This window comes from Quercus robur, chromosome 4 (genome assembly GCF_932294415.1).
Source record: "Quercus robur chromosome 4, dhQueRobu3.1, whole genome shotgun sequence".
NCBI classification, from domain to species: domain Eukaryota; kingdom Viridiplantae; phylum Streptophyta; class Magnoliopsida; order Fagales; family Fagaceae; genus Quercus; species Quercus robur.
The window spans coordinates 828187-889134 of NC_065537.1; the positions used below are offsets into that span (position 1 = coordinate 828187).

The 60948-nt window shown below is 35.4% G+C and overlaps 4 protein-coding genes and 3 pseudogenes across 10 annotated transcripts; 5 read left to right on the top strand and 2 right to left on the bottom strand.

Annotated features, from left to right (window-relative positions):
- Positions 1-15109: 15109 nt before the first annotated feature.
- On the top strand, positions 15110-19953 carry LOC126720278 (YTH domain-containing protein ECT2). Of its 4 annotated transcripts, none has more exons than XM_050422597.1 (9): positions 15110-15253; positions 15885-15987; positions 16540-16705; positions 16805-16881; positions 17378-17821; positions 17965-18453; positions 18563-18775; positions 18950-19102; positions 19504-19953. In XM_050422597.1, exons 2-9 carry the CDS (start codon positions 15928-15930, stop codon positions 19600-19602), a joined length of 1701 nt encoding a protein of 566 aa, XP_050278554.1. In that variant the 5' UTR covers positions 15110-15253; positions 15885-15927; the 3' UTR covers positions 19603-19953. The 4 variants fall into 4 exon arrangements, with proteins under 4 accessions (XP_050278554.1, XP_050278553.1, XP_050278555.1 ...); XM_050422596.1 differs by lacking the exon at positions 15110-15253 and adding an exon at positions 15268-15588; XM_050422598.1 differs by lacking the exon at positions 15110-15253 and adding an exon at positions 15268-15588 and having other exon boundaries at positions 19507-19953.
- A 4413-nt stretch (positions 19954-24366) lies between these two features.
- Positions 24367-25750, top strand: LOC126724527 (spermidine coumaroyl-CoA acyltransferase-like; annotated as a pseudogene).
- Positions 25751-29243: 3493 nt separating this feature from the next.
- LOC126724530 (pentatricopeptide repeat-containing protein At1g25360-like) lies at positions 29244-30869 on the top strand (annotated as a pseudogene).
- Positions 30870-31706: 837 nt separating this feature from the next.
- Positions 31707-33542, top strand: LOC126720280 (protein LURP-one-related 7-like). Its single transcript, XM_050422600.1, has 3 exons — positions 31707-31977; positions 32325-32534; positions 33278-33542. The coding sequence occupies exons 1-3, from the start codon at positions 31786-31788 to the stop codon at positions 33398-33400; spliced, it is 525 nt and encodes a 174-aa protein (XP_050278557.1). The 5' UTR covers positions 31707-31785; the 3' UTR covers positions 33401-33542.
- Positions 33543-33735: 193 nt separating this feature from the next.
- LOC126724532 (E3 ubiquitin-protein ligase listerin-like) lies at positions 33736-44075 on the top strand (annotated as a pseudogene).
- A 2337-nt stretch (positions 44076-46412) lies between these two features.
- LOC126720281 (uncharacterized) lies at positions 46413-56016 on the bottom strand. 4 transcript variants are annotated; one of them, XM_050422601.1, is made up of 8 exons: positions 51513-51811; positions 49595-51177; positions 49338-49504; positions 48947-49158; positions 48225-48479; positions 48002-48088; positions 47381-47553; positions 46413-46860 (listed from the first exon to the last, which is right to left on the bottom strand). In XM_050422601.1, the coding sequence occupies exons 2-8, from the start codon at positions 49972-49974 to the stop codon at positions 46740-46742; spliced, it is 1395 nt and encodes a 464-aa protein (XP_050278558.1). In that variant the 5' UTR covers positions 49975-51177; positions 51513-51811; the 3' UTR covers positions 46413-46739. The 4 variants fall into 4 exon arrangements, 1 of the variants encoding a protein (XP_050278558.1); XR_007653330.1 differs by lacking the exons at positions 46413-46860; positions 47381-47553; positions 48002-48088; ... (1 more) ...; positions 48947-49158; positions 49338-49504 and adding an exon at positions 52362-56016 and having other exon boundaries at positions 49972-50230; positions 50558-51177; positions 51513-51834; XR_007653331.1 differs by lacking the exons at positions 46413-46860; positions 47381-47553; positions 48002-48088; ... (1 more) ...; positions 48947-49158; positions 49338-49504 and adding an exon at positions 52362-56016 and having other exon boundaries at positions 49972-50230; positions 50543-51177; positions 51513-51834.
- On the bottom strand, positions 50805-51684 carry LOC126724534 (uncharacterized). Its single transcript, XM_050429034.1, has 2 exons — positions 51513-51684; positions 50805-51049 (listed from the first exon to the last, which is right to left on the bottom strand). Exons 1-2 carry the CDS (start codon positions 51682-51684, stop codon positions 50805-50807), a joined length of 417 nt encoding a protein of 138 aa, XP_050284991.1.
- Positions 56017-60948: the final 4932 nt, after the last annotated feature.

The window sequence follows — 60948 nt, forward strand, 5'->3', positions numbered from 1 at the left end:
AATTTCTATTAGCTAGTTCATTTTTAATTTTTAATTTTATTTTCATTAAAAAAAATCTATCATACATCCACAATTTGGGAACTTTTTTTTATTGAGGCCTTAGGCCAAGGCTTAAGTAGCCTAGGCCTTGGGTCCCCCTTGATTTGAACCCTTTTTTATTGGAGAGATCCAAACGAGTTACAAGGCTTCTAACCATCCGCTCAACTATTTGATACTTCAATCTTGTCTTTTTTTTTTGAGAGTATAAGTACTTGATAAGGAGATGAGACTAAGATAATTAAACACGAGTGAGTGAACTCAAAGGAAAAAAAAAAAAAAAAAAATCGCTATCCGAACTACTTTTTTAGATTTAGAGAATCCAAGTTCATGAAATTTCCGTGGGGTTGCAGTGTTCATTGCGGGGTACATGAATGTATTTGGAAGTAATCTAGTGCACTCCAAGGCTAACACACACACTGGGTTAGTGTGAAAGCAATCAATATTCAATAATAAAACAACAAAACCTGGTTCCTTGTGCGTGCAATCTAAAAGACACTCTCTTCATCAATCATCTTCATCAATTATAAGATCCTATCATTTAGCGACGTCTAATCTACTCAAATAATTCACCTAAAAGTTTAAAGGAAAAAAAAAAAAGAAAAGGAATAGATGGATAAAGGTTTTCCTTGTTAGTCGAGATGTATGAGTTGTGTACTCAAAAGGAAAATTTTACAAAATAATTTTTGATAGAAAAGCTTTACAATTTACATGCTAGCCAAATAAGCAATTTCATTTTATACCCAACACTTATTGTTGGCTATTGAAAAATTAGGAATCTATTGCACGGTTAAGATTTTATTTCTTATATTTAACCGCACATATGCTTTCATGTTGTTTTAAAATTTTATGTAATTCAACATTAGACGGAGCTTTAGATTTATAATATTTAATCTGAAATCATAACATTAAAGGAAATTGTAATTTTTTTTTTATTAGAGGAAATTGTAAATTGTCGTGTTAGGCTTTGGGGATGAAATTATATGTTCCCGCTAAAGACATGTGATATGGATTGATGAAAAATTATTGTGGGAAAGGGACCTTTGGTAGAGATAGGCAAGTTGTGGATGTATGTACCCCCATCCCCATGTGCTATGAGGTGTGAACAAACATAAAAATTACATAAAATATTGTAATCAAATAGTACTAAGCATGTGATCCAATGTCATGTGAAATGTGATAAACATCTTCACAATTATTTTATGTAAATTTAAATATATGACAAATATACCCGTGACTGATTTGCATTAACACAAACTTGATTATTATGCATCAATTCATGACTACAAAAAGAACATATATGACATGTTGGACCAGAAAGGATTAATGATTATTATTAATTATTACTATAATAATATATGAATGTGATACCATTTCTGACGTGCACGACTCATACAAGGAAGAAGCCAATAATTCCGCTGGCAGGCCAGCATGATCAATGCCCAATTGTCCTATTTTGTGTGAACAAATAAACAATCAAACCAACATTTTGTTGATTTTGTGTATATTTCGCTTTTTGGAAAATCCAACAACTCAGTCCAATGACATTCGAATTAGATTGAATTGTGTACAGTAATTATTCTTCCCCACTGGAGAAGAAATATCCTTGTAGGGACCCCTATTTTTCCACTGTCTGACCACACTTTATGTTAAGCAACTCTCAATGATACAATAAAGATGACTATCAGATTATGATTCCTACCTTTTCAGCTCATTAATTGAGCCATGCCACATAAGGTTGAGTAAGCAATGCTATCCTACCACTGGGTAAGTTGAGTCGAATGGTACCTCTCTATGCTTTACGTACATGGAGGAACATGGGGCCTCAATTCAAGTCCAGAGGGAGGGTCGGAGTATTTATATAGTAATATTTTTATTCAATTTCACAACTTGCTAAGTTGATAAGTTTAATATTAGTTTTGACATGATAAAGTCATAAAACCATCGTTTACAACATTTTATTGTTTATTATTCATAATATTCACCTCAATATTAGGAAGAAAATTGTGTATGTACGCTTATTGAAGATTGAGTAACAGGAAAAATTATAATATCCTCAAAGTGGACCACATCATCTGTCCACTATTTCATTAAAAGACTCTTACTTGTTTAAAATTGTTGAGTCAAAAAAAATTTAAAAACAGAAACTAACTACTAACTCAGCAATTTTAAACAAGTTGGAGTTTTTTTTAGTAAAATGATGGATAAATGACTTGGTTCACTATGAAGACTGTATAATTTTTGGAGTAACAGGCCTGCAAAATAATCATTTGGGGTTTCAAAATGAATGACTTATAATTGTATGAAATAAATGAGTAGCAATTGAGAAGAACAAATTAAATGCAGCAATAAATAGAGATCATAGATGAATTGAATAAAAAAACAGATTGGCTGCTGAATATAAAAGAGAAGGAAATATTGTCATATAGGAAATGAGATATAATATAAATGAGAGGATGAGGTTTGGACAATCATGTGGATTTCATGAATTAAGGCGCCTTTCTCGCTACCTTTGCTACCAACTCTCACGTATATTACCTATTCTTCATGTATCTGGCTATTATATATATATATATATATATATATATATATATATACATACACACACACAATTACAGACAAATTAAATCATTCATCCCATGTGCATTATGGTCTAAGATTAATTTTGTTTCCTTTTTCTTTGTGTGTGTGTGTGTGGATTATATCTCTCAGATAATGACCTATATCATTGTCTTACTCTCTAGTCTTTACCAAGATTTGGCTGCTGGGGCATGTGTTAGGAGTGGAGTGGTTATATGAAGAAGCTTCAATGGTCAAATCTAGCAACAAAGTTAACCATTTATGATGCTATAAGACAAACAAACTTATTGATAACGATCTTGAGATAAAATGACATTTCTTGGTAATTTCAATTGAAATAGACACTCAGGATTTGAGTAGTCCCTCCCTCCCTACTTAAAATATAAGTTATTCATTTTGAACCAAACCCAAAAAATTAAACTAGTAAGATTTGAGTCTAATAATGTTATATCAATCTAAGATTCTTTCATTCACTAGAGTAACAAATTCTGCACCTTCTTCTGGTGGACATCATTAACATGCAGATAGTTATTTATTGTGACTCAAAAGAAGAAGAAGAAGAAGAAGAAGCATAGCTTAATAAGATTTGATATTTAGAGTGAAATTTTAAGAAAAGAAAAGAAAATATTTGTTTTTATTATTATTATTATGATGATGATTATTATTATTATTATTATTATTGATAAAGGGAATTTTTTGACAAAATAAAAGTTGTTGTTGATCTCCAAAGACCCGTCAGCTCTATTATGCATACTGAAGACTTCACGCAAGATGAAGCCGTCAGTCTCTAAGCTGAAGACTTCACGCAAGATGAAGTCGTCAGTCTCTAAGCTGAAGACTTCACGCAAGATGAAGCCGTCAGTCTCTAAGCTGAAGACTTCACGAAAGATGAATCCGTCAGTCTCTAAGCTGAAGACTTCACCTGTCAGTCTCTAAGTTGAAGACTTCACACAAGATGAAACTGAAGATAAAGCCGTCAGTCTTTAAGCTGAAGACTTCATGCAAGATGAAGCTGTCAGTCTCTGAGCTGAAGACTTCACGCAAGTTGAAGCCATCAGTCTCTAAGCTGCAAGATGAAGCCGTCAGTCTCTAAGCTGAAGACTTCACGCAAGTTGAAGCCATCAGTCTCTAAGCTAACGACTTCACACAAGATGAAGTTGTTAGTCTCTAAACTGACGACTTCACACAAGATGAAGCCGTTAAGCTGACGACTTCATCTTCTGACCTGTTGGCATCTACGATTAAACAGGGAGAAAGCTGAAGGCAGGAAAGGATCCCATGAGATATGTGTATTAATGAGTGATAAGAATAAATTTACAATATTAGAATCACCAATGAAAAGGGATGAAGCGAATATGGATAAAAATAATGCTTACTCATATAAGGCATAAGCTGACGGTTTTTGATAAAGCCATCAAGCATAAGCTGACGGTTACATGTAAAACTGTCAGCTTCCATTAGTAGGTGTCAACAAACAAAGTGTAAGGAGTCCTCAAAACGCACCTGAAGGCAGACGCCAGTAAGGCTGAAGGATGTAGGGTAAGCTGATGACCCTGATACAAGTTTACTTGCTGCCCACGATTGCATATATAAGGAAATGTCTTGCTCTCCACGCTTGACGCTACTTAAAAGAATTCCTATAAGGAAAGGATTCCGCCAAATACGCCTAAAGAAGACTCCTATAAGGAAAAAACTTTTAGTCCAAGGAAGAGAGGTCAACCCTTTACTGCTATAAAAGCCCCAATACCCTCACCAACCAAGGTACGCATAATTCACCCTTACTCTGGTACTCTAGAGTTGTGAACAAGAGATTTCTCTAACTTGACCGTCGAAGGGTATTTGGCCGGTATCACACCGATACTCCTCTTAAGGCCTTCAGCTTTTGTGTTGTGCAGGTTCTTGTCAGGAGCATGTGAGGACCGTGTGGCTCACTGGTAATTTTTTCGGCATCATCAATTATTATTATTATTATTATTGTAATTTAGAGAGAAGGCCATGGGACCTGGATTATATATATAGAGTTGTTCACATTCAGCACAGCTTTTATCAAGAAATAATTCTTAATTAATTTTGCCATTACAACTGTAATTCTCACATTTTTCCTTTTCTTTCTATGAGCATCAACCTTTCTTTCTCTTTCTGACACCTAGAATATGATTGTATTTTTTTTCCTACTCCACAATTGGAATTTTGGACATTACAGCCACACTACCTCTACCTTCCCTCAAGGAAAAAAATGGCTTTACCCGCAACCCAATTGATATTTGTTGTGTATGTAATAAGTTTAAAAAGTGTAAAACTCAAGTTCTCTTTCGGTTCATGCCTTAAAAAAATATTCAATTGAATTGAATCATATGATTGTACTAACCAATGAACTACATGGTTGAATTTAATATAGTTAAAAAGATAACATTTCTTTTATTGCATGGGTCAATACAATTATGTGATTGATTTCAGTTGGAAAATTTAAGATGTAACACTTAAGAAATTTTCAAAATTGAAATTTACTTCTCAAGTGTATTTCCTCTCAGCAACTGAAATTTAACTTTGAAATTCTCTTCTAAATTTGGCTGACATAGTGAAATTAACCTAAACAAAATGCAGGTTTTTTTTTTTTTTTTTTTTTTTTTTTTTTTTTTTTTTGTGGGTAGTGGGTAGGGAAATGATTCAAATGAAGAAATTTTCTTCATTTAACTTTGAAATGGGGGAAAGTTTTGTAATAAAACTGGGCCGGCCTTTAGCTGAGCATGTAAGTTGAAAATTGGGATAAAGAAGTCCAACTATCATGTTAATTAGTCCTTTTTTTGGGTCCCAACTTGAGAGTTGATATCTTCTCCCTAATGTTGAGAGTCTCACATCTCAAGTTTGCATTGGACTGGATTTTAAGACAAGAGCTCTCATAAAGTAATGACACCTCGATTAGCCCATTGAGTTTAATTAAATTGGACCTGATCCAAGCCCTCAGCCCATATGACACACAAAGTTCTCAACAGTAGATGCTTTAAATCATTTCCTGAACATAAGGAGAACAAAGGATATCAAGCTTTTTTAGCTTCATTTCTCAATATTATATCTGAAGATCTAAAGATTTAGATAGAGATAAAATATTTAACAGAATAAGGCACTTTAATCAGAACAAATTGGAGGTAAATACAAGAGGATTTGTGGAATATAATAATTTTTTTTTTTTTAGAGAGTTTCAATTTATGACATCTGCTTCTTATAATAGTTTTTTATCATCAGACTAAAACATCAATCAATTTTTGCTACATCTAATATGTGTTTCCTTTTTTTTTTTAATAATTTTTTTTTACATCTCCAACTCCAAGTGTCTGCTAACCCACCAAAATGAGCTTTAAACCCCTTGAATATTAAAAAAAAAAAAAAAGAGGCTGAAATCTAGAACTTAAAAAAGAAAAATACAATATACTATTCATGCTTCATAATTCGCAGCTATAAACACTAGTCATGATTATAATTGCTAAACACTCAAAAAAAAAAAAAAACTTTATAGCTAAAACACTATATTGTACTTGATTGTAAACAGGGCCGAACCTACACTATGTAAGAGGGGGGCCATTGCCCCTCCACCCCCCCCCCCCCCCCCCAAAAAAAAACTAGTATAAAAAAAATTAAAATTTTCCCTTATATATATATATATATATTTGTCTCTCCTCCTCTAAAATATTTAGATATTGACCTACAAGAAAATAAATAAATAAATAAAATTCATGCCCCTTTAACTACACAACCAAAATAAATAAATAAAATATATGGATTAAACAAAAATCGCACACAAAATAAAAAACACTTATTTTGTATGTTATACTTTGTTAATGTGTTTTATAATATGAAATGTTTAAAAAATATTTATTTTGTAGGTAGTATTTTGTTGAATATGAAATAGATATTAGTTTTTATTTTCATATTTTTTTTTTTTTTTGGTTTTAAGCTTCGCCCCCCTTAGATATGAATCCTGGTTCCGTCCCTGATAGTAAAAACACAGCACTATAGTTATAGTATATATGAAGTGTCTATGTTGACTTGAGATGACACAATTGACATGGTGGCTAAGGCCGACACGAATAGAATCGAGTACATACATATGACAAACGTTGTGGTCTATTTGGGTTTGATTCTTTGACATTTTTTAGACCGCAGCAGAGAGAGATCTTTTGAGCAATGTCTTGAAATGATAGTAAAAGGTAGAGAGATCTATGACTATGAAGAGGTGCTTGCTTCAACAACAGTGAAAGGCATTGCTAAATATATTACTAAATGATCGAATGAAAGCTAGGGACCTATAACTTTTGAGGCCTGCATGGGTCGCATCAAGTTGTGTTTGGGATATTTTTCATCCCAACACAATCTCGTTGATTTGAGAAACCTTCAACCTAACATAACATATGATAGCTCTAAAAACCAACCCAACCTGATATGTTGGTGTCAGGTTGTCTGGTGTAATAAAAGATTTGAGTTTTCATGTCTTTAAGTTCATTTTTCATAAATGATTACAATTTTTTTTTTGAGAATAACTAAGTTAGCAAACACACACACACACGGGGGAGTGGGAAGACCAGGTTCAATATTTACCAACTCACAACTTACAAAAGCCGGTAACTCTTGTAAGTGGTGTGAAGGCTTTAAACCTATTGGGGATCACACAACTGACCGATGTGGGACAAACCCACTTGATTTTTCTTTTGAGAATAACTAAGTTAGCAAACACACACACACGGGGGAGTGATTACAATTTACGCAATTAAACCTAATATTTTAATTTTATCGAAACTAATTCTTAGAATACCAAAGTATATCAAAGTAACATATATGTCAGATATTTATTTTTCACGATATCAAATCAGAGTATATATGTTAATGTCACTGTCCAAACCAACACAAAAAAACCAAGCAGCATTTTTGTGTCCACCTTAGTAGCTAGTGATGAGGATTCGCATAACATCACTATTCCTTTCAATGGCTTTGAGCATTTTCATGACGGAAGCACCCACGTTGGGCTTACCATCTTTTTGAATATGTTTAAATATACAAATGTAGTTAGTGACTTTAACTGGTATTTTAATAAACTCAGACAGCATAAATTTAAAAGTAACAACTCTTTCGAGTTACAGCTTAAAAACTTAGTTTTTATTTTAAGTAAATTTGAATATAGTTTTTTAGGTGATGTAATTTAAATTATTCACGTGTCTAGAGTCTTGTAATTTAACTAATATTTTCTAATTTTTTTAACGAAAACACCATAAATTCACCATATGCTTTTTATTGATCAATGAATCAAACATACCCTAATTCTTTTTCAATAGGACAATATATTCAACAATATGTTCGTTGGCCAAGGCAATTAGCCAAGTTTAATTGAGAAATCAAAGTATAACAACCATTATTGCTTGGCAATTCCACTTTACTTGTAGGTGGTGGTTGTGAATGTTCGTGAACTACCTCTCAAGGGAGTATTCAAATGTGATAGAAGCTTGACCCAATTTAATCTTTCTTATTTTTCTTGTTTTATAATCACCAGCTTTGTAAGTAGGATGAACCTTGTAACTAATACCCAACTTTTCTACATATTCTTCCATAGAATTCTAAACAATCAACTTTTTTACTTAAAATAACATGTGGTCCAAAAGTTTTAAACAGATTTTTTTTTGTATTTACTTCGGATGCTGTACGCTATTCCAAACATATTTGTTAAGAAAGTATATGTATATATAAATAAGGCACCACAAAAGATACTAATCATAGGCTATCACTCAAACCTCATTTTATACTATTTTTAATTAAATTAACTTATGCACCATATAGCTTTTGTAGGGTCACAATTTGAGGCCCAAGCCCAAAATGTATGGAGTCTTGGTCCAAGGAACCCAATACAATGAATTTGTAAATAATGGGTTGGAAACCTGGACTTTTGCGAATTAGATGATCGACCAATAGGTTTTGATGATAAAAAAAGAAAGATAACAAAAGTTTACTAGGGAAAGATGTCCTCGGATTTTACCCAAGGAGGTTGATTCTTAAATATTGTTCCGAGCCTCCTTTTTTCCCTTCTCCTCTATTTTATACTATCTTCCTCTCATTTCCACCGTCCACGTGTAAATTTAGATTGATAGTGCTGATACTTGTGCCATCAGCCCCTCCCTAAAGTCTTTGGGAGTGGTTGTAAAGGCTGAAAAGCATGGTTCAGTTTAATTGCAAAGCATTTAATGCGACAATAACAGCTTTCCCTTAGATATTTTCATGCCTTCATTTGTCCTTTCTTTCTTAATACTTATTATCTTCCATGGAATGGTCTGGAGTGTCGCTTTTAATGGCAGACCATTCCCTTTGTCCTCGGCCTTGCCTAGCCGAGGAGGAGTTCTTCCTCGAATTGGACCCTTGACCCAACATATACATAGATATGGGCTCCCTGGCCTTTCACCCCCACAGCTTCTTATAAAATAAAATAAAAATAAAAAAAGACTTATGCATCATATAAGTTTATGATAATATATAGGAATAACATAATCTTTCAAATTGTATCAAATGAATTATATATATATATATATATATGTAAAGATTTTTATTTTTTTTTGGATAAAATATATACGCAAAGATTAAATCATGATTTGTAGTTTAATGATTTTTTTTTTTTTAAAGAGAACCAGTATTTGAATCCAACCTTTCCTCAAGAAAAAAAAAAATCCACCTCTAATTATTGTAGCAATAGAATTATAAAAAAATAAATAAAGTGCCTATCACTTGCTTTGGCAGCATTAAAATGCTAATCATTTTAGGTTTAGAATGATTTTTCCTGGAGCCCAGTCCACTACGTCCAAACATTTTTAATGTCATCCAAAATTCCAAATCATTTGGGAAAAAAAATTAATTTTTAATTGTCCAAATTCAGCACCTCAGTGTCATTAAAGCATCACACGTACACGGCATGTTATAGGTCAACGTGGCAGTTCATGCTATCTATAAATTTTTTTGTTTTTTTTTGGAGAATCAGCTATAATAATTAGTTAATTTAAATAAAAATAAATAAAACAAATAAATTTGTTTGGCCATGACTATTAGAAATTTAGATGGATTGATGGGATTCCTTGGTCCCTAAGCAAACATTGACATTTGACAATGAAATTGAACTGCCTCTTCTTCTCTGAATTCTCTTTTCTTCTGGTTCTCTCCCTTAATTTTATTGGCTTCATTGAAACTTCCAAAAAAGAAAAAGGAAAATGATATTATTGTCTGCATCATTGAATTTCAACCCAATACTTGAGAATTCAATGGAAAACATAAAATCATATTCGTGTCGGCCAGGTTCCTTCTATGTCCCATTAATTTATTCATCTTCTCAACCCTTCATTTTAAATACTTTCTTAAATCTTAATGCATTTTCCTAGAGATGACTTTTTCTCCAATTAATTATGTCATTTTAAATACAAAAATTCCATCTCTTTCTCGCTTCTAGATCTTTCTGAGTTTTGCTTCACTTTCTCACCAAACACAAGCATTACTGGGTGTATGTGACTATTCCAACAGTTGACATCAAATTTCTTAACATTATTGCCTACCTACGAAGTTTCTTTTATTTCATTTTTTTAATTACCAACAAAAAAGCAAGTTGGTATTTTATTTTTGAACATCTCAAATAATAAATTAGATAACAATTCTTCGAATTTTGTTTCCCTTCCTAGTGAAGATAAGGATATTAGACAAAGTTAATGACAAGAAGTTACATTACAAATTTTTTTTTTTTTTTTGGGTGAGAATCAACTTGTTTACTAGCTTCTTTTTATATGTATATAAAAACCTACCATTGCTTAACAAGTAAGGTCCCGTAATCAGATACCATCCAAAACAGCAAGGGTCTATTGGGTGAGATTCGCGAGAAGCATTAAAATTTGGGGACAATTACATCATTGAGTTAGAATAAGGGTTTTCAAGCCTGTTTTCTCTCCGATTTAGGGAGACGGATTTTTGGGGGCCTAGAGAGAAAATGCTTGGACCCCACCAAAAAATTTAAATCCTTTCTCTCCTTACCAAACAACACATAAACTTATTTTCTATCCTCCTATTCCATCTCCAACGAAACAGAACCTAAGTTCCTATCACAATCAAAAGCCTACCATCCAATTGCTAGAGTAATCACATAGAAGTGAAGGGACCTGAATTAACTTTAGAAATTTCATCGGTATTAAGCTTCAAGGGGGGCCATGGCCCCCCTTAGCTTTTGAAATTTTCCATTAATTTTCATTTACATTTGGTAATAAATCTAAAAATTACACAAAAATGTATTCACCAGCCCCCCCTGAGAAAACTTCCTGACTCCGTCACTGGTGATAAACATGTTAATTCGACACCCTTTCTTAATAAACTTTACGTGAGGCATGCACAGCAGGTTGTATTTGGTGCAAAACTAATGTAGCTCATTGACAATTTCATAACAAATGGAAGGGTGACTTTAGAGTGTTACATCAAGAGCAGTCTTGAGAGAGAGAGAGATCGAGCTATCGAGAATGATAAGAATTGACAAATCTTGTAGCTATACGATTGTGAGGGCAATCCCAAAAAAATAAAATAAAAAAAGACATTGAAAGAGGTGGTACTTGTGACTTCAAAAAGACTTGGTTTGGCTTCAGTGTTTCTATGCACTCAACCCAATTTTTGGCCCCTCAACAAAATCCAATTTCGAAATTTTGGGATCTAGTATGAGTAGAATTAAAGAAAATTATAAGGTGAAGACATTATCCATCTACTAGAATTCGAATTTTCGTACAAGAGTATCAAGAACTTGGTTGAAATATGGAATCAGGGAGAAAAGAATTAGATTGAGTATGAGGCCTGACAACTTTAAAAAAACATGAGTTGTTCCATGAAAAAAAAAAAAAAAAAAAGGTATCATCCTATCTGCCAAGGTAAGAGACAATTCTTCATTCAAAGGTGGTCCAATAAGGAAAGTTTGAATGAGACCTATTGGTAGCCAGAACTCCATCAAAAGATAGAGATTAGTGTTCCATTAAAAATATACAATTTACTTCTTCTTTCATGATATGATAGTTACAATAATGGAGAGCGAGAAAAAAAAAATATTATAACTTAGAAAAAAGAATTTTAAATTAATATGGGTTGTTGACCACCTAGGGAAAAAAACTTGAACATACTAAATAAAAAATTTGAATCCATTAAAAATAATATTTGACCTCTCCAAAATTTTGGTACATTAAAGGTTGAACCAAAAAATAGCGAGAAATATTATGTTAACAACATTTTTATAACACATCCTAAGTGGTAGGTTGTTACTGGTGGAGAAAAAAGTAATTTCAATAATATGTTCAAATTAGAACTAATAACAAATTGTCACTAAGATTTGTTGAAGAAATATTGTAGGCGTAGCACTTCTTAAAAATTTCCCAAACAAATAAATTAGTCTAAAATCCCAAATCAAATGTTTAATAGTAATATTTTAAATTGTGTTTTCAAAAGGTATATTTTAAAATTGCTATTTAAAAAAAAAAAAAATCAAATAGCTAGTCTATTAGTGTTTGCTTCAGTTTTTAGCTAACATGATTAATGTAATGGTTCAATGCCTAAGTTGAATATGTTGAATAAACCTATAGTTTACCATTTATTATTTTGCTAGCACTATGTACAAATTTTTATAAGAAAATAAATTGTATTGCAAGATTTATTTTCGAAGCAAATTCATATTGACTTGAATAATCTTCTTTAAGATCCTAGGCTATGAGAAAATGTCTCATCTTTTCCTCCTATTGATTAGGATGAAAAAAAAAAAAAGCATATTTACAAAGAGGTTCAGGTCAAATTCTTGGCCATGATTTTCCTAAAAAAAAAAAAAAAAAAAAAAATTACTGGAGCATTGCATCAATTTAATCTTGATTAGTTTAAAGAATACAAAATCTGGTTGGAACAGATCATAAAAAAGGATGATACATTTTTTTTTTACTTATTTAGGCAAGATGTTGGTAATTAAATGAGAGTTCAGTAGTATAATGATTACTTGGTTGTGTACATTAAAAAAGATGTACCTGATAACATTGATAACGAAACTATTATATAAAGATTTCAAAATATAAAAACTCATAGAATGAAGTTTTAAAACTTTATATATTTGCAAGTCTTTTTTATTTTTTGTGATGTCAATATATTCAAAATTTATTTTTATTAAATTTTGTTTAATTTAAGTTTATTAATGACTACCTTAAAAAAAAAAATTTCTTGGAGCCGACATTAAGGGTTTGTTTAGTTGGGGTGAAACAAAGAGGATGTAAAATAAAGAAGTGAAAACTAATTTTTAGGAGTGCTTGGTTAGAGAGAATTGGAGGATGAAAAATTAGTGGGGCTTAGGTGTTTTCATTCCTAACCCACCAAAATTCTATCTTTCTAATTTGGGGAGAAAATTGAGGGGAGAGGAATAGTTGTAATTAACAACTAAACTACCCCCCTCCTCTTATGTGTTGGACTTGTTGATTGATTTTTTCTTTTTCTTTTTCTTCTTTTCTTTCTTGGGCGTGATACAGATTGTGAGTGCTATCTTTTATTTTGCTCTTCTTATTTTCTTTTACTTATTTATTTTTCTTTCCATCTCTCCGATCAAACAAACCCTAAAGATGTGTCAGTTGAGTTGCAAAGCTCTTAATACCAATAAACCAACTTAAACACAATACAAGTTACTCTTTACTCTAAATAAGGGATTTCTAAGATTTTGAGATGGATTTATGGATTTTTGTGTGAGAAAATATCTCTCTTTGAAGACTTGAGGCCCATAAAAAATTCGTGTTTGGCCATCTTTGCTAGGCATCATGGATAGAAATACATGATTTTGAAATGATGCTTCATGCACGCCTAATCCTTAATAAGCTTTAGGTTTGATAATTATAATTTATCTATATGCCAATAGCCAATGATAGTATGAAATATGAATACTTAAAAAAAAAAAAAAAAAAAAAAAAAAAAAAAAAAAAAAAACTCACAAAATAAATGAGCGATAGGCTAAGAGCCTTACTACTCAACTCACACATTTTGGTGATTTTATTAAGGATGCCAGTGCTTCAAGGCTTCAAATCCCCCAACTCAACTATATTAAATTATCAAAAAAAGAAAAAAAAAGAAAAGAAAAGAAATGAGCAACAGATATAAAAGTGAATTGAATTACAATTGTTATTGGCCTCATCATATATACATGGATCACTAGTGGCTCGTAAAGTAGTAGAGTTATGATTATTGGAAATAAAATGTAGTTGATAGTTACCCCATAGGATAGCGTAGAACTGAAAATTTTCTTCTAGTTCCAAAAACACATGTATAAGTTACACATTTACATCTTTGGCCGTTGAGCACTAAAAAGCGTATATATTATGCATTTGATATATATATATATATATATATATATATATATATATATATTTCTAGTGTATTGTATAATTTTTCAAATTCGTATAATCTTATGAAACCACACCTTAGAAACCACGCATTATTACTTATAATAGGGAATATGCATATATTCATGAAATACCTTCTTTAGTAATGCATCAGCACTTACAATTAGACAAAAGCATTATGAGAACATAGATGAATGATGATAATTAAAACAATCATTTATATATGTTTTCAAACAATTGAATTGATTTTTATTGATATTTTCATTTTCAAGCACAATTAATTTCAATATAATTATGTATTTGAATTTTATTTAAAAAATGCATCACATCTAACGCGTTATATTGCCGTTTTCACTTCTAAAAATTAGTACTTTTTTAATAACTTAATAAATTATATGAATAAAATATGACGATAATTATATGAAATGTAAGGACAAAATTATTTCTAACCAATTTGAAATGTCAAAAATTATATCCATTAGTATTGACTATAATTGACTAGTAGTCATTCTTTATCAAATTTACTGTATCGTGTACTACTTTTCAATAAGAAGAAACAAAAACAAGAAGATTCCACACCAACTAAATAGAGCAAGAGAGAGAGAGAGGTTTTCTTAGGAGTAATAGAAGGGATGTGCAAATCAAGCAATAAAACAGAAAGAATACGTGGAAGCCTTACCACCCTCTCTTAATCCTCCTACCACATAATGTATATACTCTCGCACAAACACAATAACACTAATTAATTTTTGATGATGTAAATTGAATTCAAATCTTGAATATCTTATTTAATTACAAGGTCACAGGATATATATTTAGGGATACAATAGTAAACCGTTTTAGAAATTTTTTTATGAAAAAATAAAAAAAGTTACCAATTTTTTTAATTTATCATTAAATGTTTTAAAAAATAGATGATTAATGTATTACTTAAAGGCATACATGACCCATAGATTTAAATTATAATAAAATATCAATCTTCTATTTTATGATCATTGTTTTTTTATAATCGAACAAAAACACTGATTTGAACTCAAATTTATTCTTTATTCGCTGGCAAAAAGCTTTACGAATTGAGTTTATTGCATAGACCACATAATATACTAAAAAAAAAGAAAAAGAAAAAAAAGACTGTTCACTTTGGTTGTTTTGTTCTTTCTTTCCCAAATATTGTTTCATGGAATGGAATCATCGTCATTCGTCACCCACCATTTCCATCCATCTTATAATAAGTGGTAACTCTCTCTCTGTCTCTTTGTCTTTGTGTTTCTCTTCCAATATCCTAAAAACAAAAACCACTAAAACAAGAAAGAAAGAAAGAAAGAAAAAAGCTAAATCTGAGACACTACTGTCTGAAGAAAGCACCCACCCAAACTCTCTCGGTGTTTTCAGACAAACCAAACGACCAACTTCCGCTAATCCCGCAACTCTCTCTCTCTTTCTGTCCTTAGATTTTTGTGTTCTTTTCTAAATCCTTGCTTTCTGGATTTATCTTTAGCCTCCTGAATTCCTGGGAAAAAAATTCTTTTCTCTGCCACCGTCTCCACCTAAATTCATTGCCAAACACACAGTATCTCTCTCTCTCTCTCTGTGTCATATATTTTATTTTCTGAATTTTCATAAACACAAACTTCACTCACTTTTTGTTAAATTTCTTAACCAAAAAGTATTTATTTTTTGCTGTTTTTGTTTTCTAATACAATAGAATGGATTTGTGTTTTGTTTCGTAATCATTCTGATTCTTTTTTTCATGCAATAAAATTCCAACTACCTTTATTGTTAATATTATTTTTATAGTTTTTTGAATTGCTGTGTGAACGTTGACTAATTATTTGTATTTGTTTAATTTTTGTTTCACTATTTCAGATTCAGATATAATAGTAACAGTAGCAGAAAGAAAGAAAGAAAAATGGTGAAGAATCTCAAAAAAGCTAACCCATCTGTGGTGCTCGCCGCCGATTCCAATCTGGTAATCTCAATTTCATTCTTAACTTTTTCAATCTTAGATACTACCAGCTTAATAATTGTCTCTAATTTTTTTCCAAGCCTCTTTTATACTACATGAAATTAGTATATAAGAGAGACGCTTAAGACATGTTTTCTGAGGCTTTTTTTCTAAATGATTTTCTCAGTTCTAGACCTTTTTTTTTTCCCTGGAAAAAGTGGTAGGAATTAAAACTATATGTTCTTCAAGTTTTTGTTTTTCCCCTTTAGAAAAAGTATTTTTGAATAATTTTGTTTTCGGGTGGAATTGGAAACCAAGAAATCAGTCTCTATAAGCTTTTATTCATGATTGATGCCTGTATTAAATTTGAATATTATTGCTTACCCATAACTTCTCCATCTGCAAAATTGGGAGCTTTGTGTACTGGGTACGAGTACGGCCTTTATTATTGCATCCATTTCAAATTTTCCATCAATATTTTGATCAAAATTGGAGCTTTTCCCTTATGTTTTTATCAAACATGGAGTCTTTTCCTCTGCATTTTACTGATTTGTCAACTTGGGTTAATAATTTCAGGCTCCATCAAAGGACACAGGCCATCAATCTGATGCAATGTCGTGTATATCATCTGCTGGAGATGCGACAAGTAGTATCAAAGGAAGCGAAGTTGACCATGATTCCCTTACTACAGATCAAGGCGGTTCTTATTCAACCAGCAGCTATTATGGATACTATTATCCAGGTTGGCTCATGCTAATCAAATACAGTTCAGGCTATTCTAGTCTTGTCTTTTTATTGATTGTGTATTTATGTTTCACATCTTACAATAGCTTGTTCACAGGTTACGATGGTTCCTATGGAGAGTTGGACAACCAAGGGTATTATGTTGGTGGGGATGGATCGGAATTTCAATATCCTGTAAGTATCTCAATCTGTTACCTGATTGAAATTTATATGCTTTTAAACACTAGTTATTATAACCCCATTCTTTTGGCTTGTTCCCTGCAACAGAGGTATTGTAATTTGTGATACTATAGTTTTTAGAATCTCTCTGTGATGATGGGCATTGTTTGCTCATGTATCCCGTGAAATTTGAATTTTCTGCATGGGATTAATTTTCTATAGAAGAAATTTTGTCACTTTCTTGTGATATAGATTGCACGATGCAAATATACCTATATGCAAGATGCACTAGCTCCTCTGGATATAGTTGTTACTACAAATTAATAGTGATTAACTGCCCAAATATCTTTGTAATTTGATCTGTTGGTCTTTAAGATCTTACATTGGAATATTAAGATGTTTCATTGGAATTCCCATTTTTGTTTTGCGAGTTTTACCATATGATCAGCGTGTATATGCGATTTGACATTTCATAACAAGTTGAACTTACATTGGCTTTTGCTTCATTTAGGTCATGCAAGCAGATAATGGATCTTTTGCCTACTTCATGCCAGGGTTTCAGCCTAGTTACTCTCCATGCTTACCTGTAACCACAATTGGTGTTGATGGACAGTATGTTGATCAGCAGGCATATCTATCAAGCCCCATGTTTCAACCACTCGTCGCCTCCCCTGGTTATTATGCCCCTACTTTCCCTTACGGGGAGTTGTTACCGTCACCCTATATGTGGGATCCATCCCTTCGTGTTGGGGATGGAGCTTTTGGAAATAGCTATGCTGGCTTTCCGGAATTTTCAGACCCTAAATCCAATTTATCTTCCCCAAGTCATACCCGTGCTCCTCTTTCTAAAGGCTATTCTGAGTTTAGCAGTCCATTGGGTATCAATAGCTCCCTACCATCATTGGATATCTCATCAGGCCATGGCATGCGCAAGCAACTAAAACCAGTGAACAAGGTATTCTAGCTCTTTAAGCTGTGTGTTGTTATGTCCTCTTCTCAGGCAATTTTAGTGAATTTTCTAATGATTTTTTGGCCTTTCCTCATGGCACATCTTTCCTGTCAGATGTACTCACTAAAGTTTTCTTTCTGGTTTCAAAGTTTTCAGCCCAAAATCAAGGGAAGGGTGCTTTGCTTTATTCAAACAACCTGGTTAATTTAAAAGCAAATGTGACGGGTTGGGGCAGCACTGAGAAGATGAAATCAAGAAGCAAGATTAATGGTGTTACCACTATTGGTTCCCTTAATGAGCAGAACCAGGGTCCTAGAACAGCCAATGCAAAAGGTGCATTGTTGTCTGGAGGTAATGCTGCTGGATCCTTGGCAACTGATGGGAATGGAAATAGTAACAGCATAACCTCTCTAATCAGGACGGATCAATATAACCTTCCTGACTTTCCGACCAAATATGATCATGCTTTTTTCTTTGTTATCAAATCTTACAGTGAAGATGATATTCATAAGAGCATCAAATACAATGTGTGGGCTAGTACTCCTAATGGGAATAAGAGGCTGGATGGTGTATATCAAGATGCCCAAGAGAAGATGGCGGAGAAAGGAAGCAAGTGTCCTGTGTTTCTTTTCTTTTCGGTATGCTCTAGAGTTCATTATGGTTCTGATATTGGTGTTTCCACTCTGCACACCCATTGATCCCCAATAAAAGGACTAATGTCTCTTTTTGTTTGTTCGCTTGGTTCAGGTTAATGCAAGTGGTCAGTTTTGTGGAGTAGCAGAGATGATTGGCCGAGTTGATTTTAATAAAAGCATGGATTTCTGGCAGCAAGATAAGTGGAATGGTTATTTCCCTGTCAAGTGGCATATAATAAAAGATGTTCCAAACCCTCATTTACGACATATAATACTTGAGAATAATGACAACAAGCCTGTTACCAACAGTCGAGACACGCAAGAGGTGTGCAAAACTAACTAGTAGACAAGTACTGTTTTATTTTATTTTTCTGTATTTTTATAATAAACAAAAAAGAAAAAAAATTGTTGTTTTATTTTACTATTATTTCTTTTAAATTTGGTAGCAAACTTGTAAGCCATTTCTGCCATGCTTATTTTTGTCATCTTCCATTTTCAGGTGAGATTTCCCCAAGGTCTTGAAATGTTGAATATTTTTAAGAACCATGTTTCAAAGACATCAATATTAGATGACTTTGATTTTTATGAAAGCCGTGAGAGAGTGATGCAAGAGAAGAGGACAAGGCAATCAGTACCCCTTTTTAACCTGCAGGTTTTGTCTTCCTCCCCCCTTATGCTTAATCCTTTCTAACAAGTTTCTCACTTTTCAAACTTTTCAATGAGTGCATGTAATGTGGGGCCATATAAGCATAATTAGAGGTGGAGGATTAGGAATCATGTGTCCGGTCTGGACCAATAACTAATTGGTGGAGTTTTTTATTTTAAGATTCTTAAAATGATTCTCCTTGATTACAAAATGATTAAAGAATAAAGAAGGGTTCCGCATACAAATAGCATGGTGGAGAGTGGTGTGCCAATGAAATTTGACTTTATTCCATTCTATAGAATGGGCCTTTGTGGAGTTCTTTATTTTAGTTATACTGGAGATTACATGTCTTTTCAATATTGATATTTGATTTTGAATGTTGTGTCTTATCATTCATTATTTGGCAGCAGAAGATAGATGAATTAAACACCAGTTTTAAATCAATAGATCTGTCGGCAGTGAAGAGCATTGAGCAGCCTGAGGTCGGAGACAAAGTGAAGAAATGAAGGTAATAGGGCTGGACAGTTTTCCCGAGGAAATGAAGCTGCATTTTGGGAGGCTTTTAATTGGGTCCAATTGCTGCTGATACCAATGCACTTGGATGGAAATAAGAGTTCTCAGTGAAAAAAAAAAAAGGATTAAATTAATTTATTGAAGATTTTCAGTGATCCTTTACTAGGAAAGGAATGGAAAGGTTGATCCTTTCAGAATTGAGTTGGTGGCTTGGCTGGTTGCCAAGGAGTTGCCGTTAATTGTGTACCATATAGTATAAAAGAAACTTGGATGATCCCATTGATATTATATGGTTATGGGGTGTCATGCAATACAAGTTTTTCCCATTTTTTTCCTTTTAAAAAGTTTTCTCTTTGTATAAAGTGTGTATCTGGGTTTCTTTTTCCTTTTCCTTGTTATAATTTTTCCTGTATTCGAATTTCCCCTTTTGGAACAGCTAGTGCGACACACGTGCTATATATGTAGGAATATCTTAGAAAGAGACGTGGGTGGTGGTAGTGGTGTTTGGTCTCTCCTGTGGATGAAGTTGAAATTTGCACAAGGCATGAGATAAATTTTTCTAGAAGTTGTAATTCCAAGTCATAATGGGTTTGCAGTGTAGCACGTAGCATGGATTTATTTATTTGTTTTTAATCACTCACTTTTAACTAAAAAAACAAATTGAAGGAGTCGGAGAATTCAATGGGAGAAAGTTCTTTTCCGAACCTTTATTGACGATAATATAAATAAGATTTACAACCCATAACCACCATGTACATAGCCAAAAATTTCTTCAGCAGACCAGATACAGAAGGCAAATTAGCTCATATCAGTTACTCTTTCACACTTGCTGAGCATTTTGCTAGCTTTGTGGTTCCAGTATCTGCCTATTTCTGTAGTGTCCACCATTGAAATACTAGCAGTGAATGCGAAGCTGCTCTGTTGTAGTCATGCAGCAACGAGTCGATCTGCAGCCAAACGTGCATGTTCGAAATTCATAGCAGTCCACACAAGTCACAACCAGGCTCCATGTCTCCACTTCTGAAATTTACTCCTAAGAGTCCTAACGAATGCCAATACATTTCTGGCCATAGGACATACCCAGAAGTAACACATTCATAACCATCTCTGTGCTTTGATTGGAGAAGCCGTAAGTTAAATTTATCTCCATGTGTCAGCTTATAAGATTGTTTCACATGGAAATTTCAATAACTTCATTTCTAGTGGTTACAACTTTGGTATGTGATGAACCCAAGCCAAGCCTAGCTAGTCCAACCTACTAACATCACACATGACATGAATGCATGTGAATTCATGGATATGATCAAAGTAGAAGAGCAAGATTTGCATAGATAATTAGTTTAGTCACATATTGTTTTTACAAGAGTTTGATATATCATCAATGATGCAAGTTTCTCAACGTCTTCTCTAAAGTTCTCCTTTCTTTTTTTGATTTATATTTAAAGGGTAACTATTTCAAATTAAGTTAATTTTTCTCACATTATCATTCATTTTTCAGTTCATTTCATTCACCTACATTAGAACTCAAGAAGTTCATTATAAGTTGTAGTTCACTTTAAAATTTTCAATTAAATTCAAAAGACATAGTTATTGGCAAATTTTCCTTGGAAATAAATAATATTGTTTATTTTTCATTGATCAATGCATATATGTGTTTGAATTTAATTAGGCAAGCAAATCTATTACACTCCAGGAACTATACAAATATAACTTGACTTTCTCTTTATTCCTATATATAATAAGATTTTTTTTGTGTTTATGTTTGGTTGCCAAAAAAGTACAAGAAAATTTGACAATGTTCCTAAAATTTTCTTTTCTACCTTTTAAAATTTGAGAAAGTAATTTTTTTTTTTCAATTTAAAAATGATAACGTGACATTTTTAAATTTATTGTTATTATTTTACTAGTCACGCCAACGTCAACTATGCCAATTGTGCACGATGTGTGCCACATAAGCATTTTTTGATATTGAATTGATAGTAGGAACTAAATTGATTGCAATTTGAAAATAATTTGGATCAAATTGACTGCTACTAAAATGTAGTTGTGCGCACCCAAAGTATGGCTAACGGGCTCAACCTGTATTTGGGCTCACAATATATTTATATTGTGGGTTTCGTGTTTCCTACTATTGGTAATATTTTGCTTGGAGACCCAGTTGTGCACTCGTTTTCGTAAACCCTCTTTTTCTCCTGATATAGTCACTCTTATTCTCTCTATTTTCTCTCTGGAGTTGCCAACCCCTTCTTCTCAATCCATTCTCCTATTTATAGCTAAAGGTGAGTGGAGGTGTCATGATTACTTCCTTACTCGTGTGAAGGGGGGGTCCAAACTTATCGTTTCTAAGTGGATGTTCCATCGAGAAAGATGGTAATGGCATTGGAATTGATTTCTACCTTTAAAAGACCGCTCAACAGTGATATTCCCTAAGGCACTTCCAAGCAACCGAGTACAGGGCATCTCCGAGCTATGATACTCCCAACCAAGTTAAAGACGTTTAGGAGGGGCTTGCTTTAGGTACCTGGGACAACACAATCTCATTTCAGCTATTGGGCCCGGATTGGGCCCTAAGGTGTTCAGATCGAGGTGATAGGTCCAAAAAGGAACGGGGTGGCATACTAGGCCACTAGGCCAGGTCCCCAGGCCCGTACAATAGCCCCCCTTGATTCGTGCCTGGCTACCAAGAGTGAATCAAGGATAGTGATTGGCGTTAGTGGTTCCTTGAGAAGCCCAACCGTCGGCTACTGAGTGGACGAGACAGCCATCAATACTTTCTCAAAAAAAGCATTATGCCAGGCTATCACATTTAACCGTCATCATAACCTAACGGTTCGTGATTTGTGCCCGCGCGTGTGGAGGGTTGCAAAGTGAAGCCAAAAGGACTTTCTCGCCTTCTGGTTCATTAAATGTTCTGGCTCTATAAATAGTTCCTCCAAGTTTTTCATTTCACTCTTTACATCCTCTCTCCTTCAACTTCCTCCCTTAAGATTCATAGAACGTCCCAAATACATTTGAAATCAAAATCCAAACCAAGCACATGTAAGCAACATCATATCTTAATAATCAAGGCAAATCTAAATCCCCAAACCCACAAACCAAACAAAGAGAAAATAGAAGAATGAGAATAAAGAGAGTGTAAAAATAGCGAGATTGAATGATGGTCATGAACCACCGCTATTGCCGGTGGTTGTGGTCACTTGGGCTTGGCTATCGTTGAGCTTGGTGCAAAAAGAATAAAGCGAGATTGAATGAGAGTGAGGGTGAGATCAGAGAGGGATTACTAAGAGAAATGAAGGAAAACCAGTACTAAATGTGGAAAAGGCAAGCAGTGACTTACAAGGTCTAGTCATGGAGGCTTTTCGAGAGAGAGAGAGAGAAGAAACTATTGAAATACAAAGCAATAGTAACTATATATATGTACATGATTATTGTAGCAACAATGCTATTTTACACAACTTTAACTTGATTGATATGGATGATTTTGGAGTTTGGATGTGTAAATTGAGCCCTTGTGTTATTTTACATTGTTTGGTGCAAATGCTCTAATGATCGCGTCTTCATATTTGAAGTTTAGGGACCTTAATCATATTTTCATAATGAATGGACAAGGAGAATGTGAAAATTAAAGAGAACAATGGAAAATGGTAGAAGATGTGGAAGCGAAAGTAAGGAGAAAAGAAAGGAAAGAACAAATGTGATTTGGCCTAACGGCCTACCACCACACCAACAAAGGCCAAAAGACTACACATCTTGAATAACTTAACTTGAAAACACATTACAAGAGCCCCATATTTATAATGAGATTACACATAATAGTCAAATATAATTTGAATTGCATATTAATTGTTTGAATTCCATGATTTTCTCTAATAATCAATCTCATAATTTTCTTTTACAAATCAATCTCTTGATTTTTGGTGTTCATTAACATCGAAAGTAAAATATACTTTCCAACGAAGAATGATGGCTATACTATATGTGGTACCTAATCCCCCTAGTAATTCCCTGCAGGATGATGAATTTGGGCTCCCAATTTATTTATTGGTAGGTATCCTAGCACTCCTACTAAATGTTACCTCCAACACTCCTTGATAGCCCAAACTCCTCCCATTCCTTGCCATCAGTCCAACTCTAACCCTCTTTGACCTCTCCTCTAACTCTCACTCTTCCTCACTTCCCTTTCTGAATTCCTTTCCCTGTGTTTTTCGACCAACCCCCTTCCCATCATCCTATCTTTCCTTTTATAGTCTCCTATTAGTGGGGTTCCAAATTATTACTTATGCACCAATCCCTATACAATTTCACTTTTGCTTAGAATCCCAAGAAAAGTGATTTCTTCTGAGGATTCTCTTGAAACTTGTTCCTGACGTCAAATAGCGTTTGGCAGCAAACTTCCCAAGGCACTATAGTGCTCGGGGAACCGACTTGAATATGACTGTCCTTTCATTGGTTCCTCCTAGCTTGTTAGTCGGTATTGGACCTGACTAACCTCAGATCTAACCGTCCCCCAACCTTATACCCTTGCATTTTTGTCATTGGGCTGGGTCTATCCCTAAAGTGTTGGGTCAGTTTCAGTTACCTGGGGCAACCTCGGTGGTCTGGACTAGCCTTGGGCCTGGTTCCCTGAGCCATTCTTGGTTAGTTGGGCCCAAGTCCCTACAATGTATATATAAATGAGAAGCATTCCCACATTTTAGTCTCATCTAAGAGTCTTACACCTACTTTAATCTTCCATGGAAAACAACCATATACATCACATGCCCTTTTTACTTGATAGGGAAAATGTTGTGCTAGTAAAACCCTCGAAACCCACATCTTCAAGACTCTTTTCTCTTTCTAGCATTGACAATGATCCCCACCTTGAGATTCTTTGCCAAACTGTTCATGTGTATCGATCAAATGTTGATTCCTCTTATTATGATAATCATAATTGCACCTCAAGTTTTGATGGGCAAGCAGACATAGCTTATGTCATCAAAGAAGCCTTCTCCAAGGCTTTGGTTTTTTATCATCCTCTAGTAGGCAAGCTAGAAAAGCACAGTGATGGAAAACTTCATATCAATTGCAATGAAGATGGAGTGTCATTCTTAGTGGCAGTTGCCAATTATCAGCTCTTTTCCCTTAATTATCTAGATAGGGTTAATGTTGAAGTATCCAAACAGCTTGTCCTTGATTTACCTTCTAAAGGTGACTCAGTTTACCACCCTCTTGTCTTGCAGGTGACCAAATTTTCATGTGGGGGTTGCACAATTGGGATGGGCTTGTCACACTCCATATGTGACGGATTCGGTGCATCCTAGTTCTTTCAAGCTCTGGTTGAGCTTGCAAGTGGAAATAGTGAGCTCTTGGTGAAACCTGTGTGGGAGAGGTAAAGACCAGTGGCAACACCTACTAAGGAGCCTTTCCAATTAATGTTTCCGGATGGGCCTTCTTTAGTGACTTCACCATATATGCCAACAACAGACCTCTTGCACGAATGCTTTCATGTAAGTAGTGAAAGTATAAAAAGAATCAAAATGAGTTTGACAGAGGAATTCGGAACAGAAAATTTGTATGAAAGTTTCACCACTATTGAGGTCCTAGGTGCCTATGTTTGGAGATCAAGTTTTAGAGCTTTAAAATTGAACTTAGATGGGAGAACCAATTTCTGGTTGGTTATGGGGATAAGGAAACTATTGAATCCACCTTTGCCAGATGGGTATTATGGGAATGCTTTTGTGTCTCAAGCATTGGAGCTAATAGGTGGTGAGCTTAATGAACTACCACTCTCTAATGTGGCGAAGCTTATAAAAGAGAGCAAAAAAGATACTTCCACCGCTGATTACATAATGACCTCACTACACATGTTAGAAAGATTCAGACAACTTGATATAAAGTTTAAAGATGATGTTGCAGTCATGGTTTTAATAGATTGGAGGTAACTGGGTTTCCTGGAAAATGTAGATTTTGGGAGAATGGAATCAGTGAACATGATAACCCTGCCATGGAACATGATAGGGTATGTAGATATGTGTGTGCTCTTGCCTCCCCACCTCCAAGGTGGATGCTTCAATGAAAGGTGGAGTTAGGTTATTTCTTTCCCTTCCCAGCACTGCCATGGCCAAATTTAAAGAAGAAATGGACGCTGTCAAGCTCTTGTAAATGATGTTGTCTACTCCCAAAAAAATAAATTTGGATGCTGTTGTGCACACAACGAAGACATAAATATTTGAAGTGGTAGCAAGAACAATGCCAATAGACTCCGTGGTTGGACATCATGAATTAGATTCGTGCTTAAGTATTGTATTGTTGTGAAAATTAAAGTAATGCTTGAATATCTATGTGAAGTTTGTTTGTTTTTTTTTTTTTTTTTAATTATTATTATTATTTTTTTCAATAAGCTAAAGAAAAGGGTTCAAACTTCACTAGAATTATCTTTTAGCAACTAGCAAGAGGTTCTTCGTACTTTTTTTTTTTTTTTTTTTTTTTTTTTTTTTTTTTTTTTTTTACAACAAGGTTCTTCGTACTTGAATAACCAAACATATGATGTTAGTTTTTCAACTTTTTTTTTTTTTTGAGAAAGTTTCAACCTATGGTATTTGCTCCTGATGATAGCTCTTTATTATCAGACTAAGACACTAATCAATTTTTGATATAGGTGAGGATTAAACTCCAGATCTTTTATATAACCATCAGAGACTTTATTAATTGAGCTAATTGGAACCTACTTTTTATTCAACTTTTGGTGCTTGAATATCTTCCAAATCAAATGTATGAAGAGTTTATAAAAAAAAAAAAAAAAAAAAAAAAAAAAAAAAAAAAAAAAAAAAAATCAAATGTATGAAGAATCCTCATGCAAAATGAATATACTTATATGGAAGGTCAATAATAAATGATCAAGCTAATTCACTACTATTCAATATATATTTAGCACTAATTACACCACCATTTCTTGAGGTTTTACAAATTAACACTCCTCTCCAAACATTTCATGAAATGACACTCTTCCCTTTTTAAGGTTTGTAACTTTATATAAATGCAACATTTAAGGCGGAGTGTTATTTAAAAAAGGAATATTTCATTATTGGAACTTTTTTCTAAATGAATTTAGTTGAAGTAGAATTTTAAATTTCTTAAAACTTAGGTAAATTTTAATGTAAATTCTATTATTGGTAATAGTGTTTAATGGCAAAAAGAAAGCAGTTACGTAGCACAACCATGCTTCTGACACACAAATTTTATTATACAGTATATGATATGATTTGAAAAAAATAAAATGAACATTAAATAAATTCTTTGTATTGCAATAGCAAAATTGTGTTAAGAATTAAAAACTAATTATATAAATAGGTCAACAAATTCATTTCTTTTTTTCTTGCTATCCATGATAAGCAATTTGCAAATTTGAAATGTTTCAATCAAATTGGCTGTAATCATTCACTTATAATATTATTTGCAAATATCTAATACGATTTAATTTCTAAAGATGATAAAAAAATTAATCATTATTGGTAATGGACAATTATATATTTATATTCACTATTCTTGTAAAGTGTACAAAATTGTACACATTTGTTTAGTCTACAATATAAAGGATAAAAACCGAGTTCTTACCTAATTTGCCCTACTTCATTGTACCAAAGATTGAAATTTTAAAAAATTTCAATAATCAATCATTGTTTCTTGAAAAACCAATTCTTATCCCAATTGGGCCTACTTCATTATGCCAAAGATTGACCCCCAAAAGAAAAATTACTGACCCTTGGTAGGTTTTTTTTTTTTTTTTTTTTTTGAGGAAAGACCCTTGGTAAGTTGGTAGTACCTTTCAGGATTTTTGTTTCTCATTGTGGGAGGAATGAATTTTTCCCCAATCAGGTATTGTCCGCTTTGGGATGGGCAGGGTCGACCCTTGCTCCCACCCGCACGGATTTGCTCAATCTCACATAGGAGAGAAACGCCTCCCTGCTAGTTTATTAGACTTGCTCAAGAGTGCATAGTGCATGCGATGCACAGCAGTTTGAGACTTGCTCTGTGATCACATACACTATGGTACACCCTTCCTTAGGCCAAGTGCTTAAAAGGTAAGGGTGAGAGGCGTCTCTCCCCGATGTGGGATTGAGCAAATTTGTGCGGGTAGGAGCAAGGGTCGACCCTGCCCATCCCAAAGCGAACAATACTTGATTGAGGAAAGATTTGTTCCTCCCACACTCATCAATCATTATTTTGCTAGATTAGAGATCATTTGGGATGGACTGAAATTTTCAACTTATTTGTAATTTCAGCTTATTTTTGCTACTATTTATAAATCTTACTGTACTTTTTTATAATATTCATTAGTCTCATTTTACTATTTAGCTTATTTTTCAATTTTTTTTCTATATTTTCAGCAAAAAAATTCCAGTTTTAACTATTAATGAATTTATCAGTAGCACAACTATTAATGACCACGTTTATTAATTTACAAAACTAAAAATTTAGGTCCCTCCTCAAATTTGAGTGCAAGATTTAGGTCCCTCCTCAATTTACAAAATTAAACCACATTTCAGTGCAAGATTTCAATTTGAGCCCTTTGGGCTAAAAAGCCCAAGCCACCATGTCATACAAGAATGGGATAAGAAAAACTAATAACATGCCTAAATCCTGTAGCTAAAAAATCTTTGTATAATTGTATCATCCGATTCAAGCACAAGCCAAACTATCCTTCTATTTCAACAATGAGATTGCTTCAAATCAATTTGTTTTTCTCTCTTTTACTATTTTGGCAATGACATTGCCACAATTCAATTTTTTTCTCTCTCCTCTCTCTTCCTATTTCGGCAATGAGATTATCACAATTCAACTTTTTCCTCTCTCATCTCCTCCTATTTTGGAACTTTAATTGCCACAATTTAATTTTTACTCTCTTCTCTCCTCCTATTTCGGCAATGAGATTGCCACAATTCAACTTTTTTTTCTCACTCCTCTCTCCTTATATTTTGGTTAGTGTCGGTCAACTAGACAATCAAGCACGGGCCAAAATTTGGGTAGCAAATATTTTTTGGCAATGATGTTGTCGAAATTACTTTTTCTCTCTCCTCTCTTCGATGACATCATTTTTCTTTCCTCTCTTGCTTTTTCTCACAATTTCGGTAACGATATTGCCAAAATTTATCTCTCTCTTTACTTAGCTAAATAACTTTGAATAGTACATATATCACAAATAAACTCGCATTTAAACAATATTTAGCCAAAAGATCTAACCATTGAATTTCATATTCTTAACATGTATATCAAATTTCATTCAAATTGGATGTTATTTATTATTCCATCAATGAACTTATTTTTTATATACAATTTTAGATCATAAGAACTTGAAATTTTAACATTTATTTGATAACATAGTAATTGATCTTTGATCTTCTTGAAATTTTGCAAACATAAAAGATATAATAAGAATATGCATTTTAACGATTAGATTTTCAAAATTTACACTCGGAGTGTGTTTGGTATCAGTTTTTAGTTTTTATGTACAACTTTTTAAAACCTCACTTTTTTTCCTTTTTTTTAGTTTTTCAAAATTTTTCAAGGTACAAGTATACTTTAGTACAATTTTAACAAAAAATTTTTAGTAAAAAACTAAATAAGTTATTCCTAAACATATGCTCAATATAAAAATATACGGAATTTGAGAGAAACTTTGTTCAAAGATTCCATTCTCCCCTCCGTTTCTCAGCGTAATACAAATTTCAGAGCCACCATTACTTATGCAGAAACTGAGAAACGCGGATTAGTGGGAGATATTTTCTGGAAAAATTTATCATATTCTAAAAGGATTAATTCTTTTATAACACAAGGAGAATTCGTCTGGCCTTATTTACATTCCATCAATTTCAAAGAGCTGGGTTTAAAATCACGGAGATTCTTCTGTCAGCAATTGTAATGGGCTGTGGGAGAGACATGGTACCATAGAAGATGGCAAGCAAGTTCATTGCATAGTATTCAAACATGGGTTTGACAAAGATATGATTTTGATGACTTCCCTTCTCGACGTGTACTGTAAATGCATTGATATCAAAGAGGACGCCGTGTTTATGATGAATGCCTCAGAGATGTTGTAAACAATAGCATGATTTTTGGGTCATGCCGGTGTCACTTGACATTGGATGCAATGACTTTGATAATATGTCTGAATGCGACGTGGGATCTTGGAATTCACTGATTTCAGGGCTTGCTCAAAACTCAGAAGGAAGGAATGAGTTGTTTTTGTTCAAGAAAATGAGAATGGAGGGAGCTGAAGTTGATGTTATGACCATGTCTAATGTTCTTTCAGTTTGTGCTGATCTTGCTGCTTTGGTTAATGGTAAACAAGTTTATGGGCTAGTGATTATATACGGGTTTGAACTATATTTACCTGTTGGAAATGCTTTCTTTGACATGTATGCTAAATGTGGACGCATGGAAGATGCGTGCTAATTTTTCATGAACATGCCAATCAAGAATGTAGTTTCATGGACTTCTTTGATTGTGGGTTATGGAAGACATGGCTTGGGATGGGAAGCGCTTGAGGCATTTGACAAAATGGAAAGGAAGGGCATTGTCCCAAACAAGATTACATTCTTGGGAACCTTATATGCATGTAGTCATGCTGGATTAGTTCAAAAAGGGTGGGTGAATTTCAACACCATGGTACATAAATATTCCATCACACCCATGATGGAGCATTACACATGCATGGTGGATTTACTTGCACGAGCTGGGCATCTTACGGAGTGTCATAATTTTGTGGAGAGGATGCCAATTAAGCTAGAGGCAAAGCTTCTAACAGCACTTTTTAGTTCATGTTGTTCTCACATGAATGTAGAGCTAGCAAAGACTGTTGGACAGAGATTAATTGAATTGGAACCTGAAGAAGCAGGAGCCTATATGTTGTTGTCCAACTTCTATGGAATTATTGGGAACTTGGAAGATGTAGCAAATGTGAGAAAATTGATGTCAAAGAGGGAAATAAGAAAAACAAAGGCGTGTACATGGATTGAGATAGATAGAAAAGTCCATAGCTCTGAATCAGGAGATGGGTCTCATCCCCTTAACAAAGAGATATACAATTACTTGAAAAATCTTGTTAAGAAGATGAAGAATAGTGGATATTTGCCTAACACAAGCATGGTTATGCAAAATGTGGATGATCACACAAAGGAAGAGATGGTTCTTAGTCATAGTGAGAAATTGGCCATTATAATATATTTCATTTAAAATATATTTTTCTTACCTTTTGAGATGCAAATTGGCTAATTAAATTTCATTATCTTCTAACATTTTTGGTGAATTTCTTGCTCATTTGTGATATTTTCATCTAAATTTTGTATTATATTTTGTTTATTACTAATAACAAATTTATCCATTGATCCTTTTTTAGACTCAATTATTTTTTTTTCTTTTTTTAAGTTTTTCATATCTAGATACATATTTTCTAATAGACATTTTTAATCAAACAATATATTTATAAAGACTAAAATAAAAAATAACTTTCAAGTATAGAGCAAATGAGAAATAAAACCTGATTTATATAAAAAGTATTGTTGTAGTTTCACCGAACAATAACAAGTTTTTAGCAATCTCAACTTGCATAAATAAAGACTTATTCAATATATTACCACTAACTAATATATATATATATATATATATATAAACACAAGATTAAATTTTTTTTTTTAAAAATTAAGCACAAGCATAACAAAAATTTAAGCACAATCATAACATTAGGCTTATTAATAAGACTCACCCACAAAAAAACACAAAGCAAATCCTAAATATAACCCCAACAAAAAAAAAAAAAAAAAAAAAAAAAACCTTGAAGCCCAAACGAACGTGAAGCCAGTCCAGGCAGCCATAAACTAATAAAAAAAAACAGGCCCAATCTTATTATCTTAACAACTGAAAGGAAGAGAAAGCTAAGAGCATTCCTAACAGAGTCATCAAATTTTTATACTATTTAGATAATGAACAGCAATTTTTATCTTTATTAACAGACTTTTCACCTCATTTAAATATTATTTCTCCATTCATTATTATTATTTTTTTTAACAATTACACTTCTTTCAATATTTTTTTTATTCAATACCTAATTATTATAATAGGAAAAAATGATTTGTAGAATGAACATCAGCTTCTAACAAACGAAACAATTTTGCGTTCCAAATTTTCCGTACAATTCATCCATGACCAGTTCGCCGATCCCGGTGGATCTCTTTGTGTCGAAAAAACATCCAGGCCTTACAGGTGCCGATCTCGGCTTCGCCGATGCCTCTGGTAATGTTACTTTCAGACTCAACCGTCAATCCTCACCTAAAAGTAAGAGGCTATTCCTCGATTCCACGGGAAATCCCCTAATCTCCATCTACCGTTACCGCGTGAGTCTCTCTCTCTCTCTCTCTCTCTCTCTTTTTTGGTTCTGCGTTTAATTTGCAATGCCCACCAATTGTTTGAAACAATGTCTAAACCAACATGTTTTTATTTTCCATTTTTGTTGATGAGCTAAAACTATGAAAGCATTGATAATTTTATTGAATTTTGAAGGTCAAACACTTGCCAATTTGAATTTTGGTTATTGATTGAAAAATTATGTAGTTTAGAATGCACATTGCAAATGTTTGAATTAGAAAATTCTCAAATAACTCTATAATTAAGGAGGCTTATATGTGATTGAATTTCTGATTTTGGATATGGGTTTTGATTGGTTTAATGGCTGTTGTTGTAGAATGGGTCGTGGCAAGGCTTCACGGGTGAAGACGATCAAAAGCAGTGTATATTCAGAGTGCAGAGGACGGTGAACAAGCTCACCAGAACAGAGTTAGAGGTATTTCTTGTTGGTGAGAATGGGGAAGACTCAGCCTCTATGTTAAAAGTGAAAGGTTGTCCTTTCCAGAAGTCCTGCACTATCTACAGAGGCAATGACATTGTGGCTCAGGTACTAATAGTAATAATTGATAAATGTTGCTAGCATTGAAAACTGAAGCCTTAATAAATCAGATTTGCTTTGCATTTTGTGGAATTTACTGAAAATTGCAACAAAGATATATTGTTTTAAGCCTGATCAGTAACTTTTGCGGTCCCATAATTTGTTATTTACCGGAAGTTTAAGTACATGTTTGGTGTGTGTGATTTGTGTATAGACTAGAAATTATTGAAGATTTTTAACAACAGCATACATTGGATAACTGGACAAAGCAATATGTGCTTGGTGCACATTTAATAGCATTGCTCAACAAACTGCTTAATTAGCTACTCTCCGATAGGATACATGATTTTTGCTTTATGTTCTGAGCTTTTAAACCATGCTTTTCTTTTGTGGCCTTGTGTATCTTGTTGAGCTCTCAACTTGAACAGTTGAACTACATTACTCTTGCTGGGGAAGTTATATGTCTAGGTAACAGAATGACATGATTATCGAGTCTTATTCATCTCACAATAGATTTATCTAATTTCTCATGCATGAATTTTTTCTTTTCATATTTGTCATGGATTATCTCATGCTTCTTCATCTTGTCATTCCTTAAAATTATGTCTCATAGATTTGTCAAGAGCCACTAGCTGCTGCAATGTAAATGTTGTAGATTGGTTATATTTTTTTTTTTTCCGCTTAATTTTATAATTACAATTTTATTCACGTTAGTTTTTAACATAAGGTCTCACTCTTATGTTTTGATGCAGACTAGCCTCATGTACAAGTTGCGGCAACTTTATGCTAAAAGGAATAAATTTCGACTAACCATATTTCCTGGATCTGATGATCATGCTTTGGTTGCGGCATTGGTTGTAATATTTCTAGATTGAAGATTATAGAATAAAGAAAAAAAGAATTTTCTTTTGCTTAGATTAATACAAATTTTAGAACTGAGAAACGCCAAGTAGTGGGAGACATGCTCTGGAAAAATTTATCATATTCCAAAAGGATCACTTCTTTTATAACACAAGGGCAGATTTGTCAGGCCTTATTTACATTCCGTCAATTTCAAAGAGCTGGGTTTAAAATTACGGAGTTTCTTCTGTCAACAATTGTAAGGGGCTGTGGGAGACTTGGTACGATAGAAGAGGGCAAGCAAGTTCATTGCATAGTATTCAAACATGGGTTTGATAGAGATATGATTTTGATGACTTCCCTTCTCGACATGTACTGTAAATGCGTTGATATCAAAGAGGCACGCCGTGTTTATGAAGAAATGCCCCAAAGAGATGTTGTTGTAAACAATAGCATGATTTTTGGGTTATGCCGGTGTCACTTGACATTGGATGCAATGACTTTGTTTGATAATATGTCTGAACGTGACGTGGGATCTTGGAATTCACTGATTTCAGGGCTTGCTCAAAACTCAGAAGGAAGGAATGCGTTGTTTTTGTTCAAGAAAATGAGAGTGGAGGGAGCTGAAGTTGATGTTATGACCATGTCCGGTGTTCTTTCAGTTTGTGCTGATCTAGCTGCTTTGGTTAACGGTAAACAAGTTTTTGGGCTAGTGATTAAATATGGGTTTGAGCTATATTTACCTGTTGGAAATGCCATCATTGACATGTATGCTAAATGTGGATGCATGGAAGATGCCTGCCAATTTTTCATGAACATGCCAATCAAGAATGTAGTTTCATGGACGTCTTTGATCGTGGGTTATGGAAAACATGGCTTGGGAATGGAAGCTCTTGAGGCATTTGACAATATGGAAAGGGAAGGCATTGTGCCAAACAAGATCACATTCTTGGGAACCTTATATGCATGTAGTCATGCAGGATTAGTTCACAAAGGGTGGATGAATTTCAACACCATGGTACATAAATATTCCATCACACCCATGATGGAGCATTACACATGCATGGTGGATTTACTTGCACGAGCTGGGCATCTTACGGAGGCTTATAATTTTGTGGAGAGGATGCCAATAAAGCCGGAGGCAAGGCTTCTAACAGCACTTTTTAGTTCATGTTGTTCTCACATGAATGTAGAGCTAGCAAAGACTATTGGACAGAGATTAATTGAATTGGAACCTGAAGAAGCTGGAGCCTATATGTTGTTGTCCAACTTCTATGGAATTATTGGGGACTTGGAAGGTGTAGCAAATGTGAGAAAATTGATGTCAAAAAGGGGAATAAGAAAAACAAAGGCATGTACATGGATTGAGATAGATAGAAAAGTCCATAGCTTTGAATCAGGAGATGGGTCTCATCCCCTTAACAAAGAGATATACAATTACTTGAAAGATCTTGTTAAGAAGATGGAGAATATTGGATATGTGCCTAACACAAGCATGGTTATGCAAAATTTGGATGATCACACAAAGGAAGAGATGGTTCTCAGTCATAGTGAAAAACTGGCCATTACTCTTGGCCTGATTATCACTCCCCCGGGAACACGTATCATGATAGTTAAGAATCTTAGAGTATGTGCAGACTGCCATTTATTTACTGCATTGGTTTCAAAGATTGAAGGAAGGGAGATTGTCACGAGAGATTCTAGCCGATTTCATCATTTCAATAATGGAACATGCTCTTGTGGAGATCATTGGTAGAGGTATGGGAGGATCTTGGCCATGAATGATAGTTCATGTGAACAATATAATTGAATGAATCTTTCTCATGCGTGTAAACCATAGAAATTGTCTTCAATAACTTAATTAAAATTATCCCCCAAAAGGCTCCTCTACTTATTTATAGGAGAAGCTGCCTGTCCCACTTTTGAAAATGAAATAAATAGCAAAAAAAAAAAAAAAAAAAAAAAAAAAAACAAACAAACAAACAAAGAAACAAAACAAAAAACAAGAATTTTTTTTGCTTATTACTGGTACTACAAAAACTAGAACAATTTTCTCAGCTCCCAAACAGAGGGCAAGCCCATGGAAGTTGTCAATCATTTCAGTTCATGAATTTTACTTTTACTAATATACCTCACTGAAAGGTTCCTACCCAGTGGGGTTTTCATTTTTCAAAACAAAAAGTTGGCTGACATGTCTGATTCTATTCTCCTATCTTTAATTTATTCTCCCATACTTCATATTCATGAGTCATGAACTTAGTTTTGATTGCCTAGCTAAGACAGTAGCTTCTAACTAACAAAGTAATATCGGGTTCCAATTTTCCATACAATTCATCCATGACCAGTTTGGCTCATTTGCCTATCCTGGTGGTTCTCTTTGTGTTGAAAAAAAATCCAGACCTTACAGGTGGTGATCTCAGGTTGGAGGACACCTCAAAGTCAACCATCAATCCTCACATAATAATAAGAGGCCATTCCTTGATTCCAACAGAAATCCCCTAATTCCCATCTACTGTTACCATGTGAGTCTCTCTATCTCTATCTCTCCTTCTGTTCTGCATTTAATTTGCAATGCCCACCAATTGTTCAAAACAATGTTTAAATCAACATGTTTTTTTTTTTTTTTTTTTTTTTTGGGGGTAAGTTACACAGGTAGCCATTCTAAAACTATGAAAGCATTTATAATGTGTACTCTAAATTATTAAATTTGAAGATGAAACTTCTATATGTTGCAACTTGCATGTTAATCTTGAATTTGGTTATTGATTGAAAAATTTTGTAGTTTAGAATGCACTTTGCAAAAAATAACTTGTATAATTAAGGTGCTGTGTATGTGATTGAAGTTCTAATTTTGGATAAGGGTTTTGACTAGTATAATGGGGATTGTTGTAGAATGGGTTGTGGCAAGGCTTTAAGGCCGGTGAAGACGATCAAAAGTAGTGTTTATTCAGAGTGTAGAGGACGGTGAACAAGCTCACCAGAACAGAGTTAGAGGTATTTCTTGTTGGTGAGAATGGGGAAGACTCAGCCTTTACGTTAAAGGTGAAAGGTTGTTCTTTCCAGAAGTCCTGCACTATCTACAGAGGAAATGATATTGTGGCTCAGGTACAAATAATTGATAAGTGTTCCTAGAAATGAAAACTGAAGCCTCAATGAATCAGATTTTGCTGTGTGTTCTGTGGAATTTATTTAAAGATGCAACAAAGATTAAATTGTTTTAAGCTTTGATCATCACCTTGCGGCCCCATAATGTGTTATTGCTAGAGGTCATGCCCTGCCAATGAGGTTTAAGGATATGTTAGGTGTGTATGATTTGTGTACAGACTAGAAATTATTGAGGATTTGTAACAACAGCGTACATATGATGATGGGACAAAAGCAATATGCACTTGTATAAATTTAATACCATTGCTCTTCCTCTTTGCTCAACAAACTGTTTAGTTAGCCCACATGACTTCTTCTTTGTTGTTTGGCTTAATGTTCAGAGCTTTTAAACCATGCCCTTCTCAGTACCACTGCCGAGTGCCGTAATCTTTTAAATCATGCTCTTCTTAGTACCACTGCCGAGTGCCGTATTATTGGGGTAACTCTTTTACTTGCACATACTGCACCAATGTTGGCCCACATGTGAGGGGGAGTGTTAGAATAATCAGTAATTTTACACTAGAAAAAGTTAAAATTGATAGATTCACCATTTTCTAATTGCTTAAACTTTTGGGATAATCAATAATTTAACACTAGAAAAAGTTAAAATTGATTACGTTTGCTGCTGATTACTGCATATTTTGACCTTTATCTGCCTAATCTGCAGTGCTGTTCTTGGTGGTTCAAAAGAAGGCGATGAAACTACTTTTGTGTCCAGAAATACATTGATCTTGATATTTGAGGAGGTTTTCAGAAAGTTACTCAGTTTTGTTCTGGAGTCCTCTTTGACTTGGGTAGTTGGGTTAGGGATGCAGTTTCTCTGGTAGCTGCTGGGGTAAAGAATTTTGGGATGGAATTGGAAAGCTCTTTGAACGTGTGTGAAATGGCTCTGTTTGCTCTTGAAGTACTTGATGGTAGCTTCGTTTGCTTGAAGACGCTTGGCGAGGAAAATGGACTAGTTACAGGTATTTTAGCTGCAACATTTATTACTGACTGGGAGTTTAGCATAGGAACAGCAATAGGGGATGCAATTGATGATGAATCCAGGAAAAGAATTAAGGCTAGGTTGGATTTTGGTGAATCAGTGCATGCGTTTCATTGTAAGATAAGTAATCACTTCTGGAAAAGCCTCAGCATAAACCATAGGATGAGAATAGGAATTATCTTGACTCAGTCTATTCGTTCCGCTGTTTTCAATGAAGATAGACTAAATGCCGATAAAATCACATCTTTGTGCTGCCTGTGGATGATTGAATTTCTTCAACATCTTTGTCAATGTCAAGATGAGGAACAAAATCTCATGGATCAGCTTCTAAGCAAGAATGATACTTGGCCATTGTGGACTTTAACACCTCAAAGGGAATAGCTGCATTGGATGTCGAGAATGCAACCATTGATATTCATGTGAGTGGGCCTTTTGGATTACTTTTTCTGCTCTCTTGATATTTGTTGTTGATTGCTTCATATTATTTTTTTGGCATTGCCAAGTTATTCTTGAGAATTCCTCTATAATCTTTTGCTTTGATTCTTTGTCTTGTCGATTTGGAGCATGGTAGCATGCTTAGTACTATTGCATTAATCTCTTCCCCCCACCCCCAACTAAGGTGTGCAGTTCGCATTGTTAGCATGATACTTATTTGTTGTGTCTGCTACTGGTTACTGCATCTGCTGTTTCTTTGATATTCTCTCTATTTTTATTCTAAACTAAAAAGTGTAGATCCTATTTCCTTAGAAGTTTTAAGTGAATCCCAATGTATGAACTCTATGGCCTACGTAAATTCCATCTCAGGACGGACAGAGGCATTGGAACTTCCATTGATGCCTCTAGCATGGATATAATTTTATGACTGTTGTTATTCCTTGAGTTATTAGTTATGACCACTTGCACTGATGCTGCTTCTGCTATGGCTAAAAGCAAGAACTTAACACCATCCCATCTAGTACATATTCAAATCTTGTGAACTATGATCTCGTCAAAAATAGGCCTTTCCTGCAGGCCTTTGTCTGCTGTGACACATGACCAAGTAATGGTCAATCCGATATCATTTTAAGTTATACTTAACACAATAGTCCTTATACCAGACCCTGTACCCACGAAAAAAGAGTATAATTGATTTTATTAAAATTCATGTTTTTACTTGTATAAATTGTGTGCGCAGTTTTTCAATCAGATATAAGAACTGTATGACTTACAAATTGCAAATATATGCCAAATGCAGGCCTCTGGGAGTAACAAGTTTGTTTCTTTCATCAACAAACTAATCTTGGAAATTGGTGTAGACACAGTCGTTGGTTTTGTTAAACATGATCCTTCTCCACCTGAGGAAGCAGCCAATGAAGAGGATACTGCTCGAGCCTGGCTTGCTGCTGAAATATTGTGCACGTGGAAGTGGCCGGGAGGCAGTGCTGTAGCTTGTTTCTTGCCTTTGCTGAGTTCATATGCCAAAAGTAGAACTTATTGTTTCCAGGAAATCTTCTTGGATTCCATTTTCAATATATTACTTGATGGTGCTCTTGTTTATGGCGGAAGAAGCGCACATAGTTTGTCTGTTGTGTGGCCTGCTTCAGATGATGAAGTCAAGGTTATTGAAGAACCCTTCTTGAGAGCTCTTGTATCTTTTCTTTTTACTTTGGTCAAAGATGATATATGGGAAACAAAGAAAGCTATGATAGTGTTTGAATTGCTTGTAAATAAGCTTTTTCTTGGCGAAGCAATAAACAGAAACTGTTTGAGAATTCTTCCTCCTTTTGTGAATATTCTTGTACGATCATTATGTAGAAGAAGCATTGCATCTGGTGAAACTGGTAGAGATTCTAATCTTGATTCTTTAGAGGAAAATCATATGCAGGAAGCTATTGAAGGCTGGCTCCAAAGACTTCTATTGTTCCCACCTTTGATTTTATGGCAAACAGGAGAAGGTAAATGCATTTTTTTTCAATCAATAACAATAAGCTATTATTATGTGTTTCACAATATTTATTGACACTATTGATCGCATGCATGGAGTACAGGACCCACTCAAGAACCTAAACATAACTCAATACAAATATCACAGATTCTCTCTTTAATTTTTCTTTTTCTATTTTTGGAAGAGGGAGAAAAGAGAGGGGGGGGGGGGGGGTGTACAGATCGATAATATAGAGAGTTGGTAGAAGATATAATATTTAGACCATTTAGCTTCTTGTTATTGGTAATTACACATGCACCCTATGGGTCGTAAACCCATGACCTCACCTTCCACTTGCTTTTACATGGAGAATGTGTCATTTGAGCTAGAGCTCATTGGCTAGTCTGTTTGATGTTTCGAGTTACATCAATATCCTACTTGGGACCATCAAGGGCACGTTTGGTATACTGAATGGAGATTACGACATGAATTGTAATCTTTATTACTAGGAATAAAATGTGATATAATGTAATAACTAAACCTATTCATAAGTTTGGTTGTAAGTCATAACATTAGAATAAAACTTAAGATTTATTTTAGGAAACGTCTTACTTATACAATTATATTTTCTTAAAAATTGTTATTTTTTAAATTTAAGAGAGATATATGTTATTTTTTATGATTTTTTATTTTTATAATTGTTAGATGTATATGGAAAATTTGTTTATTTGGAAATATATTAAATTTTGAAATTATTGCACTTACTAAGAAATAGCTAATATAATCCTTTTAAGAAGGAATAGTTATTCCTCATTTTGAAAAATAGCTATTCATAAAGAATGACTATTCCTTATAATAAAAACATAACCAAACTAAATAATAACTAAACCATAGGAATAGCTATTATATTACCGTGCCTATTACAGTCTACCAAACATGCCCCAAGTGACAGGGCCCACTTCAGTCATGTTTTACATGCAATGAAAGCCCATTGGTGGTTTCACAAACAGTTTATTTTAATGATGCATGGTATTTTGTTGTTAATGCTAGCATGTTATGTCTCTTGTAGATATGGAAGAATGGTTATGGTTGGTTATATCTTGTTACCCTTTAAGTACAATGGGAGGTATACAAGCATTGAAGCCAGAGAGAAACATAAGCGCTATTGAGAGAACACTCTTGCTTGAATTATTTCGAAAGCAGAGACATGTTGCTGGTGTAACTGCTGCAGCTAATCAGCTGCCAGTGGTGCAGATGTTGCTATCAAAGCTATTAGTTATTTCACTTGGTTATTGCTGGAAGGAATTTAATGAAGAAGATTGGGAGTTTTTGTTGTCAAATATAAGGCATTGGATTCAATCAGCAGTTGTAATGATGGAGGAAGTTGCTGAAAGTGTGAATGATGCTATCACTAGCATGTCTACTTCTGATAATTTGGAAATTTTTTCTCAAAACCTCAAGCAAATTGTTATGGTTTCAGATTCATTTCCTATAGATATTGCTACAAATGCCCTCCTATCATTTTCTCTGTTTTCTGGGCCTCTTATACTCCAACAAGCAGAAGATGCAAATAATGTAAATCCCTTGAGAACAGAAAGATGGGATCCCATCAAAGATCGGATTCTAGAAGGTATTCTTCGCATATTTTTTTTGCACTGGAATTGCTGAGGCTATTGCAAGTTCCTGTTGTCATGAGGCTGCATCTATTGTAGCATCTTTTCAACTTGAACATCCCTACTTCTGGGAGTTAATAGCTTCGAGTGTTGTTAATTCTTCGACACATGTTAGAGAAAGAGCAGTAAAGTCAGTTGAATTTTGGGGGCTAAGCAAAGGGCCCTTTAGCTCTTTGTATGCCATCCTTTTTTCCTCCGAAGTTCATTTGTTGCAGTTGGCCGCTTATTTTAGCCATCATTGGAGAAGATACTGCATCTTACCTGGTTGGTGATACTACAAGTGACCAGGATCCAAGCCCTTTGGATTTGTCATCAGAACAAAGAATCCATTTGAGGGAGGAAATATCTTGCATGATTGTGAAGTTACCTTATGAGGTTCTTGAAATGGATTTGGTGGCACCACAACGGGTAAATTTGTTTTATACATTAAATTTAATCCACTCTGCTCTGCTCTGTTTTCTTTTTTTCTCTTTCGCACTTGTATCAATTTCATTATTCATATTCAGAAATATCCTGATATGTTAATCAACTTTTCAGGTAAATATCTTCCTTGCTTGGTCCTTGTTACTATCACATTTATGGTCGTTACCATCTTCATCATCTGCAAGGGAGAGATTGGTCCAGTATATACAAGATTCTGCAAATTCAGTGATTCTAGTTTGCCTTTTCCAGCATATCCCTGTAGAATTGTTCATGGCACATAGTCTGAAGAAGAAAGACACAGAGCTTCCTCCTGAGATAGCAGAAGTTGCGAGTGCAGCCACACGTGCCATTAAAACCGGTTCATTGTTGTTCTCAGTGGAATCTCTTTGGCCTCTTGAAGAAGTGAAAATAGCTTCGCTTGCTGGAGCAATATTTGGTTTGATGCTTTGTGTTCTTCCTGCTTTTGTTTGAGGGTGGTTTACTGATTTACGCAACCGTTCTACATCAACTGTAATTGAATCTTTTACAAGACCATGGTGCAGTCCTGCCCTCATTGCAAACGAATTATCTCAGGTGTGCATGGTTTGAGGTGCATTTATTGTTTATAGGGAAATAAAATGTTTGTGTGATAAGCTCACTTTAAAATCCGAAATTGAACTTTTTTCTATGCCTCAAGATATAAATTTATTAGCTCTTGAATGCCCTCCAGAATCTATTATTATCAGTTGTGTGGAAATTAATTCTTTCTGGAAATGAAAAAGCACTAATTTTTTAGTAGATCTTTTCACTTTGGTTGGATTTTTATGCCTGGACATGGTGACAAGTGATCATTTAACGTCTCTTAATAAATGTGATTGTCATTGTTTTTAGACTTGCCCCCTATTTATTATTTTATGATTAGGCACCACCTTGATTTGGTTATTTATAATAGATACTCTCTAGTATTAAAATAACTCTTTCCATTGATCATTAATTATTTGAGAACCACTGTAATACTGACATTGTTGCTTCTCCAATGCAGATTAAGAAAGCTGAACTTGCTGATGAGAATTTTTCAGTTAGTGTAAGTAAATCAGCAAACGAGGTTGTTGCAACCTATACAAAGGATGAAACAGGAATGGATCTAGTCATTCGTCTTCCTGCATCTTACCCATTACGCCCTGTGGATGTTGATTGTACGAGGAGCCTAGGAATTAGTGAAGTGAAGCAGAGAAAGTGGTTAATGTCTATGATGTCATTTGTCTGTAGTCAGGTATTTGTTATGCATATTAGTTCACCTTTCATTATTTTTGTTTGTTTCTTTTCTCTTCCTCAACTGATAGGGTCTGAGATGTGAAATCATTCTTTATGCTATTGGTGAACATGATTTGCTCATGGGACTATACCTGGACGTAGCAGCAGAAGTTGAAGTTGAGTAGCTTAATCAGATGCAAGCAGTGTTGCCTGTCAATAAAATACAATATAGCAGTTTTCCATGGAGGGGAAAAAAGAAAGTTCGCAGGGAGAGGGGGGCGTTGTTTGGGTGGTGGGTGGGCGGCCCACAGATAGATAAACTAGAGTTCCATTCAATTGGATGGCTGTGAGGCTAATCATGTTATGATTAGGATTAGTACATTGACAATGAAGATAATGTACTTTGTTTCTATGATGCAGAATGGAGCTTTAGCAGAAGCTATCAGAATTTGGAACAACTTTGACAAAGAATTTGAAGGTGTCGAGGAGTGTCCTATCTGTTACAGTGTCATCCACACTGCCAACCACGGCCTTCCTCACCTTGCTTGCAAGACTTGCAAGCACAAGTTCCATTCAGCCTGTCTCTATAAGTGGTTCTCAACTTCTCACAAATCATCTTGCCCCCTGTAACAGTCTCCATTCTGACCTAGTGATCAACCTAGAGTCAGTCTCAATGAATTTTGCTTGTCTGATTGCACCGTATATCATTTAGCCAAAAGAAGTGGTTGATGGTATAATTGAAGAGTAGAAGCTTACATCCAGAGAACATAGCTGTTAATTTCTTCTGCAAAATAACTCAAATGCATAAACCAATACTCCTATTCCAGGCAGTGTTTTCTATATTCCTTTGCTCTTTACAAACCCCAGACTCATTTAGTGGATAAAAGGGACAGCATAGGTGTAGAGGAAAAATTTGTAAGCTCCTCTCTCTCTCTCTCTCTCTCTCTCTCTCTCTGTCTAAGTCCAATATTCTTGTGATCCAAGAATTAATGATCATGCCTTTTGTTTTGTTCAGTGGTGGTAGCTAAAGCTTCCTTTGAGATCATAGATGAGATGCATTACACTCTGGCCAAATCAAAATCGTAAAATCTTTTTGAAAATGTTCTGAACCCTCAATGAGTTCTAATGAAGTCGGACGTTGTCTCCAAGTAACTACATACTTCTATTTAGGTTTTGAATGTTGGTTATTAGCTCATGCACATATGCAGAGAAATATACCCAGAATTTTGGGTACATTATATATGTAAATAGATCAAGTTTATGAAGTCCCAATTTTGTTTCCCTTTTAGAATCTCAGTAATGTTGAAAGGGTTGAAACATAGTGATATGCAATCTTGTTTGTTTTATAATTATTTTCTGCAGCTAAAAGTTTATTTGAATGTTAACGTTGCTAATGCTCATAACACCCTTCAGAATAGCGTGCAATCAGGACTGACCATTGGCTTGCTGGTACCCTTCATGTGCCCAAAGCCCCAAACATCATTATACTGATTAGTCTGGAAAAGCCCTACTTCCCCATTCTCCAATAAAGAAAAAGGGAAAACAACGGATTCTAAAAATGGGGAAAAGAGGGAGGAGGTTAATGTAGGAATTTTTCCCACAGACTAACACTCCGTTTGTTTCGATGTAAAATATTTTCAAGAAAATATTTTTCAATTTTACAGTGTTTGTTTCGCAATAAAATATTTGGTCAAAAGTAAAATATTTTCAGTCAACTAAATCAACATAAGCAAATTTATGTAAAATATTTTACACTTAAAATTTTGGTAAAACATTTTACATTTGCTCATTCTTTTGTGCCCCGATACTTATCACTCTTTTTTACTCCCACAGTTACTTTATGCTCAAATTCTGCCAAATCAGCTCTCTCCAGAAAAAACCTAGCCACCTTTGGTCCCCTCTCCCACCAATCCCAGGCTCCAAGGTCTGAGGCACCATCGACGAGCTTCAGCTACTGTCGGCACCGCCCATCGCCAGCAATAACTCTCCCTTTCACTCTCAAGTTCTCTCTTCCCCACAAACCAGAGCCACCAAGGAGCTCATCACTCTTAGGTTCATCAGGGCTCTTGCCATTCTCTCTTACCCATCTCGAACAGACAAAGAAAGTCGCAAAGAGGCTTCTTGAGAGGTGTGATGCTAGTGGTGGTCAAGGTAGCTTTTTGGCATGATTTGGTAGTGGCGGTCAAAGGAGGTGTTGCAATGGAGATCTAGGTCTTTGCAAGTTGGTTCTAAATTGGATTTTGTTTTGTGGGTCCCCCCCTAACCCAAAATAGAGATCCAATGACAATATTTTGGTTTGTTTCATTGGTCTTGGGTGTTTGGGTTGTTGATGACAGTGGCCGATTGGATGGGATAACAGTGGGTAATTGGATGACGGTAGCCGATTAGATGGGATTATGGTGGGTAGGTAGATCATAGATGATGATGAGTGTGGTGGCTAGATTTGTGATGGTTGGTGGCTACTGGCTTTGCAATGGTTGGTGGTGGCTAGGTATGGAATGGTTGGTGGATGACAATAATTGTGTTGGCTGGGTTTGGGGTGGCTGGCTTTGCAATGGTTAGTGGTGGCTATGTATGTGGTGGTTGGGTTTGTGATGGCTAGCTTTGCAATGGTTAGTGGAGGCTAGTTTATGTTTGCATTTTCCAATGTTTAGGTTACATCAAACTCTAGCCAAACACTTGAAAATGAAAATATTTTACAGTAAAATATTTTACAAGTAAAATATTTTACATTTGCAAATATTTTATTTCGAAACAAACAGAGTGTAAAATTTCATATGTGCTTAAGCAAATTTGATTGGAACGTCAAGTTTCCCTTCTTGTATGTTTGCTGGATGGTTGCCACTAATTTAATACATCATATGTTTGGTTAGTTCTATTCTTAGCTGTTATGTTTTGCAGATTGATAATTCACGGTTATCAAGGCTCTAAATGGAGGAATCTCCTCTAATCTATTATGTAATGCTTTAAAATTAATCTATTCTGTGCTGATTCAAAAAACTATTTGCTTATTTTAAAACATATAATTCATTAAACCATTTAAACAAGTAGTATGTGGCAATTAAGTCGTGTATTACTATTATAAGTACATATTGAAAATCTTTTGAGTTGTCATATGGTGAGAGAATTGGCATTAGCTGTACCATGCCAAATGTCATTTTAATACATCAAAAACTATTTTATTTATTTTAACACATTATTTTACAATACACTTTACATTACATCTTCTATTTTAATATTCTAACATGTTAAAGTAACCTTTTTCTTTTTTACTCTTCTGCTTGCATGGTTACAAAAAATAAAATTTTTTTCCTTCTTTAATCTTAATTAGCTTTATATATTGTAAATGGGATCAATGCTCAGAGTTTAAATGTTTTTTTTTTTTGGGTAAATTAAAAAAAAAAATTTTAAAAAGTTAAGAGAAAGAAAAGTTTGACATGAAAAAAAATATTGTATGTTTTGTTAAAACATTTGCAGAGAACAAATAAATTGCCTGAGGGTTAGAGTAGATAAGCCTTTGATAACTCTATATTTTGACAATTTAAATTTCACAATTAACTTTAAAAAAAAAGAGAGTTTTAAGAAATTGTACATAAAAATTAAAAGTTAAAAGCTAAATGAAAAAACCTGAAGGCAACACTCAAATAACTAAACCCTTTGGCCAAAACTTACCAAAAATAAATAAATAGGCAAACACAGAAACCTGGCTTAGCAAAAAAGAAATTTCTTACAAAAAAAGATAAAGGGATTTCGAAGGTCAAAACTACAAAATGCTAAATGATCTATATATGGTACATTGTCTTTGGACGCTAATTCCATTAGGAAAGATGATCTTTGCCAAAAAGTAACTGGTGTAATGGAACTTGCTACTTCAGTGGTAGCATTAGGGTAAGAATCCAATGAGGGCAGAATTTCATTAATTTTCATTAAGGAGATCAAAACCAGAGGCAATGAGAGCAAAACATGCGCCTCTGTGGATGCACATCTATAACAAAGGTCAAAAGGAGAGTATATTATGTCGATTGTCGCATGAAAGGAACCAACCCCCTCATCTCTGATCCATTTCCGTTGGCCAAGTAATATACTTTCTTCCAGTTTTCCTCCGAGAATACTTCATGTTGTACTAATCTTTGCCTGCCAGAGATAACAACAAACAAAGTTTAGAATCTGAAACATGATTCACAGGGGAAAGTGCTTTAGAAGCATTTTACTATTTAGGGAGTATAGCAAGGCCAAAAAAAATGTTCATTCTCAAAATTTTTAGAGTATCATATTCTCACATAATGAGTAAAACATAATGACCTGCTAGTAACTGATAGGAGGTCAAGGACAAAATGTCTGACAGAATGAAATTCTGAATTAGATTGTAATACAAGTTTTGGGACTGAGGTTTTGTTCTTGTTATTGTACTACTTCAATTTAGATTAAACCAAGAGTTATGCATTTATCCATTAATTATATTTTATAATCAGAAAATCATTCAAATTTCATGAACATAGGCAAGTTAAACTTTAAGCAGATGATACTAAACAAGTTGAATTATAGTATCAAATTGTCCACCCAGATGACACCATTGTCTAATGTTCGAAGATTGGTACCTCAACACTGTTCAACATTACAAATACTAGCAAGCATATAAATTTCATTAGCATACCTAAGGTAATAATGGCAAACAGATGCTGCTTCATCTAAGGTGTAACGAGGACAATTAACACGAGCATCTTCAGGAACATCTGGCAAGTCTTTGCGTAACTTTCCTACAGCAGTTGAATGAGAGAAAGCACCCACCATCATGTCATCATGCATCATAGACCTAAAAGCGTTCACCTGCAAATCACACAAAATAATTTCATATAATGCACATATCTCTGATACTGACATGTATATAGACACAGTCAAGCTAGAGGAATTAACTCTTAGAAGATCAAATACCAACTTTTTCATTTCCAAGAATAAGATTAACACCTTTGTCTACGTAACTTTCATTTGCATTAAGGGCTATGACCAACATGTAAGGAGTAAAAGAGTGGGTTCACTAGAATTGTTAGAATAACCATAAGGGTAAAACTTGGGTATGGTACATTAGGTTCCCCAACTGAATTCAAACACATGGTTGGGGAACCCAACATACTACACCTAAGTTTTACCCTACATACAAAGCCAAAATGGGGAGGAGGGGGGGGGGGGGGGGGGGGTGGGGAATTGCTGAAGTTTTATACATATTAATAATTGCAGTTAAGACAACATATATTTGAACTGAACGATTGGTGCTAACCATTGTGAGCTCTCTAGCATGTACTGGTCGTCGAGAATGAACCTTTACTGCTTCCTCATACTCACTGAATGTAAACCAGCTGTTATACTGGAGAGAAGTATGAGCAAAAATAATTAAAACATAGGCTAGCAGTTATAAAAGATCATATCATAGGGCTTGGAACAAATGATTAACCCAAAGAACAGGAGAATGTGTGAAGTTGATGCAAGAAATTGGGTCTCACTTGATCAATTGCTATAAGCACGGGGATATTTTTCACAAGTGATAACTCTTTCCTCAAACGAACTACCACTCCAACAGCCGCATGTGTGTGCTTGATTCCTGTGTTAACCAGGTCATAAAGCGTTGAACCTTCAGGCATTGCCATGTTATCAACATCTTTCAACTGCCCAACACCAGCACCCTCTCCCAATGGAATCGGATCATTGATTTGGCATGGTAGTTGTTTTAAGTGGGATTCATTCCATTTCAGAAAATCCTGGAGACAAACAACTCATAAGGAATATATAGACCCACTGCATGATACAGTTGAAAACAAACTACCAAACAAGTCATAATAATTGCTAATATATCCCAAGTAAACATTGCAGAAGAAGAAACAATATGGACATTTTTTTTTTTTTTTTCAAATGTAATCTAAATGATATGTATCAAAGAGTGTCTAATCCAAAAATCAATGTCATGCTAACATAGTTACAATAAGTGAGCATGAAATTCAATTAGCTAATGACCAATTTCACATGCTGCATCACATTGTACATCATCAATGAATTATACCACCAAAATCCAGAACCAATCCCTGACATTGAAAATTTAAAAAGACGAAATGGAAATCTTTTTTGTTTATCTTAATTCTGCTTTAAAAAGAATAAGTTTCAAAGATTGACAGCTCCCAATGTGTGACTGAACAACTAGCCAAAAAAAAAAAGGGGTTAATGATCTTGCCTTGAGAACATTTTCAGCCTGAAGAGGTGTGTCCCAAAGACCCGTATTTGGGTTCTTATAGAAAAATCCTCCATGAGTCCAATCTCGGCCCCTGGGAACATAAAAAACCAGCCAACCTTCATCACGAGCCCAATGAACAAGCATTGCAAGTGCAATACTCTTTCCACAGCTCAGAGGACCATCCAACACTACCTGCTTCCTAAGTTTGGGACCTAACAAACATTAATTACCACCATAAGCACTGTCTTCCGAGTCTGTAACTGTGACACCTAAAAAGAATTTAAGCTACACATATCTTTTCAAATTCTAACATGTCATCTTACAATAAATCATTTGTCATAATCTACATCATTTAGAACCCAATGTTTGAAATATTTGTGAAAATGCTCACCTTTACAATGAGAGAGTGTCAATGGGGGATCAACAATTCGGCGAAAATTATCACGAAGATCCAAAAAGCTCTGGCGAACAAGAAGAGCTGGTCGAAGCGAGTCCTCGAATTCCTTCACCATCCCAGTTGGTAACCCCTCCGGCAACGCCGATTTCAAAGACTCCATACTAATCCAAATCCACACAAAAAACGACCAAATTATCAATTATTAAACTATAAATACAAGTGGGTTTTTGTTGAAATTATGATTTGGGTACCTGAATTTGAAGTAGGAGCAAGTGTCTTTGCGGGAGAGAAGGGAGAGGGAAGGCGTGGAAGTGAAGAGAGGAAGGCCATTGGGGCCCACATCGAGGGTGGGGTCTTTTTCGTCCATGGCGAGGCGCCGAGCCCGAGCTTGTGCTTCTGAGACCGCCGCGTCGACCTCGGCCGGTGCGGCGTCTTCCCCGGATTTATTGAACTTGCCCTTCTTGCCCTTGGTGGCAGTGGTGGTCTTGGCATTCTTGACCGAGTAATTTCGAGGTGAGGAAAAGGAGTACTGAGGAGGAGGAGGTGGGGTTGGGATTGGTGAGGATTGGAGAGTCCATGAATGGGGTTTTAAGCTTGTAGCAGTTGCGGCTCTCAGAATTGACCGCAACATTTCTCTCTTTTCAGTGTGAGAGTGAGAGTGAGAGTGGCTGATCGCTGAGGTTTATTTTTTGGGTTTTGGGAAATGGGAAAAATCAAAGCAAGTGAGAAAGCACAGTGTGAGTTTCGTCTCTGGTTATGACATTTTGGGTTCGAGAATTTAGAGTGGCCGAAGCCCAATTTTAACAACGAAGGGGGCCCATTATTGTTGGTGGGTTTTGTGGAGATTAAGAGAGGGAAAAATGACTGCCATGCCGTGCTCAAAATGACTGCCAACAAGTGTTACAAGAGAAGAAAAGTTGACGGATATATATATTTATTTTTCCAGCGTCTTCTTGGCTATTAGTTCAAACCATTTATGCTGCTTTAATATTAATGCTGCTAAAACTTTAAAATTTTGGTAAAACCGCAGGATTAATAATCTCATGTAGAAAAATCCCAAAAATCAAAGCCAAACTACAACTTTAAAACCCAGAATCAAAAAAATCAAACCCCACCCACCAAAAGATTTGAGATTAGAAGTACATTGCAGAAAAACATCAAGTCCTTAAACAAAAGTAAGAATCAAAAACATCAAATACCATAGTTTTTCTTACTCTTCTCTTGTTGTTGTTGTTGTTGTGCTTAATTTTGTCCTCAGCTCTCGCAGGTCTTGTTGTTGTTGTTGGGTTTCTTTTATTTTATTTCACCACGGAGGTCCTGGTCCGGTCCACAGCGTAGTCCAATTCTTAGTGACTTGTGATTGCGTAGTCCAAATATTTGTAAGGATGTAAGCATTTTATAATTTTGCAACAGATTATCTGGAAGAGCTTTTTGACAGTATAACATTCTTCTGGGAAGAGCTTAGAAATATTCATCCTTAGTCATGGAAATAATCATATTTGTGTACTTCCCCTCCTCAACCTCCAAGTACTCTTCTACGTTCTTGGAAAATATTTCAAACAAATCATCCTTGATCTCTCCTCCAAAATAAAATGCCAGAATGAATTCCACAACTACCCTTATGCTCATTGCCTCGCACTTGCCTCTAGTGGGTTTATCATACCTAAAGCATTTGTTACTTTCATCCATGTTACAATCCCGGTCCACTTCAAACGTTTCAAATTCATGAATGTTAAAGGAACCATTCTGTTTGAAACACATCCCTGACTTCTTCTGCAGTAGGGGCATAATACGGCAGATTGAACCTGTCCAATTTTGCCTCTTCTATATTTCCCTGGATTAATATTATTTACTATGAGAAACACAAAGTGATAACCATAAAACTTTAAAAAAAATTACAAAGTTATATTTTTCATTAGACAGACTTGTGTTTTCTTGCCCCTTTAGCAAGAAAATAGCATGGCCGTTCATTGATGTTAATGCACAATTAAGCAAAAAAAGCCATCTTAATTTTTTTATTTTTGGAAAATTTTTGGGCCAAATATCACTGTGACACTGTTGCATAGAGATTAGAGACAAAATATGTTATATGGTTGGCATAATCACACACATCAGGCCATCTTGAGCCTTGAGGGGCAGGGTGATAGAACAAGGATAAATGATACATACCATGTGTTTCTGCAGGGGGAAAGAGGAGGTAAAGTGGGTTCTGTATCTCTTGGACCATGTCATTTAATGTGATTCCTAGTAACTCCCAGATGGTGCAACTCTGGTTGCCAGAAGAATCAGCTTTCCTGTCACTGCCGATGATAGTAAGGACCATATGACCACTAGAGACCATCTCTTGTGTATGCAATCTCAGAAATAATGTGAAGTCCCCTCAAAAAGATTTATGAACGCCTGTAAGCACACTGTGGGGGCTTGTCTTTGCAATGTAAATATTCCCCTCGTTTAATGGAATCCCTGACTCATCTACAAGCCCTTCAGGGACCTGTAAATATAACATTCACCATTGTCACATGTAACATGAAGTAGATTAGATTAGGATTAAAGTTTTTTTGAAAATTTGAGTAATGCAATATGAAGTAGATTAGACTAGGATTACCAAAGGAAAAATAATCAAGGCTTTTAATGACACTTAACATGAACTTTGCCTGAATGATGACAAAAGATATTTTGTCCAACATAATATCTTAGAGCCAAAAAAAACCCCCAAAAAAGAAGAAGAAGAAAAGAACCATGTTGGATTGAATGTTCATCATTATTATGTTCATCATCTTGCAAATTTATTTTTTCTTCAACAATTTCTTCATGATCATCAACATTTACTACCTCTCCCTCTTTCTATATTTTAATATTTCTTTTCTTTATATTTTTTCTTAGCATTCTATGTGTCAAGGCAACACTACGTGCTTTGTTTAATAAAAGCACACACAGCAAGAAATTATGATCCGTCAGAGTAATGAAATAGTATTTTATACGACAAAATACATTTTAAAAAAAGGGGCGAAAAGTTACCTCATGAATTAATTTGGACAAAGAGTTCCCCGCAGGACATTGCCAATACTATCGCTGTGAAATGGTTCTGTGCTCTGCTCTCAAACCTTACCAATTTAGCAAAACTTCAGTTTCCGAAGCATCCCCCATGAATCCCAGGATAGATTTGAATGTTGGGAATGTGAGCAATTTTATGCCAATCCTTGCCACTATGTTTCTTGCACCGCCTCTCTAAATTTGGACAACCTCCAATTTCCAGACTCTTGAGTGCAGTAAGTTTCTGCAACCCCTCCGGTAAAGACGTTAGATTAGGACAGTACGAAATTCCCAAACCTGAAAGTGACGTGAGGGATCCCATCTGTTTTGGCAGAGAAGATAATCCTTTACAATAGGAAAATCCCAACAAACGCAGAGCAGTTAGATGTTGAATACTCTCTGGTAGTGATATTAGCTCATTACATCGCGAAAAAATTAATTCTTCAAGTGTAGTTAAATATTGAATTCCCTCCAACGAAGTGCAGAATTTCTCACAATTGGATATAGTCAAGGTCCGAAGTGAAGATAAGCCCAACAAAACGTTATTAGGAAAGAACATAAGACTTTTACCGTCCGTTATATGTAGGTGTTCCAAAGAACGTAGGTTTTGGACTCCAGGAAGAGTTTCGAGATCGTAGCAAAAATAAAGATTCAGTCTTTTCAATGCTGAAAGATTTTCCAACCCAATTCTTAGTGACTTGTGATTGCGTAGTCCATTTATTTCTAAGGATGTAAGCATTTTATGATTATGCAACAGATTATCTGGAAGAACTGTTGAATCCTGGCATCCAGAAAACTGAAGGGAAGAAAGTGAAGTGAGATTCATTACTGACCTAATTAACATTGCATTGTTTCTTCCCATTTCCAAACTTGTAATCGAAGGAATAAAAGGCAATTCAACTAACTTTGGGCAGTAATTGATTTTTAATGTGCTTAGGCGGGGAAAAATTTCTCTTCCATGCACTGTTCTCCATTCCTCCAAATTATCCATACCACATAACTCCAATCTCTCCAATGATGGGAATGAAATTACAGTGTCCCCATAGAACTCATTGCCAAGATACTTCACAGCAGCCATGCCACTTATAAAAAGATCCTTAAGGAAGGATAGTTTCCCTAGAGGTGGAAGATGTTCACATCTTTCACAATATTGTAGTGAAATTTCAACCAGATTTTGAAGAAGTGAATCTTCCATCCATGTTGGAAACTTTGAACCACCGTATGTTTCTATGCGCAACTTTTTCAGATTTGAATGAGGTTGGAGACCGTCAAGAACATCTTCTACATGTGCTGGTGTATTGCTCTCGTCTTCTCCTCGCCAAACCAAACTCACTGAGTGAAGATTTTCTTTCCCAATCAAATTGGCATTTTTTGCATCCATTAAATTTGTTACATTATCAAGCTCCTTTAAGCACAACACACCCCGAAGATTAAGCCATTTCAGCTCATTTATTTGATAACCATCATCCTTGCCAGCAATGAAAAGGCTCAATGAACGGAGACAAGTTAGTTGTCCCATTTCCTTGGGCATACGAGTTAGGGAAGAACAGCCAGTGAGGCCTAGATATGTAAGATTTTTCATGTGCTTCATACCATTGGGTAACTCTAAAAGAAAATAACAGTAATCTAGTTTCAGCACTTCTAGGTTCAAAAGGCAAGTTGTTGATTCAGGTAAAATTTTGATTCTAGAATGAGACATGTCGAGATACCTCAAATGTTTTAAATTATTGATGATGGACCTTGGTACTCCCTTAACAGCATATCTAAAATCGCATACCCGAAGATACTTTTGCTTCAATAACAAGGGCAAAAAAGATTTATGATGACCGTAATAATCAGGTGTTGTCTGGATGCATGAGCGTAGAGATTGAACTTTGTATAAGTCCTTAGTCCAAGGAATCACTTCTGAGCTCATGGTAAAAGACAAGTGACGAATCCTTTTTGAAACTTTCATTTCTTTACCCGATTCCACTGTAGAGCATTCAAGCATCATAATAAATTGAGCAAGGTCATGCATAAGATCATGCATTTTACATGTTATATTGCCAAGAACATCCTCCTTGACATCTTGAAAGAATGATCTCCAAACTAATTCATTGAAGATATCATGGCCAACATCATGCAAATTTAATAGTCCTTTGGGGGGAATAAAACCATTAGCCAACCACAATTGTATCAATGTGTCCATCTCAAGCGAATGATCTTTGGGGAATACACAACAGTAAGCAAAACATTGTTTCAAATATGGGGGTAAATGGTGATAACTCAACCTTAGGGCAGGTAAGATGGAATTTTCACCTTCTAGCAAATCCCAAATTTCACTTTCTTTCACAAATGACCACTCACTCTTCCTACTTTTTAAGCTCATGAGGCTTCCAAGAGCCTTTATTGCTAGAGGTATCCCTCCACACTTCTTCACTATTTCCTTGCCAATTGATTCCAATTCTGAGTTCTCCTCTACCCTTCCCATCCGCAATGCACGTCCCTTGAACAAGGACCAAGAATCAGCCTCTGACAAACATCCCATGTGATGTATTGGAAGTGTGGCCATCATAAGTGCAACTTTTTCAATCCGAGTTGTCACTATAACCATACTCCCTTTCGCCCCACACCTCAGTGCAGCTTTTAGGCCATCCCATTTGTCATGGTACTCATTCCAGACATCATCCAAAACAAGTAAAAATCTCCTCCCACGCAATTTTTTTTGTAGGTGTTGCTGTTGTGAATCCAACTCTGAAAGACTACATGCATTTCCATCAATGGACTCTATGATCGCTCCCACCAACCTTCTTATATGGAAATCATCTGATACACAAACCCAAATTCTCATCTCAAAATGCCTCTCCACCCGTGCATCATTGTAAACTAACTGTGCAAGTGTTGTTTTTCCCACGCCCCCCATACCCCATACAGCATAAATGGCAAGATTATCTTGATTAGACACATCAGTGAGCAACACTTCAATTATCTTTTCTTTCTCTCCCCCTCTTCCATAAATCTCACTTTCATTCACAATTGAGCTAGTTTGTCGCCTTTCTATATCAAGAACTTCCATATTTATAACTCCCTCTCTCAAATGAAACTTTGATCTCTCCATGGAAATGGCTTCCAATCTCTCCCTCACATTTTTCAATTTATGTGCCATCTTCATGCGAAATATAAGTCTATTTCGAACAGAAAATAAGCTACTTACTTGGCTTTTCACACCTCTCTCTCTTTCCACCTTTCGGCTTAGAGCTTCAGTTGCAAACTCATCTAGAACATCATCCGCATCATAAGCTCCATCTTTGAGCTTTCGCAGCCAATTCCTGATAGCCTCACTCCTCCACTGCTTCTCCTCTGCATCGTGGAGAACCGCCTGGATGGTGGAGAGCGTGCTCTCAAGTTTTTCGAGCTCAGTACTTAGTCCCCAAGCAACTCCGAATTCTTGAAGTGCACTAGCATTCAAATTACCCACCATGGAGCTCATCAGGGCAGAAAGAAGTACGTCTGCCATAGCCTCTCTCTCTCTCTCTCTCTCTCTGTGGCAACAAATTGTGTTTGGAATACAGGATTGCTCAAGAGAAGTGAATTGCCAAAAGGGAAATGCTTCGAATATCAGCTTAATGGTGCTTCACGGCCTAAATGTGTGTTTTTTAATAAACTTTTGATTGAGTAGTTACTGTGCAAGTCTTTGAACCTTTGGCCCCACGCGGCGTGGACTTGACTTAGTTACAACCTGATGGGGTTTTCATCTTCACCTCCTAGATTCTTAGCCAATAAGCAAGCTTTGTTTACTGTTTCATCTGGCTCCACACGTGACTCGACTGCCAATGAGCAGAGCATCTACTAATTATCAAATCGTTTGTTAATAGATACTTTTTTTTCTTGAGAGGAATGCTTTTGGGTCCCCAAAGTCTAAATAGAATTATCGTAATTGGGAAAAGTATGTTAAACACGCGGTATGTAATAAACATCCCCATCTTAGTTTATGTTTGTTAATTATTTGTTCCGTGTTAAGGAATTGACAATCTAAGAGAGTATGGAAATTGGAAGAAGTTAACAAATTGCATTAAACTCTTATATAATTAAAAAATTTAGAATATTTTAAATCATTTTTTTAGTAAATAAATTAAAGATTACATATTAGAGTATAATAATAATTTTAAAAAACATAAAATTTGACAAATCAATTAATTTCAATTAAATTAAATAATAGGTGTTATTTTTATATGATATAATAGAAATATAATTATAACAAGGACAAAATTTAGTTATAAAATTGGTTGTAGTATAAAACTACAATCTTAGTCAATGTGTTTTTATTGAAAGTGAATTTTGACAAATCCACCATTAGATTACATATTCTTCTTATATCTTCCATATTTGCAAAATTTCTAGAAAATTAAAGATCAAAAGCTATGTCATCAATAAATTTTTTAAATTGTAAGTTTTTGTAGTTTAAAATGATGCATAAAATATAATTGTATAGATCATATAGTGAATAATATCTAATTGTCACAAAATTTGATGTATATATTAAGAGTATAAAGAATATGCAATTTAACAGTTAGATTTTCAAAATATGTAGTAATATTAATGATATTGAGGAAGGTTGTAGTCTTAGAATACAATCAATTTTGTAACTAAACTTTATCCTTATAACAATTCCAAATGAAAAAGTTTCCTTTTGTTTATAGATGACAAAGTAGAGCATGTCTCAAACTTTCTAACCATAATAGTCATAGGATAACCGTGTAAGAGAAAAACTTATAAAATAATTAATTACTCAAATAAAAATTACAGAATTTGAAGATGGAATGGTGTCCAATTCTTTGCAAAAGAGGGACAGGAGAGGAATGGCCCAAGATTTCCCATATCTCTAACATCGACTTTGATCAATTTGGCACGATAACTTCTTCTGACGCTTCTTCTTCTTCTCCTTGGTCTTCTTCTTTTATTTTGCAATATATCAATATTAAGTTAATAAAAATGTTACCTTTCTGCCAAAATTTCCCACTGAAAAAAAAAAAAAAAAAAAAAAAAAAAAACAACAACAACAACAACAACAACGCTGGTTGATGAATTTATCTGGTTCTCAGTCATTTGAATTAAGCGATTTATTGTTTAGATTGGGTTATTTTGTGATTTATCTAAAATTGCTTAATAAATATCCAAATGATTATCTTCTTCTTCTTCTTCTTCTTCTTCTTCTTCTCCTCCTCCTCCTCCTCCTCCAATCCCATTCCATTCTTCCCACTATATTAATCCATAAAATTCGAGAGATATCAAATTTGGGAACCACTATATTAATCCATAAAATTCGAGAGATATCAAATTTGGGAATAACATTATTGATATATTGTCTTTCTCCTTCTTTTCGGATTCTTCTATTCCCATAAATTCAACCCCTAACCCTTTCAATCTATAAATCTCCCATATTTTCAATGATTTAAGGACCGGAAGTTTTCCTAGAGGAGGCAAATGCTCTATAAATAAACAGTCAAAAAAAAGTTTTTTCAAGTTGGTCAAAGACACCATCCAAGGAGATATTATCGGTCCCTTGTAGTAAAGAATGCTTAAATCTTCCAAGTTAGGAGGTGGCTCTAAGGCATTCGGAACTAATGCATCCATCCCCCTTGTTGTTTCCTTAGGATCCCATTTGTATGGGTCAAACAATAGCTTCAAAGTGGCAAGCCTTTGCACTTTTCTACTATTTGCCTACTGAGGCCTTCTAGTTGCTCACATTGCCTAGGATCCCTATTAAAAAATGCTATTTTTCTAAACACCAACCAACAATCTTCAATTATAACCAAATAGTATTTTTCGCATTTTCTAAAACATGATTTTAACTGTGTCCCTTATATAAATCAAGTGTATTAAGCACACCTTGAAAAGCTTGCTGGAGTGCTCTCGCGCTTTTGGCACGTAGAAGCAGAGTGAGTCCCACAGTTTTCTACACTTGTGGGAGTTCAGTGACCTCTTCCCAGTGTTCTGGGTGGTGAGGTCAGGGAAGTTTTTATTGTTTCAAAGTTTCGTTTTCTGTCAAGAAACATGGCGGAGGAGTTGGAAATACTTTGGCGAAAGTTAACGGTCACTGATGAGGAGGAAGAAAGTGTAATACTGGGTAGGGAGTGTACGAGAGCAACAAAAGAAAGGGGGAAAAACTGTCTACTCATGAAGGTGCTTTCTCGGAGAGGGGTTATGCTAGATGCTCTAAGGAAAAATATTAGAATGTTATGGAAACCAAATAAGAGCATCCAGATCTCGGTAATAGGAGAGGAAGTTTATCTAGTGGAGTTTGATGATGAACGAGATAAGAAGAGAGTTCTTGAGATGAGTCCTTGGCACTACGAGAAACAACTGGTGTTGCTGCAGCAGTTTGAAGGGGATAAAGAACCAAAGGATCTTGTCTTCAAGTGGTGCCCGTTCTGGGTTCAAATCTACAATCTACCTCTCAAACACAGGACAAGAGAAACAGGTTTGGCCATTGGGGCTAGTCTTGGAGAGGTTTTGGAGGTGGATGTGGCTGACTCAGGGGTACAATGGGGGAAATGTCTCTGTGTGCGAGTGAGGATAGACGTAACAAGAAAACTGATACGGGAAAGAAAAACAAAGGTTGAGGAGGGAGTGGATCGGTGGGTGCTCTTCAAATACGAGCGTTTACCGAATTTCTGCTATCGATGTGGGCTTTTGGAACACGACTTAAAGGAGTGCCCACAGAATAGGGGAGGCGATAAAGAAGGCGAAACAGAGGAGCTTCAATACGGGGCATGGATGAGGGGAGATCCGGTGAAGAAGTCGGGCTGGGAACCTCACCTCATTAAGAATAACGATGGCGGGGACATCAGGGGAAAAAGGCCTGGCAGCGGGAATAGAAGTCCAATGGTTCAAACGTCGAGGTGTGAAGCAGGGGGGCCTGAAAAGGAAGCGACTGTGGTGCAGTTCCTCGGGGAGAGTTATGAGGAGAAGTCGACAAAAAAGTCAGAGAGAGGGGAGCGAAACAAGGTGGAGCTTCACCAAAATGGAATGCTCAGTATTACAAGTGAAACCCCAAAAGACACTCTACCCATTTTGGTGAAAGTTGGTGAGGTGAGTGTTCAGGCTACCAACGTAAAAGAAGGGGATGGGCAGAAGGAGACAGTGGCGAGAAATGAGGAGTCCCCACCTTTTAAATTTGAGCATGGGCCAAAGAATAAGGAAGTGGAGCCAAGTGTGGGCTTGGAAAGAAATAAAGCTGAGGGCCCAATGGCCATGAATTATGAGATAAGTGTGGGCTGGATTGCGGAGTCCTTAAGCCCAACCAGCGGCCACTGGAAACGAAGGGCTAGAGCAGGCCAATCTAAAGGGAAGGAAAAGGTTGCAAGCCCAGCTGAAAAGAAAAGAGGGAGTCTGACTCCTTTAGGTGAGATTGACCAGAATGTTCTGGTGAGAAAACGAAGAAAGGTGGAGAAACTTGGAGATGGCGAAGCAGGAAAAGAAAATGAAAAGGATGGCGGAGAGGCGGTTGCTGCTGCGCAGCACCGCCGAGCTCAATGAGCATCTTGGCGTGGAACTGTCGTGGCCTGGGGTCAGCTACGGCGGTGCGATCTCTCACCGATCTGGTGAAAGAAGTTTATCCTTTCTTGGTTTTCTTATCAGAGACCAAGGCAAAACAGAGAAGAATAAAGGGCCTTCAGAGAAAGCTTCAGCTAACTCAGGGTATCACGGTGCCTTGCGACGGTCGAAGTGGAGGGCTGGTGTTGATGTGGAAGGAAGGGGCGGAGGTGTGTTTACAAAGCTGTTCAAACTCCCATATTGACGTGGTGGTTCGCGAAGGAAACGGTGCGCTGCCATGGCGAGCAACGGGGTTCTACGGTCATCCGGATGCAGGTATGAGATTTATTTCATGGGAGTTAATTAGATCTCTTAAGAGGCAGTGTGATCTTCCGTGGGTCTTCTTTGGGGATTTTAATGAAATTGTTCATTCGGATGAGAAACTAGGGTGGTTAGATAGGGATGCGAGACAAATGGAGGGGTTTAGAGAATGCTTATCGGATTGTGGTTTGGTTGATCTTGGTTTTGTGGGGCAACGTTATACTTGGTGTAATGGAAGAATTGGGGAGCAACGAACTCTGGTTAGACTTGACAGGATGGTAGCAAATGAAAGGTGGTTGAATATGTTTAGGGAGGCAAAGGTGTATCATAGAGCAATGGCGGCGTCCGACCACTGTTTGCTCAACTTGTCCCTCAGGCGCCAAGTTAATAGAAGGGGGGGAAGAAAACGCTTCATGTTCGAAGCAATGTGGACTAGGGAGGAGGGGTGTAGGAAGGTGATTGAAGAGGCCTGGGATCCGTTAAATTGCAACCCGGATGTGCAGATTATGGATAGATTAAAGTGTTGCCAGGAGGGGCTGCAGACTTGGAACAGGAGAGTTTTCGGCAATGTAAATAAGACATTGAAACAAAAGCAGAACCGCCTTCAACAATTGGAAATGTTGAACTTACTTCATGAACCAGCGGAGGAAATTAAAGCACTAAAGAAGGAGATAAACGAAGTCACACTCCGGGAGGAGATGATGTGGAACCAGAGATCAAGGGCAGTGTGGGTTAA

Bases quoted from the DNA above. Each gene is read 5' to 3' on its own strand.
- LOC126720278 (XM_050422597.1), top strand. From the start codon at position 15,928: ATGGTGAAGAATCTCAAAAAAGCTAACCCATCTGTGGTGCTCGCCGCC. The intron at 15,988-16,539 runs GTAATCTCAATT...TAATAATTTCAG, and splicing joins TCGCCGCCGATTCCAATCTG to GCTCCATCAAAGGACACAGG. The intron at 18,776-18,949 runs GTGTGCAAAACT...TTCCATTTTCAG, and splicing joins ACAGTCGAGACACGCAAGAG to GTGAGATTTCCCCAAGGTCT.
- LOC126720280 (XM_050422600.1), top strand. From the start codon at position 31,786: ATGACCAGTTCGCCGATCCCGGTGGATCTCTTTGTGTCGAAAAAACAT. The intron at 31,978-32,324 runs GTGAGTCTCTCT...CTGTTGTTGTAG, and splicing joins TCTCCATCTACCGTTACCGC to AATGGGTCGTGGCAAGGCTT. The intron at 32,535-33,277 runs GTACTAATAGTA...GTTTTGATGCAG, and splicing joins GCAATGACATTGTGGCTCAG to ACTAGCCTCATGTACAAGTT.
- LOC126720281 (XM_050422601.1), bottom strand. From the start codon at position 49,974: ATGTTGCGGTCAATTCTGAGAGCCGCAACTGCTACAAGCTTAAAACCC. The intron at 48,480-48,946 runs GCAAGATCATTA...GTTTGTCTCCAG, and splicing joins AGGCTGAAAATGTTCTCAAG to GATTTTCTGAAATGGAATGA. The intron at 48,089-48,224 runs GTGAGACCCAAT...ACTTCTCTCCAG, and splicing joins TGCTTATAGCAATTGATCAA to TATAACAGCTGGTTTACATT.
- LOC126724534 (XM_050429034.1), bottom strand. From the start codon at position 51,684: ATGGTCTCTAGTGGTCATATGGTCCTTACTATCATCGGCAGTGACAGG. The intron at 51,050-51,512 runs GTATGTATCATT...AAACGTTTGAAG, and splicing joins TCCCCCTGCAGAAACACATG to TGGACCGGGATTGTAACATG.